At 45.4% G+C, this 71,428-nt stretch overlaps 3 protein-coding genes across 3 annotated transcripts; 2 read left to right on the top strand and 1 right to left on the bottom strand.

The window, feature by feature from the left end:
• Positions 1 to 6,978: 6,978 nt before the first annotated feature.
• LOC144612927 (ral guanine nucleotide dissociation stimulator-like) lies at positions 6,979 to 11,708 on the bottom strand. Its single transcript, XM_078433156.1, has 5 exons — positions 10,814 to 11,708; positions 9,669 to 9,853; positions 8,760 to 8,819; positions 7,629 to 7,822; positions 6,979 to 7,361 (listed from the first exon to the last, which is right to left on the bottom strand). The coding sequence occupies exons 1-5, from the start codon at positions 10,907 to 10,909 to the stop codon at positions 6,979 to 6,981; spliced, it is 918 nt and encodes a 305-aa protein (XP_078289282.1). The 5' UTR covers positions 10,910 to 11,708.
• Positions 11,709 to 48,324: 36,616 nt separating this feature from the next.
• Positions 48,325 to 53,054, top strand: LOC144612922 (ral guanine nucleotide dissociation stimulator-like). The gene is made up of 5 exons (XM_078433131.1): positions 48,325 to 49,219; positions 50,180 to 50,364; positions 51,214 to 51,273; positions 52,211 to 52,404; positions 52,672 to 53,054. Exons 1-5 carry the CDS (start codon positions 49,124 to 49,126, stop codon positions 53,052 to 53,054), a joined length of 918 nt encoding a protein of 305 aa, XP_078289257.1. The 5' UTR covers positions 48,325 to 49,123.
• An 8,033-nt stretch (positions 53,055 to 61,087) lies between these two features.
• On the top strand, positions 61,088 to 64,231 carry LOC144612919 (uncharacterized). The gene is made up of 2 exons (XM_078433092.2): positions 61,088 to 61,263; positions 61,868 to 64,231. The coding sequence occupies exon 2, from the start codon at positions 63,221 to 63,223 to the stop codon at positions 64,229 to 64,231; it is 1,011 nt and encodes a 336-aa protein (XP_078289218.1). The 5' UTR covers positions 61,088 to 61,263; positions 61,868 to 63,220.
• Positions 64,232 to 71,428: the final 7,197 nt, after the last annotated feature.

Here is a 71,428-nt window from a genome sequence, read left to right as displayed (position 1 = left end):
CCATCTCTGATGTGTGACTCTGTAAAGACAGTGCCTAGCAGGCAGGCAGGGACTCAAAGCCCTGTCTGCTTCCTTTCGCTTGTCCTCAGACCCATGTGACTTCATTCCAGATATATGACACCACATTGTGCACACACCGCCCCCCCACCCCACCCCAAGGAGGAGAAGCAACATGGTTTGAGGGCCTTGGATTAACCCTGTTACACGTTAGAGGCACCACAGAGATCCGTTTTCCCTCCTTCCCAGCATGACATCTGCATGGCCATGATGGGTCCACCAGGTCATCCACTGCCATCCAACCTCCTCCAGTCCAGGACAGGAGCACCTCACGTGTCCCCCTTTCCCTGAAACTGAACACGAGGGGATGGGGGTGCCCAGGGATGGCTCAGAGCTGTGACCTGACCTGACCTGACCTGGCCTGCTCTAGGCTGCTGTGTATTACCTTATGTGACCTCCTGGAAAACATCCTGAGGCATCACCAGCATGGGTGAAGGAAACCTCTCCAACATCCGAATAATCCTGTACACTACACTGGGGTTTCTGGTATCCAGAGCCCTGGTAACTGGGAAAACAACAAGAGAACATCCCAAACTCTCTGTGTCTGTAGACAAGTGAGCCTGGTATGGGACCTAACTAGAACATGGGTGCCGGGTTACAGGAGTTCCAAGCTCTCCTGAGACCTATTGTGAGCAAAGTGATGTCACTGCCTAGGATCCACCTCCTGAGTCCGCTCCTGGGATAACACCTATGCAAATAGTCCTCTATTTGCTGACTGCTCACCCCCATTCTCCAAGAAATGTCACATCGGTCCACAGTTACACCAATGCACCCCTCTCCACAGCCCCCAGGGAAGGTCTGGGGGAAGCCAGGGCCCCAGCTTTGAGACATATCTGGGTTGAGACATCACTCTTCATTCTTACCTCTTTCTGGTCCCAGATTCGTGATTGTGCTTCTCAGGGATAGCTCATGTCTTTTCTGCCCAGTGGAGATAATTCCAGCATGTACTTCCTCAGGATGTCCTCAGACATACGTGGGATGATACCTGTGAAATTGGAGGAGTGGTGTCACATGTTGGAAATTTATCCAACCATATTTACTTTGACTTCTCACCTCCTCTGTTTCTGCTGCTCCTCTGATCCCACCCAACAGTCCATACTGGTGTGTGTGTTTGTGTGTTTGTGTGCGCGTGTGTGCGTGTGTGTGTGTGTTTACCAGTCCTCACTTTCTAGAGTCCCAGAAGATAGCAGCTCTGCCTAGGGAAGGATGGCCAAAAACTTCCTAAGAGCTTAACCTCTCTAATTTCTAAACCAATCCCTACAGATGGGATTGGAGTTGTGGCCTAGTAGGTCAGAACTCTCTTTTACGTAGACTTTGTCAGTAGTGTGCCACGAACCATTCCCTCCCATTGCACTGGGTACAATGGGGACAGGGTTGCACTCAGTGGGTTGCCGTAGCCTGGAGTGCTCCTCAGAGAAGAACATGCTGGAATGCCCCCTGTTACACTCCTCTTCAGCCTCACCCCCACACCACCTCCATGTCTGCACACAGTTATAGTAACACAACCTTTTCCAGAGCCCTCTCAGAAAACCTGCATCAAGTCAAGGACCCCATTTTGAGGACATGGAGTTGGGTTCATACCTGGTTCTGACTTTTTACCAGTCTGTGATTCTGAGCAAGGCACTCACCTTGGCAGGGTCTTCACTTTCTCCTCCCCTCAGTGGCTCCCTGGGATTCCCACATCCTGTAAACACATCCCTGTGTAATATCGTTCCTGGGGTGTGATATGGACGTAGTGTTTGATTTCTGTTCCACAGAAGATGGCAATGTGGCCCAAAGCCCATTCCAAGTTTTGGTGATTAAAATGTCCATGCCCAGCCACGTGCTCACTCTCACTCTCAGATCCTCACACTGGGGAACAACCCCCGTGTTGAGTAATGACACAGACGGGTACACATAGCCTAGCACTGAGAGACAACAACAGACAGACAAGAAGTAAGGCATTCGATGTGGACTGAATCCAGTCCCTACCCTGAAGTGAGCTCAGGGGTTGAGTGAAGTAGGTTCAGGGTGCATGGGTCAGCGTGACCTTCGTAGGACACCCCTGTGCTGTGCTCCCCCTGAAACCCAGGCAGGGCTGGAAGGAGGAAAAGGTTGTTGACGGCACCATCCCTTCCCTCAGGGAGGCTTCTTGGGAGCTCATGACTGAAGTGACATTTCCTTTTGTATAAACTCAGAGTTCCCTCTGAATTGCATGAGAAGGGGCTGAGGGCCCTCATTTCATCTCCCTCACACTCCCCGTCGTCCTGTGTGCCAGCTGCCAACGTCGCAGGCGCCCAGGTCATGAACGTGGTCCCCGAGTAGGGGAACCCCAAAGCCTTTTTTGTGTCCTCAAATGCTAACGTTCTCTGCTTGTCTCCTGCATCCTGGCTCGTCCGAGGCCCTGAGCCCAGTGCCTACAGGAAGGGTGACCAGTGTTAAGCTGTCTCCTGATAGGTAGCTCAGGTGAGGTCATTCCCAGTGGCCTACACAGCTGCAGGGCTCCTTAGAAACCAAAAGCCACAAAGTTTCAAATAGGAGTGCACTGGAGGAGGAACCTGGGGAGTCACCAGGCCCTAAGGGTATGCAGGCATGACTTTTATCCGTGCGCTTTTGATCAGAGCGCCTTGTTTTCTAGGTATTGTCAGGGCAGCCTCTTTCTAAGAAAGAGGTCAGGTTGTTGACACTTGTATAATATCCTTCGTAGTAGTATCTGTTCTAAGGGCTCTGTCCTTGCGGAAATGGGTCTGGATGTATGCAGTGTACTCCTGAATGGAACATTCCCGGGGCGCCTGGGTGGCTCAGTGGGTTAAGCTTTCCACCTGGGCTCAGCTCATGATCTTGCGGTTCCTGAGCTCCAGCCCTGCACTGGGGTCTGTGTGGACAGCTCAGAACTTGGAGCCTGCTTTCACATTTTGTGTCTCTGTCTCTCTGCCTGTCTCTCCCCCACCGGCACTCGCTACAACAAGGAGAAAAGAATCACTTTTGTGTGATGGACACATGTACCTTATGTTCATTATGCTGATTGTTTTAGTGGTATGTACATATGTGAAGAGTGATTAAATTGTCCACTTAGATCTAAGGAGATTTTTGTCACATAATGATACTTCAAGAAACCATAAAAGGTTTGAAAGGCTAATATACCTAGTAATGTAAGCACTCTTTCCTTATTGATATGAAATACTGAATACAGAACTCATCTTCAAAAACTGCTGAGTCATAATAAGAATTCAGGTAGGTCTATTGAATGCAATGGAATGAACTAAAGTCTTTGAAATATAAGAAGCTAGAAGTTAAGATACTGAAGTCATATTTACTCTCTAGTTTCCCTCTTGACATGGTCTTTTTTTATTCACTGATGTCTTTTGCCCTTTAACCTATTTCCCTCCTTCCTGCCCCTCACCTTTGCAATCATCTTTATGTATTTATGAGTTTATTTTATTATGTTTGGAGAATTTTTGTATTTTGATTTCTTATTTTCTGTTTCAGATTCCACAAATATGTGCGAGCATTTGGTATTTGTCTTTCTCTGTGTGATTTATTTCACTTAGCATAATGCCCTCCAGGCTAGTATAAATAATGTGGCATAATATAGGTGTGAAGATATCCTTGAGAGTTAGCGATTTCATGTGTTCTGAGTAATACCTAGGAGGGTTATTGAGGGAAATTGCTGGATGCTATGGATGTTCTACTTTGAATTTTTTGAGGAAACTTTATATTGTTTTCGACTGCCGCTGCACCAAGTTCCAATCCCAGCAACAGAGCACAATGATTCGCTTTCCTCCACATTTTACCCAACACTTGTAATTTCTTGTCTTTTTGATAAGATCATTCAGACAGGTTTCAGGTGATATCTCTTTGGTTTTGGCTTTTCATTTCCCTAATGTGGAGTGACATTGCACATCTCTTCATGTATGTGCTGGCCATCTGTATGGCTTCATTGGAAAAATGCCTCTTCAGGACTCTGCCACTTTCATAATTGCTCTTTGCTCTTGTGTTGCGGAGCGGTAGGAATTCTTCTTTTTTTTTTTTAATTTTTTTTAACGTTTTTATTTATTTTTGAGACAGAGAGAGACAGAGCATGAATGGGGGAGGGGCAGAGAGAGAGGGAGACACAGAATTGGAAGCAGGCTCCAGGCTCTGAGCCATCAGCCCAGAGCCTGAAGCGGGGCTCGAACTCACAGACTGTGAGATCGTGACCTGAGCCGAAGTCGGACGCTTAACCGACCGAGCCACCCAGGCGCCCCAGAATTCTTTATATCTTTTGTCTATTAACCCTTTACCATGTATGTAGTTTGCAAGTATTTTCTCCCATTCACTACGTTGCGTTTCCATTCTGTTGAACATATGTTTGCTGTGCAACACTTGTTTTTTAGTTTGATGTAGTCCCACTTTATTTTTCCTTTGTAGCTTTGGCTTCTGGTGTCAAATCCCAAAACTCAGTGTCAAGACTAAGATCAAAACCACTCTCATGGGTTTGGCTTTTGGCTTTTTCCAGCAAAGCCAAGGGCAGCAGAAAGGATTGCTTAAGACTCCATGCAAGTCAAGAGAGGTGAGAGGGAGGCTAAAGGACATCTCTACGAGCTGCTCTCAAGCTCCCGTATTCATACAAACGGTGTGCAATAAGTCAGTGGGCCACATGCTAGAAAGAACGTATTGAAGACATGGTGAAAACCAAGTTAAGACAGTATATAATATTGCATGCGACAACATGATCTAAGTATTTTGTGAGCACATACAGAACCCAACCCCTGGATACACAGCAACAGAGAAGCGAAGTCCAGCCTGTCCCCCAGATACACACTAACTAGATAAATGAACTGCCGCTGGCTGTTTGCAACAAGTCCAGAGAGCAGTGATCTGCTTTGCAAAGCGTTCCCTATAATCTCCTAACCCAAGACATAGTTTTGTGATTTCCCCACCTTCTGCGCAAGTTTTATCCATGATTTTTAGGTCTTAACTTTTTAGGTTTTTAGGTCTTAACTTTAGGTCTTTGATACATTTGACTTCGTTTCTGAGTGTGGTGCTAGATAGGTGTCAAGTTGTTTTTCTGTGTGTGTGGCTGGTCAGTGTTTCTGGCACCACCTATTGAGGAGACTGCCTTTTCCTCATGTTATATTCTTGGTTCTTTTGTTGTAAATTAATTGGTTACATATGCGTGGGTTTCTTTCTGGGCCTTCAGTTCAGTTCCAATGATCTGTGTGTCTGTTTTTACCCCAATACCGTACTGCTTGGGTTATTGTAGCTTTGAGATCTACTTTAAAATCAGAAAGCATGATGCTTCCAGCTGTGTTTTTCCTTGTCAAAATGACTTTGGCTATTCAGAGCCTTTTGTGGTTCTGTCCACACTGAAGGGTTATCCTATTTTTGGAAACGTGCTTAAACATTGATAGGGATTGCACCTAGGGGGTGTGTAGATGGCTTTAAGTAGTGTGGACATTTTGACAATCTTAATTCTTGGGATCCACTAGCATGGAATGTCTTTCCGCTTATTTCTATCTCTTCAAATTTTTTCTCCACTGATTTATGGTTTTCATTAAAGAGGTCTTCATCTTCTTGGTTAAAGTCATTCTTTTCTTTTTTAAGTTTTCTATGTTTATTTATTCTTGAGAGAGAGAGAGAGATACATAGAGACAGAGAGAGAGAGAGAGAGAGAGAGAGAGAGAGCGTATGAGTGGGGAAGAGCTGAGAGAAAGAGAGACACAGAATCTGAAGCAGGCTCCAGACTCTGAGTTGTCAGCACAGAGCCCAACGCAAGGCTCAAGTCACAAACTGTGAGATCACGACCTGAGCCACAGTCAGATGCTTCACTGACTGTGCCACCCAGGTGCCCGTTGGCTAAATTTATTCTTAAGTATTTTATTCTTTTGGAGGGATTTTAAATTATTTTCTTAATTTCTCTCTCTGATAGTTTGTGATTCATGTATAGAAATGAGGCACAATATATACATAGACGTACATATCTTAGCATTACTGAAATCATTTATTAGGTCTATCAGTAATGGTGTAGAGTCACTGCAGTCTCTGTATAGCATATCATGCACTCCTAATAAGTGAAAAAGTGCCTGGGAATATAGGATGATGTGATCGAATTTAGATGAGAGGAAGCAGATATATGGAGTGATACTATGCAAATTTTCTGAAATGTTTTGTGGTTGATATAATCAAACAACTCCACAAATAAGGTTTGTTTGGATATACATATTCTTTAACCAGACACAGAGAGCTGTGACATAGACATATTTATTTAAATCTTTAGTTTACTACATAAATGTCACCTGCAGAAAACCTTTAAGATCTTTGTACTTTATTGCCTAATAGATTAGCATAAATGGAATATTGAATATTTCATTTAGGTATTTTTATAATATGCACATTAGGCCAATATCAACATGGCCAGTCCAGGAAAATGAAACATTGTCAAGGTATTGTTCTGGTCCAGTCGTTTCTCCTCTGGCTTCTGGTCTTGTGTCAAACCTCAAAGGGTCCCCATGCCAGATAATGAAGATATTTCAAGGAGGAGCTTCACATAATCTTTGTTCTTTGCGGAATATTCCTCTGTCATAAAAATCTTAGTTTCATTGAATATTTAACCAATTATTAATCACTCTCATGTTATGTAGCCAGACACAACAGGCAATGTTGTGTGTTTGCACACACCTGAAAATTTTAGACGAGCTAAAGCAGCAGAAACCGATATCAGTGGTTGCAGAGACTGGGGTGAGGGAATGAGCTGTGGGTGATTAGTAGTACATGTGTCTCTGTGATGGAAATGTTCTAAGAGTACATAGTAGTCACGGGTGCAAAATCCTGTGAATGTACGTAATGACACTTGAATTTGTAATTTGAAAGGATCAGAGTAAATTCTTTTGAAGTTAATTTATGTTTTATTTACAAAACAATACATAAGGACAGTAAATATCTCTATACAAACCACAAAAATTACAAAGAACGCAATGACAGGATCAGGGCATCCTTTGGGGCTGCAGCCAACATGCGCCACTGCTCGGGAGCCGAGGCTGGTTGCTCAGCTGCAGCAGGTGGTTGCTCCAGCCCTTCCGTGACCCCGCCAGCTGGGGCTGGAGGCTGCTCAGGGTCTGGGTCCACCAAAGGGGCAGGTGTCTCTTCCAGCTCCTGACAGTGAATCAGAGCTGGGACTACCACCTGCACTGGTGGTGACTCTGCAGGGAGGGTCACCAATTCTTCTAATTGCTGAGATCCAGGATGAGTGGTGGCTGCAGGCAGCCTGGGCCGCGAAGCTGCAGTGGGCACCACAGAGATAGCGGGGGCTAGCTCCTGAGTGACGTCTGGATCTTGCTCTGGAGCTGGTGCCATAGATTCAAGAATACAAAGTGTCATCACCGTGATTGCCTTTCCATGGCCTTTCCTAATAAAGGAAACCTCTCCCGCAGACATTGTCATCTGAGTCAAAGAACCCACCAGGAGGAAATCTCCCAGATGACAGGCTAATGGAACAGTGATCTGAGACTACTCACAACTCCTAGCCCACCCGCAGTCTCAGGAAACGTGCTTTGTGTGGCATACCCCGTCCCATCCACATGCCCACATCTCCCACCCAGAGTCCTCCTCACCCAGAGATTCTGGCTCATTGGGTTCATGGTTTCTCCGTGATGAGTAGAGAAGGCGGTCACGGCACTGCAGCTCGGAGCCTGGCATGTGGACCCCTATATATGCCCGCAGTATCTGCAGGCTGATGAAATCTGGGGGCTGGAAAAAGTCCTCAGGGTAGTGGTCCAGCCAGGTGCCCAGAATGGAGGAGATGGCCCTGGGGATACAAAAGTAGCCAGAACAATCAACATGGGGTGTTCCTCCTGCACTAATGTTTCAAGACAGGCCTGTGGGACCTAGCCTCCTCTATGCCTCCTGCTCATGGATGTACAGAGGGTGGTTCTATGCCGTGTCCACCTGTGATTTGGCAGTCCCACCTAAGAGAGTCCTGGTCACTGAAGAGGGACTGTGAAAATTCTATTTGACGGAAAACCCTTAACCAATGATGTGGTTGTCTCTGTCCTTCTTGGGAAGCCAGACATACTCCCTGGTGTGTCCTCTGCCTACCTCTCACTAGAATTCAACTCCGTGCATGAGTGGAGGGGTGGTGTCAGGATGAGTCAGTGCCTTCACTGCATACACTAGTGCTCCATGAAAATCTGAACACATACGGGACAAAGGCACTCTGTCTCTTACCTGGGCTTGCTTGAAACCTCCTCACGTGATGACCTGTGCCTCTATGCTGCCTCATTCACTTAGTGCACATGTGGGTGTCCTCCCACCGACACTGGTTCTCCCATAGTGTGGGTGATATGTGGTCCTTGAGCCCTCACTGTGTCTCCTGAACCCTTGCTAAGCACACACTGTCGAAGTTCCACAAGGTGGTGAGCATGATGCTCCCCAAAACCTTTATTCTGGGTCCTCTGATGGGGGTGGAGGCAAGCCTGTGAGTGGGAAGGGATGGGGTTGGACTCTCGAAAGGGCTGAATCTGTCGTCTGTTGCCCTCTGCTGTCTCATTGTGCCCACAGCTTATCCTCTAACCCACAGGACAAGACCCCTTTCCTTGCTTCCAGGGAGAAGCCCTCAGAGCTTTGCCCTCTCACAGGTCTCTCAGATGTGTGGGATGCTGGGTCCTGAAGCCCCTCCCACGCACAGTCTCAGCACTGCCCTCTTGGAGAATGAAGGCCCTCCAGCATGAGCTCAGCCTACTCACATTTTCTCCTGCTTCCGGGGTCCACCATCTTCCTCAGTCTCAGGAAGGAAGCAGCCATATCTGGAGGAGGCCAGAAGGGCATCATATCAGGTGTCCTGTGGATACTACCTCTTGTCATATCCAGAGTCACTGACTGCTGACTAGAATGGAGCTCTGGAGGGGCACCTGGGTGGTTCAGCTGGTTAAGCCTCCGACCTCGGCTCAGGTCATGATCTCGTGGTCCGTGAGTTCGAGCCCCGCGTTGGGCTCTGTGCTGACCGCTCAGAGCCTGGAGCCTGTTTCAGATTCTGTGTCTCCCTCTCTCTCTGACCTTCCCCAGTTCATGCTCTGTCTCTCTCTGTCTCAAAAATAAAAATAAAATGTTAAAAAAAAATTTTTTTTAAAAGAAAAAGAATGGAGCTCTGGAGGGGAGGGTGCTGTCTGCTCTGTGCATTGGATCCCAGTCAGCTGCTACAGAAGTGCCTGCACCTAGTGGGGCTTCCTGTATGTTTGATGAACGATAGGGCCCCAATCAGCTCCATCACACATATTGGTGTGGGTCTGGGCCTCCTGCTCATCCTGGGCATCCTTGATTAGTTTGACCCGGGACTCAGACACACAGATAGACCCTCACATCTCCTTTTCAAATGGGAAAAGAGCCCAACTCAACACCTGGTGACAGTGAGGGATGAGGCAGAAACTTGATCATGGGGAAGAGGACAAAGATCACCCAGCAGACACACAGCCCGTCCAGCAGACCTTTCCACAGGGCCAGGGTCACTTTCCAAGCAGTGCCCCCACTGAGTACCTGTAGTTATTCTACTCGGATCAGAGGAACAAACTGAGACTCAGGGAGGTTTGGTGACTTTCCTTAGACTCAAAGCTTTAAGGGGCTGAATCACACTAGGCTGTGAAGGGCAGGGTGCTCACCTCATAAACAATAGTTCCAGGACCTGTTGGGTGGTAGCAAAAGCTCTGTACGTGCCCAAGAATGTGAAGAAGCAGGTGGGGTCTCTCCACAGGAAGGCGGGCACCAGGTGCTCCACTCGCTGCTTCAGCAGGCCTGCATTGATGGTCCACTCCACACAGTTCTCATTCTCGTTCACGGGTGCGGCCTTTTTACCCTGAGATAGAACAGAGGAGGGACACAAAGTCAGACACAGCACCATGGACATCAGGAGGGTTGGGGTCCAGAATGCAGACCAAACCCCCCAGCCCTCAGTGACTTGTCGAAAGAGTGAGACCTGGTGCACACAGCAGGAAAAAGGATCTTGGCATTCACGTGAGAATTTGAGGTGGGGAAATGACTGAATAAGTTAGGATCTGAGGTCAGATTGTTAGATGAGTATGGACAGCACCTCCCTGCATTAACAGCATTGTCTTTGTGATTTCTAACACCACAGTCCATTCTAGGGATCAGAAGACAGGGACATTACCTGGCAGAGGTTGGATCAGGATAATAGGACATGTAGGATGTTCAGTGCAGCACTGTGACATGGCAACAGAAGGGAATCATGTAACAGTCCCGCATTTGTGAAGGGCTGAATGGGTGAGGTAAGTGGTCTCATTTCCAGAATGTTGTCTAGGTAGTAAGGTCCTTGCTCCTGATCTGGAGGGCCCTAGGGACGTGTTGCTTGGCAACCAAAGTGCAGAGCAGTAGACATAATACAGTGAGTCCCATGTCCTTTGGGTAAAAATCTCCCTGCTCATCACGAACATGTGTCAGATGTGGGGAAGTTGTGGAAGGATGGTCAGGCGAACCGGGACACCTGGGAACAGTCGTTGAGGAAACATGTATGACAATGGCAATATATTCTAGACAGAATGGGACGTGAAATGGTTTCACACCCGTTTTCTGATATTCCTACAAATAAGTGGAGAGTGACGTTGCATCTGGCCATGGCAGGGGCTGGGCCACGAGGGCATGTTTGAGGAGCACATGGCGTTCCAGGTTCCTCTGGGATCAGGAGTCTATGAGAGAAACCAGGGGAGTATCAGTGTGTTTTCTGTGCCCTGGGATTCTTTGCACTGCCTCTGGGCTGTGCGTGTTGGGTTTCCCTGGTACCTTCACTCACCCTGAGCCAGCGGGGCATCCTGCTGATGGCATGGGGCTTCCTCCTGTCCTTCAGGGAAGTAGAGGAGGGGCTCTCATCATTCACCTTCTCCTCCATCTCTGACGTGTGGCTCTGTAAAGACAGTGCCCAGCACGCAGGCAGGGGTCCTCAAAGCCATGTCTGCTTGCTTTCCCTTTTCCTCGACCCGTGTGAATTCATTGCAGATATATACACCACAGTGTGCACACACCTCCCCCAAGGAGGAGAAGCAACGTGGTTTGAGGGCCTTGGATTAAACCGGTTATAGGTTAAAGGCACCTCAGAGATCCCTTTTGCCTCCTTCCCAGCATGACATCTGCATGGCCATGATGGGTCCACCAGGTCGTCCACTGCCATCCAACCTCCTCCAGTCCAGGACAGGAGCACCTCACGTGTCCCCCTTTCCCTGAAACTGAACACGAGGGGATGGGGGTGCCCAGGGATGGTTCAGAGCTGTGACCTGACCTGACCTGGCCTGGCCTGCTCTAGGCTGCTCTGTATTACCTTATGTGACCTCCTGGAAAACATCCTGAGGCATCACCAGCGTGGGTGAAGGAAACCTCTCCAACATCCGAATAATCCTGTACACTGGGGTTTCTGGTATCCAGAGCACTGGTAACTGGGAAAACAAGAGAACATCCCAAACTCTCTGTGTCTGTAGACAAGTGAGACTGGTATGGGACCTCACTAGTGCATGGGTGCCGGGTTACAGGAGTTCCAAGTTCTCCTGGGGCCTATTGTGAGCAAAGTGATGTCACTGCCTAGGATCCACCTCCTGAGTCTGCTCCTGGGATAACACCTATGCAAATAGTCCTCTATTTGCTGAATGCTCACCCCTTTCTCCATGAAATGTCACATCGGTCTACAGTTACAGCAACGTACCCCTCTCCACAGCCCCCTGGGAAGGTCTGGGGGCAGCCAGGGTCCCAGTTTTGAGACGTATCTGGGTTGAGACACAACTCTTCATTCTTACCTCTTTCTGGTGCCAGATAAGTGATTGTGTCTTTCAGGGATGGTCCCTGTCTCCTCTGCTCAAGGGACATAATTATAGGATGTACTTCCTCAGGATGTCCTCAGGCATACGTGGGACGATACCTGTGAAATTGGAGGAGTGGTGTCACATGTTGGATATTTATCCATCCACATTTACTTTGACTTCTCACCTCCTTTGGTTCTGCTGCTCCTCTGATCCCAAGTGTGCGTACATGTGTGCGTACGTGTGTGCATGCAAGTGTGTGTGTGTGTACGTGTGTTTACCAGTGCTCATTTTCTGGAGTCCCAGAAGATAACATCCCCACCTAGGGAAGGATGGCCAAAAATTTCTTAAGCGCTTAGGTTCTCTAATTTTTAAAGCAATCCATACAGAAGGGATTGGAGTTGTGGCCTAGTAGGCCAGAACTCTCTTTTACGTAGACTTTGTCAGTAGTGTGCCACAAGCCATTCCCTCCCTTTCCACTGGGTACAATGGGGACAGGGTGGCACTCAGTGGGCTGCCCTAGCCTTGGGTCCTCCTCAGGGAAGAACATGCTGGAATGTCGTCTGTTACGCTCCTCTTCAGCCTCACCCCCACACCACCCCCATGTCTGCACAGAGTCACAGTAACACAACCTTTTCCCGAGCCCCCTCAGAAAACCTGGGTCAAGTCAAGGACCCCATTTTGAGGACATGGAGTTGGGTTCATGCCTGGTTCTGACTTTTTACCGGTCTGTGATTCTGAGCAAGGCACTGACCCTGCCAGGGTCTTCACTTTCTCCTCCCCTCATGGCTCCCTGGGATCCCCACATCCTGTAAACACATCCTTGTGTAATTTCCTTCCTGGAGTGTGGTATGGACTTAGTGTTTGATTTCTGTTCCAAAGAAGATGGCAATGTGACCCCAAGCCAACCAAGTTTTGTTGATAAAATATCCATGGCACAACCACATGCTCACTGTCACTCTCTGTGTTGTCTCTCAGATTCTCACACTGGGGAACCACCCCTGTGTTGAGTAATGACACAGACAGGTACACAGAGCCTAGCCCTGAGAGACAACAACAGACAGGGAAGAACTAAAGCATTCGATGTGGACTGAATCCTGCCACCACCCTGAAGTGAGCTCAGGGGTTGAGTGAAGCAGGTTCTGTCTCAGTGATGACAAGAGCCCCAACCTACTGAGAGGCTCTCAGGAGCCCTCAGCAAAGCACTGCTGAATTCCTGGTCCCCTGGGTCTGTGAGGTGTTAAGTTTATGGGGAAGCCACTAAGGGTGAGGGAATATTGTCACACAGCACTAGAGCAGAGTACTGAATATGTCCTCCTGCCCCAGGCCCTGAATCTCCTTACCCTCCCTCTCTGCTGTCCTCCCCAGGTCTTTCCAGGCTCCCTGCTGTCCTTTCAAATGTCCACTGTGGCAACACCAACCTCTGCCTCCGAGTGTCTGCACCACTGTGCCTTCTGCCAGGCTACATATATTCGGATTTGTGCAGGGCTGACTCGTTCTTGCACTGTTGCAGGAAATATGAATGTTTCCTCAGCACAGCCTTGTCAGACCCTCACCTGGTGGAGCTCAGGACCCAGTTTAGCACCTTGATTTTTTCTATGGAGTCATTGCTCATGTCATTCACATTTTTGTTTCATGTTCTTTCCATCTTCCTGTCTAGACCTTGAGCTCCTAGAGGGAAGACCTGGCTGCCTTACCATCACTGGCTCTATCTGAATGCTCAGATGTTCTTTCCCAGTGGATGAATGAAGAGGTAAGGAGATCCGTCCCACCATTTAGCAGCTCAGTCATTATAGCCTAATTTACTTGGGTCATCTTTCAAAACTTATTTTATTTTATATTTTTTTCAGTCTACTGTACTCCTAACTTGGGGTGTGAAATCACACTCCAAGATGAAGAGTCTCATCCCCTACTGACTGAAACAGCCAATTTTAATGGAACTAGACTGATTTCTAAGTTATCTTGCAGGTTAACATTTTGTAGGTATATTAGGTTATGCTGAATTACCAGAGAATGCCCCAAATTTCAATAGCATGTCCCCATAGATTTCCTCACATGACAGTACTGGGTGCGTGTTTAGATTGGAGACTAAACTTCTTCATGTGGTCATTCAGGAACCCAGCGTTCCTCCATTTTGTCCCTTCTCCCTCCTGAGGATATCAGGTACTTCCACAACCAACAGCACAAGGGGTGATAAAGGGGACAGAGAACAAAGAAATGCACATGGGAGCATGTTATCAGCCAGGTCTAGAGTGCCTAAAATATCCGCCTTTACACTCATTCCTTGTTTTATTTTTTTTTTATTTTTTTTTTATTTTTATTTTTTTTTATTTTTTAATATATGAAATTTACTGTCAAATTGGTTTCCATACAACACCCAGTGCTCATCCCAAAAGGTGCCCTCCTCAATACCCATCACCCACCCTGCCCTCCCTCCCACCCTGCCCTCCCTCCCACCCCCCATCAACCCTCAGTTTGTTCTCAGTTTTTAACAGTCTCTAATGCTTTGGCTCTCTCCCACTCTAACCTCTTTTTTTTTTTTTTTTTTTCCTTCCCCTCCCCCATGGGTTTCTGTTATGTTTCTCAGGATCCACATAAGAGTGAAACCATATGGTATCTGTCTTTCTCTGTATGGCTTATTTCACTTAGCATCACACTCTCCAGTTCCATCCATGTTGCTACAAAAGGCCATATTTCATTTTTTCTCATTGCCACGTAGTATTCCATTGTGTATATAAACCACAATTTCTTTATCCATTCATCAGTTGATGGACATTTAGGCTCTTTCCATAATTTGGCTATTGTTGAGAGTGCCGCTATAAACATTGGGGTACAGGTGCCCCTATGCATCAGTACTCCTGTATCCCTTGGATAAATTCCTAGCAGTGCTATTGCTGGGTCATAGGGTAGGTCTATTTTTAATTTTCTGAGGAACCTCCACACTGCTTTCCAGAGCGGCTGCACCAATTTGCATTCCCACCAACAGTGCAAGAGGGTTCCTGTTTCTCCACATCCTCTCCAGCATCTATAGTCTCCTGATTTCTTCATTTTGGCCACTCTGACTGGCGTGAGGTGATATCTGAGTGTGGTTTTGATTTGTATTTCCCTGATAAGGAGCGACGTTGAACATCTTTTCATGTGCCTGTTGGCCATCCGGATGTCTTCTTTAGAGAAGTGTCTATTCATGTTTTCTGCCCATTTCTTCACTGGGTTATTTGTTTTTCGGGTGTGGAGTTTGATGAGCTCTTTATAGATTTTGGATACTAGCCCTTTGTCCGATGTGTCATTTGCAAATATCTTTTCCCATTCCGTTGGTTGCCTTTTAGTTTTGTTGGTTGTTTCCTTTGCTGTGCAGAAGCTTTTTATCTTCATAAGGTCCCAGTAATTCACTTTTGCTTTTAATTCCCTTGCCTTTGGGGATGTGCCGAGTAAGAGATTGCTACGGCTGAGGTCAGAGAGGTCTTTTCCTGCTTTCTCCTCTAAGGTTTTGATGGTTTCCTGTCTCACATTCAGGTCCTTTATCCATTTTGAGTTTATTTTTGTGAATGGTGTGAGAAAGTGGTCTAGTTTCAACCTTCTGCATGTTGCTGTCCAGTTCTCCCAGCACCATTTGTTAAAGAGACTGTCTTTTTTCCATTGGATGTTCTTTCCTGCTTTGTCAAAGATTAGTTGGCCATACTTGTGTGGGTCTAGTTCTGGGGTTTCTATTCTATTCCATTGGTCTATGTGTCTGTTTTTATGCCAATACCATGCTGTCTTGATGATGACAGCTTTGTAGTAGAGGCTAAAGTCTGGGATTGTGATGCCTCCTGCTTTGGTCTTCTTCTTCAAAATTACTTTGGCTATTCGGGGCCTTTTGTGGTTCCATATGAATTTTAGGATTGCTTGTTCTAGTTTCGAGAAGAATGCTGGTGCAATTTTGATTGGGATTGCATTGAATGTGTAGATAGCTTTGGGTAGTATTGACATTTTGACAATATTTATTCTTCCAATCCATGAGCAGGGAATGTCTTTCCATTTCTTTATATCTTCTTCAATTACCTGCATAAGCTTTCTATAGTTTTCAGCATACAGATCTTTTACATCTTTGGTTAGATTTATTCCTAGGTATTTTAGGCTTCTTGGTGCAATTGTGAATGGGATCAGTTTCTTCATTTGTCTTTCTGTTGCTTCATTGTTAGTGTATAAGAATGCAACTGATTTCTGCACATTGATTTTGTATCCTGCAACTTTGCTGAATTCATGTATCAGTTCTAGCAGACTTTTGGTGGAGTCTATCGGATTTTCCATGTATAATATCATGTCATCTGCAAAAAGCGAAAGCTTGACTTCATCTTTGCCAATTTTGATGCCTTTGATTTCCTTTTGTTGTCTGATTGCTGATGCTAGAACTTCCAGCACTATATTAAACAGCAGCGGTGACAGTGGGCATCCCTGTCGTGTTCCTGATCTCAGGGAAAAAGCTCTCAGTTTTTCCCCGTTGAGGATGATGTTAGCTGTGGGCTTTTCATAAATGGCCTTTATGATCTTTAAGTATGTTCCTTCTATCCCGACTTTCTCAAGGGTTTTTATTAAGAAAGGGTGCTGGATTTTGTCAAAGGCCTTTTCTGCATCGATTGACAGGATCATATGGTTCTTCTCTTTTTTTTTGTTAATGTGATGTATCACGTTGATCGATTTGCGAATGTTGAACCAGCCCTGCATCCCAGGAATGAATCCCACTTGATCATGGTGAATAATTCTTTTTATATGCTGTTGAATTCGATTTGCTAGTATCTTATTAAGAATTTTTGCATCCATATTCATCAGGGATATTGGCCTGTAGTTCTCTTTTTTTGCTGGGTCTCTGTCTGGTTTAGGAATCAAAGTAATACTGGCTTCATAGAATGAGTCTGGAAGTTTTCCTTCCCTTTCTATTTCTTGGAATAGCTTGAGAAGGATAGGTATTATCTCTGCTTTAAATGTCTGGTAGAACTCCCCTGGGAAGCCATCTGGTCCTGGACTCTTATTTGTTGGGAGATTTTTGATAACCGATTCAATTTCTTCGCTGGTTATGGGTCTGTTCAAGCTTTCTATTTCCTCCTGATTGAGTTTTGGAAGAGTGTGGGTGTTTAGAAATTTGTCCATTTCTTCCAGGTTGTCCAATTTGCTGGCATATAATTTTTCATAGTATTCCCTGATAATTGTTTGTATCTCTGAGGGATTGGTTGTAATCATTCCATTTTCATTCATGATTTTATCTATTTGGGTCATCTCCCTTTTCTTTTTGAGAAGCCTGGCTAGAGGTTTGTCAATTTTGTTTATTTTTTCAAAAAACCAACTCTTGGTTTCGTTGATCTGCTCTACAGTTTTTTTAGATTCTATATTGTTTATTTCTGCTCTGATCTTTATTATTTCTCTTCTTCTGCTGGGTTTAGGCTGCCTTTGCTGTTCTGCTTCTATTTCCTTTAGGTGTGCTGTTAGATTTTGTATTTGGGATTTTTCTTGTTTCTTGAGATAGGCCTGGATTGCAATGTATTTTCCTCTCAGGACTGCCTTCGCTGCATCCCAGAGCGTTTGGATTGTTGTATTTTCATTTTCGTTTGTTTCCATATATGTTTTAATTTCTTCTCTAATTGCCTGGTTGACCCACTCATTCGTTAGTAGGGTGTTCTTTAACCTCCATGCTTTTGGAGGTTTTCCAGACTTTTTCCTGTGGTTGATTTCAAGCTTCATAGCATTGTGGTCTGAAAGTATGCATGGTATAATTTCAATTCTTGTAAACTTATGAAGGGCTGTTTTGTGACCCAGTATATGATCTATCTTGGAGAATGTTCCATGTGCACTCGAGAAGAAAGTATATTCTGTTGCTTTGGGATGCAGAGTTCTAAATATATCTGTCAAGTCCATGTGATCCAATGTATCATTCAGGGCCCTTGTTTCTTTATTGACTGTGTGTCTAGATGATCTATCCATTTCTGTAAGTGGGGTGTTAAAGTCCCCTGCAATGACCACATTCTTATCAATAAGGTTGCTTATGTTTATGAGTAATTGTTTTATATATCTGGGGGCTCGGGTATTTGGCGCATAGACATTTATAATAGTTAGCTCTTCCTGGTGGATAGACCCTGTGATTATTATGTAATGCCCTTCTTCATCTCTTGTTACAGCCTTTAATTTAAAGTCTAGTTTGTCTGATATAAGTATGGCTACTCCAGCTTTCTTTTGGCTTCCAGGAGCATGATAAATAGTTCTCCATCCCCTCACTCTCAATCTAAAGGTGTCCTCAGGTCTAAAATGAGTCTCTTGTAGACAGCAAATAGATGGGTCTTGTTTTTTTATCCATTCTGATACCCTATGTCTTTTAGTTGGCGCATTTAATCCATTTACATTCAGTGTTATTATAGAAAGATATGGGTTTAGAGTCATTGTGATGTCTGTAGGTTTTATGCTTGTAGTGATGTCTCTGGTACTTTGTCTCACAGGATCCCCCTTAGGATCTCTTGTAGGGCTGGTTTCGTGGTGACAAATTCCTTCAGTTTTTGTTTGTTTGGGAAGACCTTTATCTCTCCTCCTATTCTAAATGACAGACTTGCTGGATAAAGGATTCTCGGCTGCATATTTTTTCTGTTTAGCACACTGTAGATATCGTGCCAAGCCTTTCTGGCCTGCCAAGTTTCAAAGGAGAGATCAGTCACGAGTCTTATAGGTCTCCCTTTATATGTGAGGGCACGTTTATCCCTTGCTGCTTTCAGAATTTTCTCTTTATCCTTGTATTTTGCCAGTTTCACTATGATATGTCGTGCAGAAGATCGATTCAAGTTACGTCTGAAGGGAGTTCTCTGTGCCTCTTGGATTTCAATGCCTTTTTCCTTCCCCAGTTCAGGGAAGTTCTCAGCTATAATTTGTTCAAGTACCCCTTCAGCACCCTTCCCTCTCTCTTCCTCCTCTGGGATACCAATTATGCGTATATTATTTTTTTTTAGTGTATCACTTAGTTCTCTAATTTTCCCCTCATACTCCTGGATTTTTTTATCTCTCTTTCTTTCAGCTTCCTCTTTCTCCATAACTTTATCTTCTAGTTCACCTATTCTCTCCTCTGCCTCTTCAAGCCGAGCCATCGTGGATTCCATTTTGTTTTGCAATTCGTTTAAAGCGTTTTTCAACTCCTCGTGACTGTTCCTTAGTCCCTCGATCTTTGTGGCAAGAGATTCTCTGCTGTCCTGTATACTGTTTTCAAGCCCAGCGATTAATTTTATGACTATTATTCTAAATTCACTTTCTGTTATATTATTTAAATCCTTTTTGATCAGTTCATTAGCTGTTGTTATTTCCTGGAGATTCTTCTGAGGGGAATTCTTCCGTTTGGTCATTTTGGAGAGTCCCTGGCGTGGTGAGGACCTGCAGTGCACTTCCCCTGTGCTGTGGTGTATAACTGGAGTTAGTGGGCGGGGCCGCAGTCCGACCCGATGTCTGCCCCCAGCCCACCGCTGGGGCCACAGTCAGACTGGTGTGTGCCTTCTCTTCCCCTCTCCTAGGGGCGGGATTCACTGTGGGGTGGCGTGTCCCGTCTGGGCTACTTGCACACTGCCAGGCTTGTGTTGCTGGGCATCTGGCGTATTAGCTGGGGTGGGTAGGCAAGGTGCACGGGGGCTGGAGGGGCAGGCTTAGCTCGCTTCTCCTTAGGTGATCCACTTCAGGAGGAGCCCTGTGGCAGCGGGAGGGAGTCAGATCCGCTGCCGGAGGGTTGGCTCCGCAGAAGCACAGAGTTGGGTGTTTGCGCGGAGCGAGCAAGTTCCCTGGCAGGAACTGGTTCCCTTTGGGATTTTGGCTGGGGGATGGGCGGGGGAGATGGCGCTGGCGCCTTTGTTCCCCGCCAAGCTGAGCTCTGCCGTCCGGGGGCTCAGCAGCTCTCCCTCCCTTTGTCCTCCAGCCTTCCCGCTTTCCGAGCAGAGCTGTTAACTTATGACCTCCCAGACGCTAAGTCGCGCTTGCTGTCGGAACACAGTCTGTCCGGCCCCTCCGCTTTTGCCAGCCAGACTCGGGGGCTCTGCTTGGCCGGCGAGCCGCCCCTCCGCCCCGGCTCCCTCCCGCCAGTCCGTGGAGCGCGCACCGCCTCGCCGCCCTTCCTACCCTCTTCCGTGGGCCTCTCGTCTGCGCTTGACTCCGGAGACTCCCTTCTGCTAATCCTCTGGCGGTTTTCTGGGTTCTTTAGGCAGGTGTAGGTGGAATCTAAGTGATCGGCAGGACGCGCTGTGAGCCCCGCGTCCTCCTACGCCGCCATCTTCCGGAACCTCCCCCACTCCACTTTTTTGAGGGCCAAAACCTTCCTTTTGTGGGAGCAGCAGATGAGACACTTCTAGCAATAGTAAATAATAATAATAATAATAATAATAATAATAATTTATAGAAGCAAAGATTCAGTGCAGCCTCTAGGTTTGAAGGCCTGGAGGCTCTTACATAGATGCCAAGCCAGCACAGCAGAAGAGGACCTCAAAGTCCGTGAAGGGTGAGTTCGCCAAGCAGATAAGGAGCTCTTTGCAGATAGGCAGAGTTTGCTTAGTGGAGGTAATCTCGCAAACGAAAACCCAGGTGGGAAGAACATGCACAGGCCAATGGCACCGCGGCCTGAGGGAGAAGACAGTCTGTTCCAGCGCAGGTGTATCTGTTCACGGCCACCAGCTCCATTTGGACAGGCACAGGTACTCTGCTAATCTAGGTTTGCTTGGCTCCGCCTTGAAGTCTTCTTTTACACAGGCCAACACAGGAAAGGTTGTGTCAGCCTGAGGGGAAGATGAGGGAAAACTTTCCACCAGCAAGAGAAGCACTAATCTTTCTCCCTGTTTGATCAGATCCTGGAGAGTGCAACATTCATGGCCACCTGCCCCCCGACCCTTCCCCCTCAGGCATGGGCACAACAGGCCTTAGGCCAATGTTGGGGGAAGGGTGACCAAAAGCCAGGAAGTCCTGGACATTCAGGATGACATCTGCCTGAAAAATTTCCACGCACTGAACATCTGGGTGCCTGCTTCTACACTGTGGTTTCTGAGAGCTGGACCACGGCGCCCCTCGTGGCCTCATGGGGGAGGCGCACAAGGATCCCAGGATTGAGGCAAGGGCAGGTCAAAAGGATACCATCCCACCTTCCCATTTAGACCTAGCTGAGAGTTCACAGCAGTTGGTGAGCGGGGTTCCAGGCACACCTCATCCTTCCCTTCAGTTCCTCCACAACTGCACCTTGGATGAGATTTCTGCAATTCAAATCAGCCCTTGGAGGGAACAAAGCCATGTCTTGAAAACAAAGCAAAACAGCTATTCCAAAGACACTAGAAGAATCTGGGCAATTTTATGGTCATCAGCAGAGCACTTCTAGGGTTCTGATTTGCCTGATTCCAGAATTAGTTGCTCTAGTAATGAACCCTCTACTTTCAATGCCCTCTTTTAGCTTCTCTCGGTCATTTTTCTTCCTACCATTATTTTTTTGAGCACCTATTGGGTCATTATTATGGCTGAACTGCCAGATTCTTTGTCCATTTAATAGGCTTCATGAGGTACTGCATCTTTGTGAGATCTGCGAGATCATTTTGGTGTCCATTTGTGTGGTATTTGTGTTGTACTTTCCTATGATTCTGTCACCAGAGATTGATTCTAGAGCTGCTTTAGTTAAGTGGGCTGGGTTGTTGGTGCACTACTAAGAAAGAATGAGTTCAGCGGTAAGTATATTTTGTCATGAAGCCCTTGGCTTGCCTCCTATGTCTTCCCCATTGTGTCTTACTTGAACATTCAGGACACTCTGTTCTATAGGTGTGATCTGACTGGGCTCTATCACAACCCTCCTGTGGACCTTGTCATATGCAGCTAAGATAAGCCAAGAGATTCACATTGAGTTTTCAGTGACATTAAAATCTTTTGACAAGGGCTCATGGTAACCCACAAATACTCACAACAGTTGTGGAGATGCATACTATAATTTATATTTTTTGAAAACTGTAAATGGGGCACCTGGGTGGTTCAGCCAGTTGAGCGTTTGACCTTGGCTCAGGTCATGATCTCGTGGTTTGTGTGTTGGATCACTGAGTTGGGTTCTGTGCTGGGCCTGGAGCATGCTTCAGATTCTGTGTCTCCCTCTCTCTCTGCCCCTCCCCTGTTCATGCTCTGTCCGTCTGTCTGTGTCTCTCTCTCAAAAATAAAAAGTTTAAAAAAACCTTGAAATTGAGGTCAGTGTGTTTATTGTAATTCTATTTCACATTAGCATTCTTCATCTCATCTTGTTAAACTTGTCAACATCTGTTTGGGTGGTGTCTAAGTCCATTTGGGTTGCTCTAACAAAATAGACCACAGAAATTTATTTCTTACGGCTCTGGAGGCTGGAAAGTCTAAGATCAAGGCCCCAGCATCGTTGAGTCCTATGAGGGCCATCTTCCTGATTCATAGCCAAACACCTTCTGGCTGTGTCCTCACTTGGTAGAAGGAGCAAGGGGTCTCTGTGGCATCTCTTTTATAAGAGCACTAATCCCATTCATGAGGGGCTCGTGACCTAATCACCTTCCAGAGGCCCCACCTGCTAATACCATCACATCAGGCATTAGGATTCCAACATATGGATTTCGAGGGGACATGAACGTGTGGATGTTAGCAGATGATGACATGACCATGTGCTGTAGAATCTCCACTTTGTGTGCCTTGGCTGGGAGTCTTTGAGGAAATTACTTAAGCTCTCATTGACTCGGTTGAATCACTTGTAAAAGGAGAAGTGCCTTAGTGTTTTGGGAGGCCATGGGAAAGTCCCCCACTTCAAACTTAACTCTTTGTGTTGGCTGGATCAACAGACTGTGATCTTGTCTCTAGGTAGGCCCTCTGGCATGTTTATTGTTTAACAGATGCTCAGTGCCTCTTAGGGGATGATGACTTGGCAGTCTTTAGTCACCGACTAACCTGGATGCTGCAAGTCCTTGAAAGTACCACATGATCTCTGCTTGTTTCCCTTCTCTCTAACTTTGCCATTTGAACTCCCACCATACTTGAAGAGGCTTAGGTGATTGATATCTGGGAAGAGGATGCTGACTGTTCCCTCAGGTATGAGTTAAGTGCCAGACCTGGGCAAACCACTTTGAGGACCTTCTAGCTCTGGTATTTTAATTGCCTCTTTGTGGTCTGTGAACCTCTTAGACCTTAACCTAGAGGACCTTGGTGCAGAAAAGCTTAGCAGATGGAGGGGGGAATGGAAACAGGAGCTGGATATAGAGGTTAGCCTCAGGGGAGAGAATGTGGTTTGAGTTGGGAAATGAGGAGGTGGGTAGGAGGGAAGGTGCAGATATATTTTAGGTTTAGTGGAAATAGGTTGGGGCAACTGTGGTGAGGTATCCTTTGTTTTCTTTGTTTTGTTTTGGTTTTTATTAAAGTAAGCCATGGGAGTGAGTTGGAAAGGGTCTGAGCTTGAAGCAAGGGCAACGGCCGAAGTGAGCTGTTGTGGGAAAGGCCACTTGGAAGCTGTATACCTGTGCATCGCAGAGCATCCATGGTTGAGATTTAGAACGAGCATTTCTTTCTTTTAACTTTTTTAAGATTATTCATTTATTTTGAGAGAGAGAGAAAGAGAGACATCTTGTGGGGGTGGGGCAGAGACAGGGGCATAGGATCCAGAGCAGGCTCTGTGATGACTGCACAGAGAAAAAAATCTGACCCTTGATCTCAGCTCAGCTCTTGATATCGTGGTGAGTTCAATCTCCATATTGCGTTTCATGCTGGGTGTGGAACCTACTTAAAAACGAAATGAAAGAAAACAAACTTCAATGAGGTATCACGACACACGTGTCAGAATGGCTCAAATTAACAGCACAGGAGCAACAGATGTTGGTGAGGATGCAGAGAAAGGGGAACACATTTACACTATTTGTGAGAATGCAAACTGGTGCAGCTGCTCTGGAACACAGTATGGAGGTTCCTCAAAAAGTTAAAAATAGGATTACCCAATGATCTAGCAATTGCACTACTAGGTATTTACCCAAAGGATGCAAACATATGGATTTGAAGGGATACATGCACCCCAATGCTTAAAGCAGCATTATCAATAATAGCCAAATTGTGGAAAGAACCCACATGTCCCTCGACTGATGAACAGACTCCTTATAGAGAGCAAAGTGAGGGTTGCTGGAGGGGAGTTGAATGGGGGCATGGGTCAGATGGGTGATGGGCATTAAGGAGGGCACTTGTTTTGATGAGCATTGGGTGTAATATGTAAGTGATGAATCACTGAACTGTACTCTTGCAACTAAGATTACACTATATGTTAACCAACTGGAATTTAAATACAAACTTGAAACTAAAAATAACAAATAAATAACAAATTTATACAAACTAAAAATAACAAACAAATAGATGAGATGCTGGTGATGATGAGATAACTAGCAGTTACTAGTTTGCTTATTATGTGTGAAAAACTCGTTTTTAAAACTGACACTTTTAAGTTTTATCTTTATTCTCTTTTCTTTATCTCTCTTTTCTTTATTCCCTTTTTTTTCCCCAGCTTTACTAAGGTACACTTGCCAAATAAGTTTTATGTGTTTAAGGTGTATGATGTGATATTTTGATATATGTATGCACTGTGAAAAGATTACTACCGTCAAACTAATTAACGTATCCATCACCTCACATAATTATCCTTTGTGTACGTGTGGTGAGAACACTTCAGATCAACTCTCTCAGCAAATTTTACGTCTACAATACAGTTTCATTAACTGTAGTCACCACGCTGTACAGTAGCCCTCCAGACCTTATTCATCCTGCCCTGAATATTTGTACCCTTTGAATAATATTTCCCCATTTTCTTCTTCTCCCAATCTTGATGACTACTGTTCTACTCTCTGCTTTTATGAGTTTGACTTTTTTTAGATTCCATATATAAATGGAATAATGTCATATTTTTTCATGTGTCTGGCTTATTTCAATTAGTATAATGTCCTCCATGTTCATTCATGTTGTGAAAATGGCTGAATCCTTTTCTTTTTAAAGGAGGGATAATGTTATTTATATTTTTTCCATATAACTTTGTAAATATACATTCATGCATTGACACTTTGGTTGTTTCCTTAGCTATTTTGAGTAATGCTGCAATGAACATGAGGGATCAGACAGCTTTCCAAAACAGTGATTTTATTTCTTTTGGATATATACCCAGAAGCGAGATCGCTGGATCACATATTAGTTCTCTTTTTAAAGTTTTGAGGAAACTCTATAGCATTTTCCACAATGGGTGTACCAATTTATATTCCCACCAACAGTGTACAGCAGTTCCCTTTTTTTTTTTTTAAGTTTTTGTTTTTGTTTTTGTTTTTTGAGAGAGAGTGAGAGACAGAGCATGAGCTGGGAAGGGTCAGAGAGAGGGAGACACAGAATCCAAAGCAAGCTCCAGGCTCCGAGCTGTCAGCACAGAGCCCAACATAGGGCTCGAACCCACAGACCATGAGATCATGACCTGAGCCAAAGTCAGATGCCTAACCAAATGAGCCACCCAGGCGCCCTGCAGCTCCCTTTACTTCACATACTTGCCAACAGTTGTTATCTCTTGTGTTTTTTGATAATAGCCATCCTAACAGGTGTAAGGTGACATCTCATTGTGATTTGCCTTTCCCTGAAGACTAGTGATGTTGAGCCTTTTTTCATTTACCTGTTGGCCATTAGGGTGTCTTCTTTGGAAAAATATCTATTCAGGTACTTTGCCTATTTTCCAGTTGGGTTACTTGCTTCTTTGCTATTGAATTGTATGATTTCCTTGTATATTTTATGTATTAACCTTTTATCAGATAATATGGTTTTCAATTATTTTCTTCCATCCCATAGGTTGCCTTCTCATGTTATTGTTTCCTTTGCTGCACAGAAGTTTTGTTTCTTTGTTTTTGTTTGTTTTTTTTTTGTTTTTTGTTTTTTGTTTTTTTTTTTTTTTAGTTAGACATAGTCCCACTTGTTTATTTTTGCTTTTGTTGCCTGTGCTCTTCTCTTGGTGTCATATTAAAAAAAATTATTGCCAAGACCAATAAAAGGGAGCTTTCCCCCTATATTTTCTTCTAGGAATTTTGCAGTTTCAGATCTTCCATTTAAGTCTGACCTTGGAATGATTTTTATCTGCTTGAATTTCTTGAGGCTTGTGTTATGAACTAACATGAATCTATCTTGCAAAATGTTCCATGTGCACTTGAGAAGAATGTCTATTCTGCTGCTGGTGGGAAGTTCTATTTATGCCTGTTAGGTCCATTTGGTGTATAGTGTTGTTCACTTCTGCAGTTTCTTTATGGATACCCTCTCTGCGATCTATACATTATGGAGTGGAGTCGCCTAGTATTATTGTATGCCATATTTTTTCTCCTTCAGATCTGTCAATGTTTGCTTTATACATTTACATGCTTTGATGTTGAGTGCTAGTATATTTATAACTTTTATACATCGAATAGACCCTTGTATCATTACTTGATGACCTTCTTTCTCTTTTGAGATAGTATAGAATAGAAAGTATAGTATAGAAATTATAGTATAGTATAGTATAGTATAGTATAGAAAGAATAGTTTGTCTGATATAAGTGTGCATGGTTACCATTTGCATGGAATATCTTTTTCCATCCCTTTACTTTGAGCCTATGTGTACCTCCAAAGCTTAAGTGAGTCTCTTGTATGCAGGATATAGTTGAGTCTTTTTTGAAAAAATCTATTCAGCCGCTCTGTGTTTTTTTGTTCTTACAATTTAGTCCATTTACATTTAAAGTTGTTATTGGTAGATAAGAACTTTCTCTTGCCATCTTGTTCATTGTTTTCTAATTTTTTTGTAGTTTCTTCATTCCTTTTGTCCTTTCTTGCAGTCTTCCTTTGTGATTTTTTGGTTTTTTGGTTATGCTCTGAAAATCATTTCTCTTAGTCTTTTGTTTATCTGGTGTAGGATGTACATGTAGTGGAATTGTGGACAATGTAGTGCATTGTGATTATCTGGAGGCTTACATGAAATACCCTATTGTCTATTTTAAGCCATAAGTTTACCTGCAATTGCTACAAAATCTGTACACTTATATTCCCACATACACATTTTGTGCTATTGATGTCACTCTTCTTTGTATATTGTTTATCCATTAACACACTATTGTAAGTATAGGTGTTTTCATCATTTTTGTGTTTAACTTTTTATGCTATAGTTAAAACTTATGCATTATGATTTGGAGTATTCTGAATTTGACATATATTTACTTTTACCATAGGTTTTATGTTTGGCATGTTTTTGTGTTACTAGTTAGTATTCACTCATTACAACTTGAGAAGCTCCTTTTAGTATTTCTTGCAGACAGGTCAGTGGTGGTAGTCTCCTTCAGCTTTTGTTTGTTTGAGAAAGTCTTTATCTCACCTTCATTTCTGGAGGACGGCTTTGCTGGTTAAATGTATTCTTGATTGGCATTTCTTTTCTTTCAGCACTTGGAATATATTTTCCCACTCTTTTCTGGCTTACACAGTTTCTGCTGAGAAACCTACTTATAGTCTTATGAGGGGTTCCTTTGTATGTGACAAGCCTTTTTTTCTCTTTCTGACTTAAAAACTGTCTCTTTGGCTTTGGCTTATGTTAATTTAATTATAATGTTTCTTGATGTAATCTTTGGGTTGATTCTGTTGGGGAAACTTTGAGCTTAAGGAACCTGGATAGCTATATCCCTCCCAAGATCTGGGATATTTTCAACCATTATGTCTTTAAACAAATTCTCTACCACTTCCTTTTTTACTTTTTTCCTTCTCAAGGTCCTATAATGCATATATTGCATTAGTAGGACTTGATAGAGTCCTCTAAATCCTATAGGCTTTCTTCACTCTAATTCACTCTTTTTTTTAATCTGACTGAAATATTTCAAATGACCTGTCCCTGAGTTCACAGATTCTTTCCTCTCCTTGACAGAGTAGTGTTGAAGGTCTCTAATGAATTTTTCTTTTCATTCATTATATTTTGTTTTCCCTCTCTTTAAAATTTCATTCGTTCATTCATTCATTCATTCCAGGATTGTATTTAAACACAAGTTAGTTAACATAAAGTGTGGTATTGGTTTCAGGAGTAGAATTTAGTAATTCATTACTTATATATGCATAACACCCAGTTCTAATCCTGACAAGTGCCCTCCTTTGTGCCCATCACCTATTTAGCATATCTTCCCACCCACCTACTCTCCAGAAGCACTCACTTTGTTCTCTATAGGTAAGAATCTTTCAAGGTTTGCCTCCCTCCCTGTTTTTACCTTATTTTATTTTTCCCCTTCCTCTATGTTCTTCTGTTTTGTTTCTTAAACTCCACATATGAGTGAAATCATATGGTATTTGTCTTTCTCTGATTTACTGCCTTTAGCATAATACAATCTGGTTCCATCCACATCATTTCAAATGGCAAGATTTCATTCCTTTTCATGGCTGATTAATATTCTATTATATGTATATATCTTTTTTTATCTCCAACTAGGAAAGAGTTTGGACCACCCTCTAAAATAGAAAATACAGAAAAAAACACTAGTTATTCATCACCGATTTGCTTTGAGTTCATTGATTGAATGCAAATTGCCTTCAGAAATGAAGAGCTGAACAGGGAGTTGCACAACCCCTCATTCAGACTCCACACCCCATAGTCCCATTAGCTCCCATGTTAAAGGACCACCTTTAACAAAAAGGGGGTGGGATCTCCCCACCCCATCAGAGGGTGCAACTTTGCAGCCAGGGACAGGGCAGGGGTGTGGAGGGGAGCGGCAGGAGGCTTGTGTTCACCTGAGGCTTCCACTTTCAGTCGCTTCAACAAGTTCCCTGGCTGGGCTCCAGCAACTCAGGCCCACCACCCTGACTCTCCCTAGAATGTTTCTCTGGAATCTGAGGTCCCTGCACTTCATTTTCACAGGCAGGAATGTTTCATCCTGCTCATGGCTGCAACTTCCCTGGCTCTGCCTTGACATTTTCCCACAACCACAGGTCCATGCGTTCGTTTGCTTGTTTGTACCTCAACCCTCCAGCCACCAACCCAGTCAGACCTCCAAGGGCATTCAGGGCGCCCCTGCTCTGTACCTGCGCTGCTCCCCACCACTGGAGCCTAACCCCCCACTCTATCCCAGGCCCTCCTCCTCCAGGGAACCGGGGTACAACCCATAAAGGTCACTCCTGAGTCCTCCAGACTGCAGCCAGATAGGAGCACAAGAAGAACCCCAGAGAACAAGGGAGGGGGTGTGGGGATGGAAGAGGAAGACAGAGAGGGGCAGGGGGAAGGCCACATGGGACCTTGTCACGAGGATCCCTACATTTTCAGCACCGGGCCTGAGGCTGGCCCTGGAGGGAGGCTGTGGTTCTTGGCTGCTGGACGGCTTAGGGTTCTGGCAAATGGTCTTTGTGGGGGGCGTCTGGGGGCATCGCACCGCGCTCAGTTCCTTTCAGTGTTGTTGCTACAGGAGAGCAGCTGAGAGGCTCTGTGGGTGGCGCAGCCAGTGCCTTGGCCTCTGCCTTCAGGATTAGCCTGAGCAGCAAGGCTGCCATCCTCTTGGGCTAGAGTCTCATGCCTCCCAGCCTTCTGTGCTTGAGCCCCACTACGGCTACAGCTACCAGGTCTCAGGCACAAGGCTGCAGCAAGACCCCGATGGGTGTGGAATGGACGAGAGGGCATATGGGGGGAGGGTTTTCAGCCCCTGCTGGCTGAATGTGTTGGGGGCTCATGGCAGCAGATATTTGCTCCGCCCCAGCACTACACAAAGGGTTGGGGCATGTGTGTGCTTCTGCTCCCTACTAGCACACCTGCTTGGGCAGGCCCCCTGACGGCCCCTGGGTCCAAGTCCCTGCATATCCAAGGGTCCCTCCCATCTCAATCGCAGATCTCCACTTCTTATATGCAACATGCCAGGGTGTGGAAAGGGGATGGGGAAATCCTCACATCTATTATCCTCCTTCACTCTGCCCAGTGGAGGGAGACAAGGGCAGGGGCACCCTAGATGGTGTGGTCACAGGGCAGAGCGAGACAGGACAGCCCTGACAGTGCACAAGGAAGAGTTGCCTTCTCTGGGGAAAGCAACAAGGGATAAACATTCAGAGAAAAAACAAGACCAACCTCAGAGAAAATGATGAGAATGGAAAATCTAGAAGATTATACTTTTCTGCTTCCGAAGGATTGATTCTCCAGTCCCCTGAATCAGATCTAGTGGATGGGAGACATGACAACATTCAGGGTGTTTGAATCTTGAATCAGATACCACATTGCAAAAAGCTCCTCAGTATGAAATCAGCATTTAACAGTAAGCTGAAACAAACAACGTGGGGGAGGAGAGAACATGTTTGTCTGAGATATGTTTCAGGAAACACCACCTGAGGGGTCCAGAGGCCCTCGAGGTTCCAGGCCAATTTCAATATTAAATCATTTTAAGAGCAAAAGTAATCAACAGAAAAATACAATTTATTTATATGACCAGTTTAAAATGCACTCTAGAGGTTACCACACATCCCTGCATCCAGGAAGGGATAGGGCACAATGTTGAAGGTAATGGAGGAGAGAGGCTTGTTTCAGGGTGAGGAGGTGGACTTGGGCCCCACTTCAAGGCACTCCACCCTAGGACTTCTTTCCCAAGAGGGACGTGAACATAGGTGTTGATTTGTTCAGAACTGAGCTAAAGAGATGATCAGGAAGTGGGGTTGGGAATAAGGGATTGGGAATGTGGGACAGGGCCGTGGGGATAGAGGATTCAAAGTGTGGGCTTATATGCAGGCTCTATTCAAACGGGGAACAGGTGAAAATAAAAGCAGTTTTCCAGTTTTCATGTTTGTGGGTTTTGTTCTGAGTTTCCCAGGGAAGGTATGCTTTAACATTGCTCAAGGTAAAAATGATCCCGCAAAACCTCAAAGCATGGGCTCTATTACTCCCGTGAGGACATACTGTACATCTGATAGGTTTTAAAAAATGACAAAAAAGATTCATTCCAATCATAAAAATAAGAAAAGAAAAAGACTCCCTGTTCCCATATAATTAAACTCATATAGCCTTACATATACTAAAATCATAACATAAAGTCTGTAACTTTCTAAAATGTCTTTCATCATGAGTATTCCTAAGTCTTTATATATATGTGTGTGCATATTCATATACCCCTACGCCAGGTGGTCCTCAGTGGAGCACACTTCTTTTGTAAAAATTGTGTATCCCGATCAGCTCTTGTAACTGGAGCTCAAATAAAACCCATTTTCTTTTTCTTTATTTTTTTCCCCAATTTGTTCATTTAGTGTTGACATTTTTTGGCATAGTGGGCAGAAACTTGCCAGAACACCTGGAGGTCCTTGGGAACTCAGTGCTTGGTACCAGCACAGGCCCTTTGTGCCCCCTCTGACTTCTCAACATCTGACAGTGTATACATGAGTTCTGCTGATATCTGGAACTCCTCAGTTTGAGTTGGTGGGCCTGACTTTTATTCACGGTGTTAAGTGTTACTGTTTATGTTCTCTAGGTGGAAATACCATAGAGGTGTTGGCCTTGATGTGTTGGTTGTTTTAATTTGGCTTCATAGTAATTGCAATTTTCTGGCTAGAATTTTGAGAGACTAAGGCATTCATCTCCAATAAAAGAGGAGGACTTGTTCCTTCCAGCTGAATGTCACCTTTTGGTGGCTGAAAGCCTAGTGCATGTGTCTGAGGATGTTCCTTGAGATGTGTATCAGTCCTAGAGGGACTTCCTATTCCATAATGTAATTAGTGATTGGCTTATCCAGAGATTCACACATATGGATTGATCTTCCAGTGCTCTGAGCCCCCTCAATGGTTTGAGCCCTTCCTGGGGGAACCTGACACCCATGAGGGTCTATTGTGGCCATTTGTAAGAGACACTCACAAGCAGCACCTTCCCAATCCACTATACTTATCATTTTTTATTTTGCTAAAGCTTTATTCTAAAACTGAAACTAAATGAATGGGGAATTGTGCTTTCAAAGCCAAATGGCTTCTGGAAAAGCAACCACCACCCACAGGAATTCCACAGGATATAGATACAATGTATATGGAACCTATGTTTGGAAGTGCTTACTTAACTGGGAAAATTAACCAAGAATAACTTGGGTCACAGATAGCCCAGACGTGCTCCTGTTGACACGTCTAAATGAGTTTTCTTCTACACAGAGTTAGAGAAACCCAGATATAACACTAAGCAACCAGAGACTAGGAAGCCATGTAGTTCTGTCAGTGAAACCCCTGACTTCTTGAGAGGAGCTGATACTCACAGAAGCAGACTGGGCTTCACTTGGTGTGCTGGTTGCTGCAGCATTTGGCATCTTTGGGCAAAACTGGTCATATTCTAGTCGGAAACTGGAAAATAGCTAATTCATACATCCATAAATTGTCATGCTATCTTGCCATTTGATTTGCTTTAATAATGGGGAGATCATTGGAAGTTGGATCTTTCATGTTCACTCCACAAATATCTGTGAAACAAAGGCTAGATTTTGTTTGCACCTGGATTGTGTATATGTGCCCATATTTGTTAAAAGTGTGACCTATATTTTTTCTACCTCTGAATAGTATTCCTAAAAATAATTTATAGATGAGCTCTACTTAATTGGCTTAAAATCAAGCACTTGTGGAAGACTGTGCCTTCTAAACCTCAGAAAAATAAAAACTAAAAGTGTTTTTCAAGTTCACATGATCTGGGATGAAATCACCTACATTCAGGCTTTCTTGTGACTCCATCATAAAGATGCCTCATGAGGAGGATCCCAATTTATGGTCCAAAAAGATTAGGATGGGTGAAAATCTACAATACCGGACACTCTTGCCAATCATCAGAATAATGAGAAAAAGAAGAAGGAAGACAGGCTGACACTGGAAATACTCAATCCACCTCCTCAAGCAGGAGCACCAGCTGTCCAACCCATTTCCTGCTCCTCTGCCTCCACCAGAGGGCTCAAAAGCAAGTATAGAAAAAGACATGTTTTGCTGGAGGAACAGACAGGAGTCGGTGACAGCAGAATGTTAGTCCAAACTTTGAACCTGCTTCTGGCCTTGCTGGTGGCATCCCTACCAACACACCTCTGCCCCTGCTTCTCCTCCTCTAGTTCCTGTACTACCGGCAAGGCTTCCACTGTCACAATGGACTCCTATCCTATCCTTCACACCTCTGCCACTATCAGATCTTGCTTCTCCTACCCTCACTGTTGAGGAGCAAAAGTACCCCAGGTTGTTGGGTCGCAACCTTATGAGGTTCAGAGTGGATTATCTACCAAAGTAACATGAAAAGGCTCCAGGCCTGCTTTGGGGTTAAATTGCCCACTTCAGATTTCCCCATGGGAGCCCCAGGAAAAATTGTTGTGGAACAAAGTGATTAACTTTTAGTGGGTACAGGTGCTACATATTCCATACTAAACATTGTTGTGTAGTTGATGACTACAGCTGTGTAATATAGCTTGAAGTTAGGTCAGTCAGTCCTTTCCATACATACCACAACCATTCAGCCCTTCACAGATGCGGGACATTGACATGATGCCCTTGTGTTGCCATGTCACGGTGCTGCACTGAACATCCTACATGTCCTATTATCCTGATCCAACCCTCCCCCTCCCGGGAATGCCTCTGTCTTCTGATCTCTAGAATGGATTGTGGTGTTAGAAATTAAAGGGACAATGCTGTTAATGCAGGGAGGTGCTGTCAATACTCATCTAAAATTCTGACCTGAGATCCTAATGTGTTCAGTCATTCCCCACCTCAAACTCATGTGAATGTCAATATCCTTTTTCCTACTGTGGACACCTATGTCTCGCTCTTGCCATAAGTCAGTGTGGGCTTGGAGGTTTGGTCTGCATTCTGGACCCCAACCCTCCTGTTGGCCTTGGTTCTGTGTCTGACTTTGTGTCCTGACTCTGTTCTACCTCGGAGTAAGAAGGTCACACCCGTGAACAAGAATGAGAACTGTATGGGGTGGACCATCGATGCAGGCCTGCTGAAGCAGCTAGTGGAGCACCTGGTGCCTGCCTTCCTGAGAAGGTACCCCACCTACTCTCCACATTCTTGGGCATGTACAGAGCATTTGATACCAGGCAATATGTACTGGAACTGTTGTTTATAGGGTGAGCACCCTGCCCTCCACAGCCATGTGTGATTCAGCCCGTTACGGTTTTGAGTCTAGGGAAAGTCACCAAACCTCCCTGAGTCTCAGTTTGCTCCTCTTGCTCCTCTGTTTGGGGTAGAGTAATTAAAGGGACTCACTTGGGCCCTGCAGGGAAAGTTACCCAGGCCCTGTGGAAAGGTCTGCTGGCAGGATTGTGGCTGTGCTGGGTAAACTTTGTCATCTTCCCTAGGATGAAGTATCTGCCTCATCCCTCACTGTCACCAGGTCTTGAGTTGGGCTGTTTTCCCATTTGAAAGGAAGACTTGAGGCTCCATCTGGGGGTCTGAGTCCTGGATGAAACCAGAGCAAGGATATCCGGGGATAAGCAGGAGGCCCAGGCACACACCAATATGTGTGATGGAGCTGATTGGAGTCCTATCATTCACCAACCATACAGGAAGCCCCATTAGGTGCAGGCACTTCTGTAGGAGCTGACTGGGATCCAAAGCACAGAGCAGATAGCACCCTCCCCTCCAGAGCTCCATTCTAGTCAGCAGTCAGCGACTCTGGATATGACAAGAGGTAGTATCCACAGGACAGCTGATATTATACCTGCCTGGCCTCCACTAGATATGGCTGCTTCCTTCCTGAGACTGAGGAGGATGGTGGAACCCAGGAGCAGGAGAAAATGTGAGTAGGCTTGAGCTAATGCAGGAGGGCCTTCCCTCTCCAAGAGGGCAGTGAGGGGACTGTGCATGGTGGGGGTGTGGGGGGAGGTGCTGCAGAACCCAGCTGCAGGACCCACACAGATATCTGAGAGTCCTGTGAGAGGGCAAAGGTCTGAGGGTTTCTCTTAGGAAGCAAGGAAAAGGGTCCTGTCTTGTAGAGTAAATGATGGGCTGTGGGCATCGTTAGACAGTAGAGGGGACAGAGGACAAAGTCAGCCCCTTAGAGAGGCCAACCCCATCCTTTTCCACTCCCATCCCTGCCTCCACCCCCATCAGGGGACCCAGAATAAAGGTTTTGGGGAACATCACGCTCACAGACTTGTGGAACTTCAACAGTGGGTGCTTGGCAAGATCTTGGGCCAAATCTCATGCGAAATTGCAGCAGCCAGAACTTCCTCACCTAGCCCAGTTTTTTGCAGGCGAATTAGGTAGGGTTGTAATATTCTTGGACTGGGGACACCTAGGAAAACATGGGGTCCCACAATAGCCCCCTCCATGTCACCAGCACCAAGATACAAGGGGGCTCCTTCAAACTTCCTCTGTCTCTCGGCATTCTCACTACCGAGAGATCATGACCTCTTAGTTAAGAGTTAAGAGTGGGGTGCTTAACTGTAAATGTACATAGATACATGTGATTCTTTCAATTTAATTGGCTAACTGAGCTAGAGTTTCAGTATTTACCCTATATTTACAGTCTTGTGGTTTAGAGGAGTTTTCCTACTTCAAAACAATCAATCTTAAGAGGAACTAAATTGATTTATCAACCACCAGCCTTTTTATTCGTACTGTCATATATCTTAATACTATATGTCTGCAAGCTCAGTTATTATTATTTTTATACTATTGTTTTACTAATTCTTATTTTTATATTTATTTATTGACGTGAAATTTATTGTCAAATTGTTTCCATACAACACCCAGTGCTCATTCCAACAGGTGCCTTCCTTAATACCAATCACCCACTTTCCCCTCCCTCCCACCTCCATCAACCATCAGTTTCTTCTCAGTCTTTCAGTCTCTTATGGTTTGCCTCCCTCCCCCCCCCCAACTTTTTCTCCCCTTCCCCTCCCCCATGGTCTTCTGTTAAGTTTCTCAGGATCCACATAAGAGTGAAAACATATGGTATATTTCTCTGTATGACTTATTTCACTTAGCATAACACTCTCCAGTTCCATCCACGTTGCTACAAAAGGCCATATTTCATTCTTTCTCATTGCCAAGTAGTATTCCATTGTGTATATAAACCACAATTTCTTTATCCATTCATCAGTTGATGGACATTTAAGCTCTGTCCATAATTTGGCTATTGTTTAAAGTGCTGCTGTAAATATTGGGGTACAAGTGCCCCTATGCATCAGTACTGCTGTATCCCTTGGGTAAATTCCTAGCAGTGCTATTCCTGGGTCATAGGGTAGATCTATTGTTAATTTTTTGAGGAAGTTCCACACTGTTTTCCAGAGTAGCTGCACCAGTTTGCATTCCCACCAACAGTGCAAGAGGATTCCCATTTCTCCACATCCTCTGCAGCATCTATACTCTCCTGATTTGTTCATTTTAGCCACTCTGACCAGGGTGAGGTGATATCTGTGTGGTTTTCATTTGTATTTCCCTGATGAGGAGTGACATAGAGCATCTTTTTATGTGCCTATTGGCCATCTGGATGTCTTCTTTAGAGAAGTGTCTATTCATGTTTTCTGTCCATTTCTTCACTGGATTATTTGTTTTTCAGGTGTGGAGTTTGGTGAGTTCTTCATAGATTTTGGATACTAGCCCTTTGTCTGATATGTCATTTGCAAATATCTTTTCCTATTCTTTCGGTTGCCTTTTAGTTTTGTTGATTGTTTCGTTTGCAGTGCAGAAACGTTTTATCTTCATGAGGTCCAAATAGTTCATTTTGCTTTTAATTCCCTCGCCTTTGGAGATGTGTCAAGTAAGAAATTGCTGTGGCTGAGGTCAGAGAGGTTGTTTCCCGCTTTCTCCTCTAGGGTTTTGATGGTTTCCTGTGTCACATTCAGGCCCTTCATCCACGTGGAGTTTATTTTTGTGAATGGTGTAAGAAAGTGGTCTAGTTTCATTCTTCTGCATGTTGCTGTCCAGTTCTCCTAGCACCATTTGTTAAAGAGACTGTCTTTTTTCCATTGTAGATTCTTTCCTGCTTTGTCAAAGATTACTTGGCCATATATTTGTGGGTCCAAATCTGGAGTCTCTATTCTATTCCATTGGTCTATGTGTCTGTTTTTGTACCAATATCATGCTGTCTTGATGATTACAGCCTTGTAGTTGAGGCTAAAGTCTGGGATTGTGATGCCTCCTGCTTTGGTCTTCTTCTTCAAAATTACTTTGGCTATTCAGGGTCTTTTGTGGTTCCATACAAATTTTAGGATTGCTTGTTCTAGCTTCGAGAAGAATGCTGGTGCAAGTTTGATTGGGATTTCTGGAATGTGTAGAATGCTTTGGGTAGTATTGACATTTTAACAATATTTATTCTTCCAGTCCATGAACATGGAATATTTTTCCATTTATTTTTATCTTCTTCACTTTCTTTCATAAGCTTTCTATAGTTTTCAGCATACAGATATTTCACATCTTTGGTTAGGTTTATTTCTTGGTATTTTATGATTCTTGGTGCAATTGTGAACGGGATCAGTTTCTTTATTTGCCTTTCTGTTGCTTCATTATTGTATAGGAATGTAACTGATTTCTGTATACTAATTTTGCATTCTACAACTTTGCTGAATTCATGTATCAGTTCTAGCGGACTTTTGTTGGAGTCTATCGGGTTTTCCATGTATAATATCATGTCATCTGCAAAAAGTGAAAGCTTGACTTCATCTTTGCCAATTTTGATGCCTTTGATTTCCTTTTGTTGTCTGATTGCTGATACTAGAACTTCCAACTCTATGTTAAACAACAGCGGTGAGAGTGGACATCCCTGTCGTATTCCTGACCTCAGGGCGAAAGCCCTCAGTTTTTCCCCATTGAGGATGATATTATCTGTGGGCTTTTCATAAATGGCTTTTATGATGTTTAAGTATGTTCTTTCTATCCTGACTTTCTCGAGGATTTTCATTAAAAAAGGATGCTGATTTTGGTCAAATGTTTTCTCTGCATCGATTGACAGGATCAGAAGGTTCTTTTCTTTTCTTTTCTTTTCTTAATGTGATGTATCACATTGATTGATTTGCAAATGTTAACCAGCCCCGCAGCGCAGGAATAAATCCCACTTAATCATGGCGAATAATTCTTTACATGTTGTTGATTTCGATTTGCTAGTATCTTGTTGAGAGTTTTTGCATCCATATTCATCAGGGATATTAGGCTGTAGTTGTCTTTTTTTGCTGGGTCTCTGTCTGCTTTGGGAATCAAAGTAATGCTAGCTTCATAGAATGAGTCTGGAAGTTTTTCTTCCCTTTCTATTTTTTGGAACAGCTTGAGAAGGATAGGTATTATCTCTGCTTTAAATGTCTGGTAGAATTCCCCCATGGAAGTCCTCTAGTCACAGACTCTTATTTGTTGAGAGATTTTTGATAACTGATTCCATTTATTTGCTGGTTATGGGTCTGTTCAAGTTTTCTATTTCTTCCTGTTTAGGTTTTGGAAGTGTGTGGGTGCTGAGGAATATATCCATTTCTTCCAGGTTGTCCAGTTTGTTAGCATATAATTTTTCATAGTATTCCCTGATAATTGCTTGTATTTCTGAGGGATTGGTTGTAATAATTCCATTTTCATTCATGATTTTAGCTATTTGGGTCATCTCCCTTTTCTTTTTGAGAAGCGTGGCTAGAAGTTTATCAAATTGTTTATTTTTTCAAAAAACCAACTCTTGGTTTCATTGATCTGTTCTACAGTTATTTTAGGTTCTATATTGTTTATTTCTGCTCTGATCTTTATTATTTCTCTTCTTCTGGGTCTGGGGTGTCTTGATGTTCTGCTTCTATTTCCTTTAGGTGTGTTGTTAGATTTTGTATTTGGGATTTTTCTTGTTTCTTGAGATAGGCCAGGATTGCAATGTATTTTCCCCTCAGGACAGCCTTCGCTGCATCCCAAAGCATTTGAATTGTTGTATTTTCATTTTCATTTGTTTCCATATATTTTTTTTAATTTCTTCTCTAGTTGCCTGGTTGACCCATTCATTCTTTAGGAGGGTGTACTTTAACCTCCATGCTTTTGGAGGTTTTCCAGACTTTTTCCTGTGGTTGATTTCAAGTTTCATAGCATTGTGATCTGCAAATGTGCATGGTATGATCTCAATTCTTTTATACTTATGAAGGGCTTTTTTGTGACCCAATATGTGATCTATCTTGGAGAATGTTCCATGTGCACTGGAGAGAAAGTATATTCTGTTGCTTTAGGATGCAGAGTTCTAAATATATCTGTCAAGTCCATCTGATCCACTGTATCATTCAGGGTCCTTGTTTCTTTATTGATCCTGTGTCTAGATGATCTATCCATTGTTGTAAGTGGGGTTTTAAAGTCCCCTGCAATTACCACATTGTTATCAATAAGGTTGCTTATGTTTGTGATTGTTATATATATTTGAGGGCTCGATATTTGGCACATAGATTTTTATAATTGTTAGATCTTCCTGATGGACACACCTTGTAATTATTATATAATGCCCTTCTTCATTTCTTGTTAAAGCCTTTAATTTAAAGACTAGTTTGTCTGATAAAAGTATGGCTACTCCTGCTTTCTTTTGGCTTCCAGTAGCATGATAGATAGTTCTCCATCCCCTCACTTTCAATCTAAAGGTGTCCTCAGGTCTAAACTGCATCTCTGGTAGACAGCAAATAGATGGGTCCTGTTTATTTAATCCACTAATTCTTATTTTTAAGAGCCAATGATCATTCACTTTTTGGGACATTCATATACATTCATAAGACTTCATATTCATTAATATCTATAAATCATACACACACACACACACACACACACACATATTTGCAGATTTTTAGTCTCCTTACATCATTCGTACAATGTGTACTGCAGGTAGAAAATTTTCCTTCAGGGCGCCTAGGTGGATCAGTCGGTTGGACGTCCGACTCAGGTTGGTCTCAGGTTATGATCTCGTGGTCCATGAGTTCGAGCTCCGCATCGGGCTCTCTGCTGACAGCTCAGAGCCTGGAACCTGCTTCAGATTCTGTGTCTCCCTCTCTCTCTAACCCTCCCCCATTCATTCTCTGTCTCTGTCTCAAAAATAAATAAACGTTAAGAAAATTAAAAAAAAAAAGAAAATTTTCCTTCAGCCTCAGGTATTACCTTTGATATATTTTGTGGTGCATATCTAGGGATGCATTTTCTATATTATGTGGGACACAGTTTCTCATAGATCAGTACTTAAAAATCCTTGCCTTTAAAACAAGGAATGAGCAGAGTGCCGGAAGATGGCGGCGTAGGAGGACGCGGGGCTCACAGCGCGTCCTGCCGATCACTTAGATTCCACCTACACCTGCCTAAAGAACCCAGAAAACCGCCAGAGGATTAGCAGAAGGGAGTCTCCGGAGTCAAGCGCAGACGAGAGGCCCACGGAAGAGGGTAGGAAGGGCGGCGAGGCGGTGCGCGCTCCACGGACTGGCGGGAGGGAGCCGGGGCGGAGGGGCGGCTCGCCGGCCAAGCAGAGCCCCCGAGTCTGGCTGGCAAAAGCGGAGGGGCCGGACAGACTGTGTTCCGACAGCAAGCGCGACTTAGCGTCTGGGAGGTCATAAGTGAACAGCTCTGCTCGGAAAGCGGGAAGGCTGGAGGACAAAGGGAGGGAGAGCTGCTGAGCCCCCGGACGGCAGAGCTCAGCTTGGCGGGGAACAAAGGCGCCAGCGCCATCTCCCCCGCCCATCCCCCAGCCAAAATCCCAAAGGGAACCAGTTCCTGCCAGGGAACTTGCTCGCTCCGCGCAAACACCCAACTCTGTGCTTCTGCGGAGCCAAACCTCCGGCAGCGGATCTGACTCCCTCCCGCTGCCACAGGGCTCCTCCTGAAGTGGATCACCTAAGGAGAAGCGAGCTAAGCCTGCCCCTCCAGCCCCCGTGCACCTTGCCTACCCACCCCAGCTAATACGCCAGATGCCCAGCAACACAAGCCTGGCAGTGTGCAAGTAGCCCAGACGGGACACGCCACCCCACAGTGAATCCCGCCCCTAGGAGAGGGGAAGAGAAGGCACACACCAGTCTGACTGTGGCCCCAGCGGTGGGCTGGGGGCAGACATCGGGTCGGACTGCGGCCCCGCCCACTAACTCCAGTTATACACCACAGCACAGGGGAAGTGCACTGCAGGTCCTCACCACGCCAGGGACTCTCCAAAATGACCAAACGGAAGAATTCCCCTCAGAAGAATCTCCAGGAAATAACAACAGCTAATGAACTGATCAAAAAGGATTTAAATAATATAACAGAAAGTGAATTTAGAATAATAGTCATAAAATTAATCGCTGGGCTTGAAAACAGTATACAGGACAGCAGAGAATCTCTTGCCACAAAGATCGAGGGACTAAGGAACAGTCACGAGGAGTTGAAAAACGCTTTAAACGAATTGCAAAACAAAATGGAATCCACGATGGCTCGGCTTGAAGAGGCAGAGGAGAGAATAGGTGAACTAGAAGATAAAGTTATGGAGAAAGAGGAAGCTGAAAGAAAGAGAGATAAAAAAATCCAGGAGTATGAGGGGAAAATTAGAGAACTAAGTGATACACTAAAAAAAAATAATATACGCATAATTGGTATCCCAGAGGAGGAAGAGAGAGGGAAGGGTGCTGAAGGGGTACTTGAACAAATTATAGCTGAGAACTTCCCTGAACTGGGGAAGGAAAAAGGCATTGAAATCCAAGAGGCACAGAGAACTCCCTTCAGACGTAACTTGAATCGATCTTCTGCACGACATATCATAGTGAAACTGGCAAAATACAAGGATAAAGAGAAAATTCTGAAAGCAGCAAGGGATAAACGTGCCCTCACATATAAAGGGAGACCTATAAGACTCGTGACTGATCTCTCCTTTGAAACTTGGCAGGCCAGAAAGGCTTGGCACGATATCTACAGTGTGCTAAACAGAAAAAATATGCAGCCGAGAATCCTTTATCCAGCAAGTCTGTCATTTAGAATAGAAGGAGAGATAAAGGTCTTCCCAAACAAACAAAAACTGAAGGAATTTGTCACCACGAAACCAGCCCTACAAGAGATCCTAAGGGGGATCCTGTGAGACAAAGTACCAGAGACATCACTACAAGCATAAAACCTACAGACATCACAATGACTCTAAACCCATATCTTTCTATAATAACACTGAATGTAAATGGATTAAATGCGCCAACTAAAAGACATAGGGTATCAGAATGGATAAAAAAACAAGACCCATCTATTTGCTGTCTACAAGAGACTCATTTTAGACCTGAGGACACCTTTAGATTGAGAGTGAGGGGATGGAGAACTATTTATCATGCTCCTGGAAGCCAAAAGAAAGCTGGAGTAGCCATACTTATATCAGACAAACTAGACTTTAAATTAAAGGCTGTAACAAGAGATGAAGAAGGGCATTACATAATAATCACAGGGTCTATCCACCAGGAAGAGCTAACTATTATAAATGTCTATGCGCCAAATACCCGAGCCCCCAGATATATAAAACAATTACTCATAAACATAAGCAACCTTATTGATAAGAATGTGGTCATTGCAGGGGACTTTAACACCCCACTTACAGAAATGGATAGATCATCTAGACACACAGTCAATAAAGAAACAAGGGCCCTGAATGATACATTGGATCACATGGACTTGACAGATATATTTAGAACTCTGCATCCCAAAGCAACAGAATATACTTTCTTCTCGAGTGCACATGGAACATTCTCCAAGATAGATCATATACTGGGTCACAAAACAGCCCTTCATAAGTTTACAAGAATTGAAATTATACCATGCATACTTTCAGACCACAATGCTATGAAGCTTGAAATCAACCACAGGAAAAAGTCTGGAAAACCTCCAAAAGCATGGAGGTTAAAGAACACCCTACTAACGAATGAGTGGGTCAACCAGGCAATTAGAGAAGAAATTAAAACATATATGGAAACAAACGAAAATGAAAATACAACAATCCAAACGCTCTGGGATGCAGCGAAGGCAGTCCTGAGAGGAAAATACATTGCAATCCAGGCCTATCTCAAGAAACAAGAAAAATCCCAAATACAAAATCTAACAGCACACCTAAAGGAAATAGAAGCAGAACAGCAAAGGCAGCCTAAACCCAGCAGAAGAAGAGAAATAATAAAGATCAGAGCAGAAATAAACAATATAGAATCTAAAAAAACTGTAGAGCAGATCAACGAAACCAAGAGTTGGTTTTTTGAAAAAATAAACAAAATTGACAAACCTCTAGCCAGGCTTCTCAAAAAGAAAAGGGAGATGACCCAAATAGATAAAATCATGAATGAAAATGGAATGATTACAACCAATCCCTCAGAGATACAAACAATTATCAGGGAATACTATGAAAAATTATATGCCAGCAAATTGGACAACCTGGAAGAAATGGACAAATTTCTAAACACCCACACTCTTCCAAAACTCAATCAGGAGGAAATAGAAAGCTTGAACAGACCCATAACCAGCGAAGAAATTGAATCGGTTATCAAAAATCTCCCAACAAATAAGAGTCCAGGACCAGATGGCTTCCCAGGGGAGTTCTACCAGACATTTAAAGCAGAGATAATACCTATCCTTCTCAAGCTATTCCAAGAAATAGAAAGGGAAGGAAAACTTCCAGACTCATTCTATGAAGCCAGTATTACTTTGATTCCTAAACCAGACAGAGACCCAGCAAAAAAAGAGAACTACAGGCCAATATCCCTGATGAATATGGATGCAAAAATTCTTAATAAGATACTAGCAAATCGAATTCAACAGCATATAAAAAGAATTATTCACCATGATCAAGTGGGATTCATTCCTGGGATGCAGGGCTGGTTCAACATTCGCAAATCGATCAACGTGATACATCACATTAACAAAAAAAAAGAGAAGAACCATATGATCCTGTCAATCGATGCAGAAAAGGCCTTTGACAAAATCCAGCACCCTTTCTTAATAAAAACCCTTGAGAAAGTCGGGATAGAAGGAACATACTTAAAGATCATAAAGGCCATTTATGAAAAGCCCACAGCTAACATCATCCTCAACGGGGAAAAACTGAGAGCTTTTTCCCTGAGATCAGGAACACGACAGGGATGCCCACTGTCACCGCTGCTGTTTAATATAGTGCTGGAAGTTCTAGCATCAGCAATCAGACAACAAAAGGAAATCAAAGGCATCAAAATTGGCAAAGATGAAGTCAAGCTTTCGCTTTTTGCAGATGACATGATATTATACATGGAAAATCCGATAGACTCCACCAAAAGTCTGCTAGAACTGATACATGAATTCAGCAAAGTTGCAGGATACAAAATCAATGTGCAGAAATCAGTTGCATTCTTATACACTAACAATGAAGCAACAGAAAGACAAATGAAGAAACTGATCCCATTCACAATTGCACCAAGAAGCCTAAAATACCTAGGAATAAATCTAACCAAAGATGTAAAAGATCTGTATGCTGAAAACTATAGAAAGCTTATGCAGGTAATTGAAGAAGATATAAAGAAATGGAAAGACATTCCCTGCTCATGGATTGGAAGAATAAATATTGTCAAAATGTCAATACTACCCAAAGCTATCTACACATTCAATGCAATCCCAATCAAAATTGCACCAGCATTCTTCTCGAAACTAGAACAAGCAATCCTAAAATTCATATGGAACCACAAAAGGCCCCGAATAGCCAAAGTAATTTTGAAGAAGAAGACCAAAGCAGGAGGCATCACAATCCCAGACTTTAGCCTCTACTACAAAGCTGTCATCATCAAGACAGCATGGTATTGGCATAAAAACAGACACATAGACCAATGGAATAGAATAGAAACCCCAGAACTAGACCCACAAACGTATGGCCAACTCATCTTTGACAAAGCAGGAAAGAACATCCAATGGAAAAAAGACAGTCTCTTTAACAAATGGTGCTGGGAGAACTGGACAGCAACATGCAGAAGGTTGAAACTAGACCACTTTCTCACACCATTCACAAAAATAAACTCAAAATGGATAAAGGACCTGAATGTGAGACAGGAAACCATCAAAACCTTAGAGGAGAAAGCAGGAAAAGACCTCTCTGACCTCAGCCGTAGCAATCTCTTACTCGGCACATCCCCAAAGGCAAGGGAATTAAAAGCAAAAGTGAATTACTGGGACCTTATGAAGATAAAAAGCTTCTGCACAGCAAAGGAAACAACCAACAAAACTAAAAGGCAACCAACGGAATGGGAAAAGATATTTGCAAATGACACATCGGACAAAGGGCTAGTATCCAAAATCTATAAAGAGCTCATCAAACTCCACACCCGAAAAACAAATAACCCAGTGAAGAAATGGGCAGAAAACATGAATAGACACTTCTCTAAAGAAGACATCCGGATGGCCAACAGGCACATGAAAAGATGTTCAACGTCGCTCCTTATCAGGGAAATACAAATCAAAACCACACTCAGATATCACCTCACGCCAGTCAGAGTGGCCAAAATGAAGAAATCAGGAGACTATAGATGCTGGAGAGGATGTGGAGAAACAGGAACCCTCTTGCACTGTTGGTGGGAATGCAAATTGGTGCAGCCGCTCTGGAAAGCAGTGTGGAGGTTCCTCAGAAAATTAAAAATAGACCTACCCTATGACCCAGCAATAGCACTGCTAGGAATTTATCCAAGGGATACAGGAGTACTGATGCATAGGGGCACCTGTACCCCAATGTTTATAGCGGCACTCTCAACAATAGCCAAATTATGGAAAGAGCCTAAATGTCCATCAACTGATGAATGGATAAAGAAATTGTGGTTTATATACACAATGGAATACTACGTGGCAATGAGAAAAAATGAAATATGGCCTTTTGTAGCAACATGGATGGAACTGGAGAGTGTGATGCTAAGTGAAATAAGCCATACAGAGAAAGACAGATACCATATGGTTTCACTCTTATGTGGATCCTGAGAAACATAACAGAAACCCATGGGGGAGGGGAAGGAAAAAAAAAAAAAAAAAAAAGAGGTTAGAGTGGGAGAGAGCCAAAGCATTAGAGACTGTTAAAAACTGAGAACAAACTGAGGGTTGATGGGGGGTGGGAGGGAGGGCAGGGTGGGAGGGAGGGCAGGGTGGGTGATGGGTATTGAGGAGGGCACCTTTTGGGATGAGCACTGGGTGTTGTATGGAAACCAATTTGACAGTAAATTTCATATATTAAAAAATAAAAAAAAATAAAAATAAAAAAAAAAAATAAAAAAAAAAATAAAACAAGGAATGAGTGTAAAGGCGGATATTTTAGGCACTCTAGACCTGGCTGATAACATGCTCCCATGTGCATTTCTTTGTTCTCTGTCCCCTTTATCACCCCTTGTGCTGTTGGTTGTGGAAGTACCTGATATCCTCAGGAGGGAGAAGGGACAAAATGGAGGAACGCTGGGTTCCTGAATGACCACATGAAGAAGTTTAGTCTCCAATCTAAACACGCACCCAGTACTGTCATGTGAGGAAATCTATGGGGACATGCTATTGAAATTTGGGGCATTCTCTGGTAATTCAGCATAACCTAATATACCTACAAAATGTTAACCTGCAAGATAACTTAGAAATCAGTCTAGTTCCATTAAAATTGGCTGTTTCAGTCAGTAGGGGATGAGACTCTTCATCTTGGAGTGTGATTTCACACCCCAAGTTAGGAGTACAGTAGACTGAAAAAAATATAAAATAAAATAAGTTTTGAAAGATGACCCAAGTAAATTAGGCTATAATGACTGAGCTGCTAAATGGTGGGACGGATCTCCTTACCTCTTCATTCATCCACTGGGAAAGAACATCTGAGCATTCAGATAGAGCCAGTGATGGTAAGGCAGCCAGGTCTTCCCTCTAGGAGCTCAAGGTCTAGACAGGAAGATGGAAAGAACATGAAACAAAAATGTGAATGACATGAGCAATGACTCCATAGAAAAAATCAAGGTGCTAAACTGGGTCCTGAGCTCCACCAGGTGAGGGTCTGACAAGGCTGTGCTGAGGAAACATTCATATTTCCTGCAACAGTGCAAGAACGAGTCAGCCCTGCACAAATCCGAATATATGTAGCCTGGCAGAAGGCACAGTGGTGCAGACACTCGGAGGCAGAGGTTGGTGTTGCCACAGTGGACATTTGAAAGGACAGCAGGGAGCCTGGAAAGACCTGGGGAGGACAGCAGAGAGGGAGGGTAAGGAGATCCAGGGCCTGGGGCAGGAGGACATATTCAGTACTCTGCTCTAGTGCTGTGTGACAATATTCCCTCACCCTTAGTGGCTTCCCCATAAACTTAACACCTCACAGACCCAGGGGACCAGGAATTCAGCAGTGCTTTGCTGAGGGCTCCTGAGAGCCTCTCAGTAGGTTGGGGCTCTTGTCATCACTGAGACAGAACCTGCTTCACTCAACCCCTGAGCTCACTTCAGGGTGGTGGCAGGATTCAGTCCACATCGAATGCTTTAGTTCTTCCCTGTCTGTTGTTGTCTCTCAGGGCTAGGCTCTGTGTACCTGTCTGTGTCATTACTCAACACAGGGGTGGTTCCCCAGTGTGAGAATCTGAGAGACAACACAGAGAGTGACAGTGAGCATGTGGTTGTGCCATGGATATTTTATCAACAAAACTTGGTTGGCTTGGGGTCACATTGCCATCTTCTTTGGAACAGAAATCAAACACTAAGTCCATACCACACTCCAGGAAGGAAATTACACAAGGATGTGTTTACAGGATGTGGGGATCCCAGGGAGCCATGAGGGGAGGAGAAAGTGAAGACCCTGGCAGGGTCAGTGCCTTGCTCAGAATCACAGACCGGTAAAAAGTCAGAACCAGGCATGAACCCAACTCCATGTCCTCAAAATGGGGTCCTTGACTTGACCCAGGTTTTCTGAGGGGGCTCGGGAAAAGGTTGTGTTACTGTGACTCTGTGCAGACATGGGGGTGGTGTGGGGGTGAGGCTGAAGAGGAGCGTAACAGACGACATTCCAGCATGTTCTTCCCTGAGGAGGACCCAAGGCTAGGGCAGCCCACTGAGTGCCACCCTGTCCCCATTGTACCCAGTGGAAAGGGAGGGAATGGCTTGTGGCACACTACTGACAAAGTCTACGTAAAAGAGAGTTCTGGCCTACTAGGCCACAACTCCAATCCCTTCTGTATGGATTGCTTTAAAAATTAGAGAACCTAAGCGCTTAAGAAATTTTTGGCCATCCTTCCCTAGGTGGGGATGTTATCTTCTGGGACTCCAGAAAATGAGCACTGGTAAACACACGTACACACACACACACTTGCATGCACACACGTACGCACACATGTACGCACACTTGGGATCAGAGGAGCAGCAGAACCAAAGGAGGTGAGAAGTCAAAGTAAATGTGGATGGATAAATATCCAACATGTGACACCACTCCTCCAATTTCACAGGTATCGTCCCACGTATGCCTGAGGACATCCTGAGGAAGTACATCCTATAATTATGTCCCTTGAGCAGAGGAGACAGGGACCATCCCTGAAAGACACAATCACTTATCTGGCACCAGAAAGAGGTAAGAATGAAGAGTTGTGTCTCAACCCAGATACGTCTCAAAACTGGGACCCTGGCTGCCCCCAGACCTTCCCAGGGGGCTGTGGAGAGGGGTACGTTGCTGTAACTGTAGACCGATGTGACATTTCATGGAGAAAGGGGTGAGCATTCAGCAAATAGAGGACTATTTGCATAGGTGTTATCCCAGGAGCAGACTCAGGAGGTGGATCCTAGGCAGTGACATCACTTTGCTCACAATAGGCCCCAGGAGAACTTGGAACTCCTGTAACCCGGCACCCATGCACTAGTGAGGTCCCATACCAGTCTCACTTGTCTACAGACACAGAGAGTTTGGGATGTTCTCTTGTTTTCCCAGTTACCAGTGCTCTGGATACCAGAAACCCCAGTGTACAGGATTATTCGGATGTTGGAGAGGTTTCCTTCACCCACGCTGGTGATGCCTCAGGATGTTTTCCAGGAGGTCACATAAGGTAATACAGAGCAGCCTAGAGCAGGCCAGGCCAGGTCAGGTCAGGTCACAGCTCTGAACCATCCCTGGGCACCCCCATCCCCTCGTGTTCAGTTTCAGGGAAAGGGGGACACGTGAGGTGCTCCTGTCCTGGACTGGAGGAGGTTGGATGGCAGTGGACGACCTGGTGGACCCATCATGGCCATGCAGATGTCATGCTGGGAAGGAGGCAAAAGGGATCTCTGAGGTGCCTTTAACCTATAACCGGTTTAATCCAAGGCCCTCAAACCACGTTGCTTCTCCTCCTTGGGGGAGGTGTGTGCACACTGTGGTGTATATATCTGCAATGAATTCACACGGGTCGAGGAAAAGGGAAAGCAAGCAGACATGGCTTTGAGGACCCCTGCCTGCGTGCTGGGCACTGTCTTTACAGAGCCACACGTCAGAGATGGAGGAGAAGGTGAATGATGAGAGCCCCTCCTCTACTTCCCTGAAGGACAGGAGGAAGCCCCATGCCATCAGCAGGATGCCCCGCTGGCTCAGGGTGAGTGAAGGTACCAGGGAAACCCAACACGCACAGCCCAGAGGCAGTGCAAAGAATCCCAGGGCACAGAAAACACACTGATACTCCCCTGGTTTCTCTCATAGACTCCTGATCCCAGAGGAACCTGGAACGCCATGTGCTCCTCAAACATGCCCTCGTGGCCCAGCCCCTGCCATGGCCAGATGCAACGTCACTCTCCACTTATTTGTAGGAATATCAGAAAACGGGTGTGAAACCATTTCACGTCCCATTCTGTCTAGAATATATTGCCATTGTCATACATGTTTCCTCAACGACTGTTCCCAGGTGTCCCGGTTCGCCTGACCATCCTTCCACAACTTCCCCACATCTGACACATGTTCGTGATGAGCAGGGAGATTTTTACCCAAAGGACATGGGACTCACTGTATTATGTCTACTGCTCTGCACTTTGGTTGCCAAGCAACACGTCCCTAGGGCCCTCCAGATCAGGAGCAAGGACCTTACTACCTAGACAACATTCTGGAAATGAGACCACTTACCTCACCCATTCAGCCCTTCACAAATGCGGGACTGTTACATGATTCCCTTCTGTTGCCATGTCACAGTGCTGCACTGAACATCCTACATGTCCTATTATCCTGATCCAACCTCTGCCAGGTAATGTCCCTGTCTTCTGATCCCTAGAATGGACTGTGGTGTTAGAAATCACAAAGACAATGCTGTTAATGCAGGGAGGTGCTGTCCATACTCATCTAACAATCTGACCTCAGATCCTAACTTATTCAGTCATTTCCCCACCTCAAATTCTCACGTGAATGCCAAGATCCTTTTTCCTGCTGTGTGCACCAGGTCTCACTCTTTCGACAAGTCACTGAGGGCTGGGGGGTTTGGTCTGCATTCTGGACCCCAACCCTCCTGATGTCCATGGTGCTGTGTCTGACTTTGTGTCCCTCCTCTGTTCTATCTCAGGGTAAAAAGGCCGCACCCGTGAACGAGAATGAGAACTGTGTGGAGTGGACCATCAATGCAGGCCTGCTGAAGCAGCGAGTGGAGCACCTGGTGCCCGCCTTCCTGTGGAGAGACCCCACCTGCTTCTTCACATTCTTGGGCACGTACAGAGCTTTTGCTACCACCCAACAGGTCCTGGAACTATTGTTTATGAGGTGAGCACCCTGCCCTTCACAGCCTAGTGTGATTCAGCTCCTTAAAGCTTTGAGTCTAAGGAAAGTCACCAAACCTCCCTGAGTCTCAGTTTGTTCCTCTGATCCGAGTAGAATAACTACAGGTACTCAGTGGGGGCACTGCTTGGAAAGTGACCCTGGCCCTGTGGAAAGGTCTGCTGGACGGGCTGTGTGTCTGCTGGGTGATCTTTGTCCTCTTCCCCATGATCAAGTTTCTGCCTCATCCCTCACTGTCACCAGGTGTTGAGTTGGGCTCTTTTCCCATTTGAAAAGGAGATGTGAGGGTCTATCTGTGTGTCTGAGTCCCGGGTCAAACTAATCAAGGATGCCCAGGATGAGCAGGAGGCCCAGACCCACACCAATATGTGTGATGGAGCTGATTGGGGCCCTATCGTTCATCAAACATACAGGAAGCCCCACTAGGTGCAGGCACTTCTGTAGCAGCTGACTGGGATCCAATGCACAGAGCAGACAGCACCCTCCCCTCCAGAGCTCCATTCTTTTTCTTTTAAAAAAAATTTTTTTTTAACATTTTATTTTTATTTTTGAGACAGAGAGAGACAGAGCATGAACTGGGGAAGGTCAGAGAGAGAGGGAGACACAGAATCTGAAACAGGCTCCAGGCTCTGAGCGGTCAGCACAGAGCCCAACGCGGGGCTCGAACTCACGGACCACGAGATCATGACCTGAGCCGAGGTCGGAGGCTTAACCAGCTGAACCACCCAGGTGCCCCTCCAGAGCTCCATTCTAGTCAGCAGTCAGTGACTCTGGATATGACAAGAGGTAGTATCCACAGGACACCTGATATGATGCCCTTCTGGCCTCCTCCAGATATGGCTGCTTCCTTCCTGAGACTGAGGAAGATGGTGGACCCCGGAAGCAGGAGAAAATGTGAGTAGGCTGAGCTCATGCTGGAGGGCCTTCATTCTCCAAGAGGGCAGTGCTGAGACTGTGCGTGGGAGGGGCTTCAGGACCCAGCATCCCACACATCTGAGAGACCTGTGAGAGGGCAAAGCTCTGAGGGCTTCTCCCTGGAAGCAAGGAAAGGGGTCTTGTCCTGTGGGTTAGAGGATAAGCTGTGGGCACAATGAGACAGCAGAGGGCAACAGACGACAGATTCAGCCCTTTCGAGAGTCCAACCCCATCCCTTCCCACTCACAGGCTTGCCTCCACCCCCATCAGAGGGCCCAGAATAAAGGTTTTGGGGAGCATCATGCTCACCACCTTGTGGAACTTCGACAGTGTGTGCTTAGCAAGGGTTCAGGAGACACAGTGAGGGCTCAAGGACCACATATCACCCACACTATGGGAGAACCAGTGTCGGTGGGAGGACACCCACATGTGCACTAAGTGAATGAGGCAGCATAGAGGCACAGGTCATCACGTGAGGAGGTTTCAAGCAAGCCCAGGTAAGAGACAGAGTGCCTTTGTCCCGTATGTGTTCAGATTTTCATGGAGCACTAGTGTATGCAGTGAAGGCACTGACTCATCCTGACACCACCCCTCCACTCATGCACGGAGTTGAATTCTAGTGAGAGGTAGGCAGAGGACACACCAGGGAGTATGTCTGGCTTCCCAAGAAGGACAGAGACAACCACATCATTGGTTAAGGGTTTTCCGTCAAATAGAATTTTCACGGTCCCTCTTCAGTGACCAGGACTCTCTTAGGTGGGACTGCCAAATCACAGGTGGACACGGCATAGAACCACCCTCTGTACATCCATGAGCAGGAGGCATAGAGGAGGCTAGGTCCCACAGGCCTGTCTTGAAACATTAGTGCAGGAGGAACACCCCATGTTGATTGTTCTGGCTACTTTTGTATCCCCAGGGCCATCTCCTCCATTCTGGGCACCTGGCTGGACCACTACCCTGAGGACTTTTTCCAGCCCCCAGATTTCATCAGCCTGCAGATACTGCGGGCATATATAGGGGTCCACATGCCAGGCTCCGAGCTGCAGTGCCGTGACCGCCTTCTCTACTCATCACGGAGAAACCATGAACCCAATGAGCCAGAATCTCTGGGTGAGGAGGACTCTGGGTGGGAGATGTGGGCATGTGGATGGGACGGGGTATGCCACACAAAGCACGTTTCCTGAGACTGCGGGTGGGCTAGGAGTTGTGAGTAGTCTCAGATCACTGTTCCATTAGCCTGTCATCTGGGAGATTTCCTCCTGGTGGGTTCTTTGACTCAGATGACAATGTCTGCGGGAGAGGTTTCCTTTATTAGGAAAGGCCATGGAAAGGCAATCACGGTGATGACACTTTGTATTCTTGAATCTATGGCACCAGCTCCAGAGCAAGATCCAGACGTCACTCAGGAGCTAGCCCCCGCTATCTCTGTGGTGCCCACTGCAGCTTCGCGGCCCAGGCTGCCTGCAGCCACCACTCATCCTGGATCTCAGCAATTAGAAGAATTGGTGACCCTCCCTGCAGAGTCACCACCAGTGCAGGTGGTAGTCCCAGCTCTGATTCACTGTCAGGAGCTGGAAGAGACACCTGCCCCTTTGGTGGACCCAGACCCTGAGCAGCCTCCAGCCCCAGCTGGCGGGGTCACGGAAGGGCTGGAGCAACCACCTGCTGCAGCTGAGCAACCAGCCTCGGCTCCCGAGCAGTGGCGCATGTTGGCTGCAGCCCCAAAGGATGCCCTGATCCTGTCATTGCGTTCTTTGTAATTTTTGTGGTTTGTATAGAGATATTTACTGTCCTTATGTATTGTTTTGTAAATAAAACATAAATTAACTTCAAAAGAATTTACTCTGATCCTTTCAAATTACAAATTCAAGTGTCATTACGTACATTCACAGGATTTTGCACCCGTGACTACTATGTACTCTTAGAACATTTCCATCACAGAGACACATGTACTACTAATCACCCACAGCTCATTCCCTCACCCCAGTCTCTGCAACCACTGATATCGGTTTCTGCTGCTTTAGCTCGTCTAAAATTTTCAGGTGTGTGCAAACACACAACATTGCCTGTTGTGTCTGGCTACATAACATGAGAGTGATTAATAATTGGTTAAATATTCAATGAAACTAAGATTTTTATGACAGAGGAATATTCCGCAAAGAACAAAGATTATGTGAAGCTCCTCCTTGAAATATCTTCATTATCTGGCATGGGGACCCTTTGAGGTTTGACACAAGACCAGAAGCCAGAGGAGAAACGACTGGACCAGAACAATACCTTGACAATGTTTCATTTTCCTGGACTGGCCATGTTGATATTGGCCTAATGTGCATATTATAAAAATACCTAAATGAAATATTCAATATTCCATTTATGCTAATCTATTAGGCAATAAAGTACAAAGATCTTAAAGGTTTTCTGCAGGTGACATTTATGTAGTAAACTAAAGATTTAAATAAATATGTCTATGTCACAGCTCTCTGTGTCTGGTTAAAGAATATGTATATCCAAACAAACCTTATTTGTGGAGTTGTTTGATTATATCAACCACAAAACATTTCAGAAAATTTGCATAGTATCACTCCATATATCTGCTTCCTCTCATCTAAATTCGATCACATCATCCTATATTCCCAGGCACTTTTTCACTTATTAGGAGTGCATGATATGCTATACAGAGACTGCAGTGACTCTACACCATTACTGATAGACCTAATAAATGATTTCAGTAATGCTAAGATATGTACGTCTATGTATATATTGTGCCTCATTTCTATACATGAATCACAAACTATCAGAGAGAGAAATTAAGAAAATAATTTAAAATCCCTCCAAAAGAATAAAATACTTAAGAATAAATTTAGCCAACGGGCACCTGGGTGGCACAGTCAGTGAAGCATCTGACTGTGGCTCAGGTCGTGATCTCACAGTTTGTGACTTGAGCCTTGCGTTGGGCTCTGTGCTGACAACTCAGAGTCTGGAGCCTGCTTCAGATTCTGTGTCTCTCTTTCTCTCAGCTCTTCCCCACTCATACGCTCTCTCTCTCTCTCTCTCTCTCTCTCTCTCTCTCTCTGTCTCTATGTATCTCTCTCTCTCTCTCAAGAATAAATAAACATAGAAAACTTAAAAAAGAAAAGAATGACTTTAACCAAGAAGATGAAGACCTCTTTAATGAAAACCATAAATCAGTGGAGAAAAAATTTGAAGAGATAGAAATAAGCGGAAAGACATTCCATGCTAGTGGATCCCAAGAATTAAGATTGTCAAAATGTCCACACTACTTAAAGCCATCTACACACCCCCTAGGTGCAATCCCTATCAATGTTTAAGCACGTTTCCAAAAATAGGATAACCCTTCAGTGTGGACAGAACCACAAAAGGCTCTGAATAGCCAAAGTCATTTTGACAAGGAAAAACACAGCTGGAAGCATCATGCTTTCTGATTTTAAAGTAGATCTCAAAGCTACAATAACCCAAGCAGTACGGTATTGGGGTAAAAACAGACACACAGATCATTGGAACTGAACTGAAGGCCCAGAAAGAAACCCACGCATATGTAACCAATTAATTTACAACAAAAGAACCAAGAATATAACATGAGGAAAAGGCAGTCTCCTCAATAGGTGGTGCCAGAAACACTGACCAGCCACACACACAGAAAAACAACTTGACACCTATCTAGCACCACACTCAGAAACGAAGTCAAATGTATCAAAGACCTAAAGTTAAGACCTAAAAACCTAAAAAGTTAAGACCTAAAAATCATGGATAAAACTTGCGCAGAAGGTGGGGAAATCACAAAACTATGTCTTGGGTTAGGAGATTATAGGGAACGCTTTGCAAAGCAGATCACTGCTCTCTGGACTTGTTGCAAACAGCCAGCGGCAGTTCATTTATCTAGTTAGTGTGTATCTGGGGGACAGGCTGGACTTCGCTTCTCTGTTGCTGTGTATCCAGGGGTTGGGTTCTGTATGTGCTCACAAAATACTTAGATCATGTTGTCGCATGCAATATTATATACTGTCTTAACTTGGTTTTCACCATGTCTTCAATACGTTCTTTCTAGCATGTGGCCCACTGACTTATTGCACACCGTTTGTATGAATACGGGAGCTTGAGAGCAGCTCGTAGAGATGTCCTTTAGCCTCCCTCTCACCTCTCTTGACTTGCATGGAGTCTTAAGCAATCCTTTCTGCTGCCCTTGGCTTTGCTGGAAAAAGCCAAAAGCCAAACCCATGAGAGTGGTTTTGATCTTAGTCTTGACACTGAGTTTTGGGATTTGACACCAGAAGCCAAAGCTACAAAGGAAAAATAAAGTGGGACTACATCAAACTAAAAAACAAGTGTTGCACAGCAAACATATGTTCAACAGAATGGAAACGCAACGTAGTGAATGGGAGAAAATACTTGCAAACTACATACATGGTAAAGGGTTAATAGACAAAAGATATAAAGAATTCTGGGGCGCCTGGGTGGCTCGGTCGGTTAAGCGTCCGACTTCGGCTCAGGTCACGATCTCACAGTCTGTGAGTTCGAGCCCCGCTTCAGGCTCTGGGCTGATGGCTCAGAGCCTGGAGCCTGCTTCCAATTCTGTGTCTCCCTCTCTCTCTGCCCCTCCCCCATTCATGCTCTGTCTCTCTCTGTCTCAAAAATAAATAAAAACGTTAAAAAAAATTAAAAAAAAAAAAGAAGAATTCCTACCGCTCCGCAACACAAGAGCAAAGAGCAATTATGAAAGTGGCAGAGTCCTGAAGAGGCATTTTTCCAATGAAGCCATACAGATGGCCAGCACATACATGAAGAGATGTGCAATGTCACTCCACATTAGGGAAATGAAAAGCCAAAACCAAAGAGATATCACCTGAAACCTGTCTGAATGATCTTATCAAAAAGACAAGAAATTACAAGTGTTGGGTAAAATGTGGAGGAAAGCGAATCATTGTGCTCTGTTGCTGGGATTGGAACTTGGTGCAGCGGCAGTCGAAAACAATATAAAGTTTCCTCAAAAAATTCAAAGTAGAACATCCATAGCATCCAGCAATTTCCCTCAATAACCCTCCTAGGTATTACTCAGAACACATGAAATCGCTAACTCTCAAGGATATCTTCACACCTATATTATGCCACATTATTTATACTAGCCTGGAGGGCATTATGCTAAGTGAAATAAATCACACAGAGAAAGACAAATACCAAATGCTCGCACATATTTGTGGAATCTGAAACAGAAAATAAGAAATCAAAATACAAAAATTCTCCAAACATAATAAAATAAACTCATAAATACATAAAGATGATTGCAAAGGTGAGGGGCAGGAAGGAGGGAAATAGGTTAAAGGGCAAAAGACATCAGTGAATAAAAAAAGACCATGTCAAGAGGGAAACTAGAGAGTAAATATGACTTCAGTATCTTAACTTCTAGCTTCTTATATTTCAAAGACTTTAGTTCATTCCATTGCATTCAATAGACCTACCTGAATTCTTATTATGACTCAGCAGTTTTTGAAGATGAGTTCTGTATTCAGTATTTCATATCAATAAGGAAAGAGTGCTTACATTACTAGGTATATTAGCCTTTCAAACCTTTTATGGTTTCTTGAAGTATCATTATGTGACAAAAATCTCCTTAGATCTAAGTGGACAATTTAATCACTCTTCACATATGTACATACCACTAAAACAATCAGCATAATGAACATAAGGTACATGTGTCCATCACACAAAAGTGATTCTTTTCTCCTTGTTGTAGCGAGTGCCGGTGGGGGAGAGACAGGCAGAGAGACAGAGACACAAAATGTGAAAGCAGGCTCCAAGTTCTGAGCTGTCCACACAGACCCCAGTGCAGGGCTGGAGCTCAGGAACCGCAAGATCATGAGCTGAGCCCAGGTGGAAAGCTTAACCCACTGAGCCACCCAGGCGCCCCGGGAATGTTCCATTCAGGAGTACACTGCATACATCCAGACCCATTTCCGCAAGGACAGAGCCCTTAGAACAGATACTACTACGAAGGATATTATACAAGTGTCAACAACCTGACCTCTTTCTTAGAAAGAGGCTGCCCTGACAATACCTAGAAAACAAGGCGCTCTGATCAAAAGCGCACGGATAAAAGTCATGCCTGCATACCCTTAGGGCCTGGTGACTCCCCAGGTTCCTCCTCCAGTGCACTCCTATTTGAAACTTTGTGGCTTTTGGTTTCTAAGGAGCCCTGCAGCTGTGTAGGCCACTGGGAATGACCTCACCTGAGCTACCTATCAGGAGACAGCTTAACACTGGTCACCCTTCCTGTAGGCACTGGGCTCAGGGCCTCGGACGAGCCAGGATGCAGGAGACAAGCAGAGAACGTTAGCATTTGAGGACACAAAAAAGGCTTTGGGGTTCCCCTACTCGGGGACCACGTTCATGACCTGGGCGCCTGCGACGTTGGCAGCTGGCACACAGGACGACGGGGAGTGTGAGGGAGATGAAATGAGGGCCCTCAGCCCCTTCTCATGCAATTCAGAGGGAACTCTGAGTTTATACAAAAGGAAATGTCACTTCAGTCATGAGCTCCCAAGAAGCCTCCCTGAGGGAAGGGATGGTGCCGTCAACAACCTTTTCCTCCTTCCAGCCCTGCCTGGGTTTCAGGGGGAGCACAGCACAGGGGTGTCCTACGAAGGTCACGCTGACCCATGCACCCTGAACCTACTTCACTCAACCCCTGAGCTCACTTCAGGGTAGGGACTGGATTCAGTCCACATCGAATGCCTTACTTCTTGTCTGTCTGTTGTTGTCTCTCAGTGCTAGGCTATGTGTACCCGTCTGTGTCATTACTCAACACGGGGGTTGTTCCCCAGTGTGAGGATCTGAGAGTGAGAGTGAGCACGTGGCTGGGCATGGACATTTTAATCACCAAAACTTGGAATGGGCTTTGGGCCACATTGCCATCTTCTGTGGAACAGAAATCAAACACTACGTCCATATCACACCCCAGGAACGATATTACACAGGGATGTGTTTACAGGATGTGGGAATCCCAGGGAGCCACTGAGGGGAGGAGAAAGTGAAGACCCTGCCAAGGTGAGTGCCTTGCTCAGAATCACAGACTGGTAAAAAGTCAGAACCAGGTATGAACCCAACTCCATGTCCTCAAAATGGGGTCCTTGACTTGATGCAGGTTTTCTGAGAGGGCTCTGGAAAAGGTTGTGTTACTATAACTGTGTGCAGACATGGAGGTGGTGTGGGGGTGAGGCTGAAGAGGAGTGTAACAGGGGGCATTCCAGCATGTTCTTCTCTGAGGAGCACTCCAGGCTACGGCAACCCACTGAGTGCAACCCTGTCCCCATTGTACCCAGTGCAATGGGAGGGAATGGTTCGTGGCACACTACTGACAAAGTCTACGTAAAAGAGAGTTCTGACCTACTAGGCCACAACTCCAATCCCATCTGTAGGGATTGGTTTAGAAATTAGAGAGGTTAAGCTCTTAGGAAGTTTTTGGCCATCCTTCCCTAGGCAGAGCTGCTATCTTCTGGGACTCTAGAAAGTGAGGACTGGTAAACACACACACACACGCACACACGCGCACACAAACACACAAACACACACACCAGTATGGACTGTTGGGTGGGATCAGAGGAGCAGCAGAAACAGAGGAGGTGAGAAGTCAAAGTAAATATGGTTGGATAAATTTCCAACATGTGACACCACTCCTCCAATTTCACAGGTATCATCCCACGTATGTCTGAGGACATCCTGAGGAAGTACATGCTGGAATTATCTCCACTGGGCAGAAAAGACATGAGCTATCCCTGAGAAGCACAATCACGAATCTGGGACCAGAAAGAGGTAAGAATGAAGAGTGATGTCTCAACCCAGATATGTCTCAAAGCTGGGGCCCTGGCTTCCCCCAGACCTTCCCTGGGGGCTGTGGAGAGGGGTGCATTGGTGTAACTGTGGACCGATGTGACATTTCTTGGAGAATGGGGGTGAGCAGTCAGCAAATAGAGGACTATTTGCATAGGTGTTATCCCAGGAGCGGACTCAGGAGGTGGATCCTAGGCAGTGACATCACTTTGCTCACAATAGGTCTCAGGAGAGCTTGGAACTCCTGTAACCCGGCACCCATGTTCTAGTTAGGTCCCATACCAGGCTCACTTGTCTACAGACACAGAGAGTTTGGGATGTTCTCTTGTTGTTTTCCCAGTTACCAGGGCTCTGGATACCAGAAACCCCAGTGTAGTGTACAGGATTATTCGGATGTTGGAGAGGTTTCCTTCACCCATGCTGGTGATGCCTCAGGATGTTTTCCAGGAGGTCACATAAGGTAATACACAGCAGCCTAGAGCAGGCCAGGTCAGGTCAGGTCAGGTCACAGCTCTGAGCCATCCCTGGGCACCCCCATCCCCTCGTGTTCAGTTTCAGGGAAAGGGGGACACGTGAGGTGCTCCTGTCCTGGACTGGAGGAGGTTGGATGGCAGTGGATGACCTGGTGGACCCATCATGGCCATGCAGATGTCATGCTGGGAAGGAGGGAAAACGGATCTCTGTGGTGCCTCTAACGTGTAACAGGGTTAATCCAAGGCCCTCAAACCATGTTGCTTCTCCTCCTTGGGGTGGGGTGGGGGGGCGGTGTGTGCACAATGTGGTGTCATATATCTGGAATGAAGTCACATGGGTCTGAGGACAAGCGAAAGGAAGCAGACAGGGCTTTGAGTCCCTGCCTGCCTGCTAGGCACTGTCTTTACAGAGTCACACATCAGAGATGGCAGAGAAGGTGAACGATGAGAGCCCCTGCTCTACTTCCCTGAAGGACAGGAGGAAGCCCCGTGCCATCAGCAGGATGCAGAGCTGGCCCAGGGTGAGTGCAGGTACTGGGAAAACTCAACACGCACGGCCCAGAGGCAATGCAAAGAATCCCAGGGCACAGAAAACACACTGATACTCCCCTGGTCTCCCTCGTACACTCCTGACTCCAGATGAACCTGGAACCCCATCTCTTCCCAAAACATGCACTCGTGGCCCAGGCCCTGCCATGGCCAGATGGAAAGTCACTCTCCACTTATTTATAGGAATATCAGAAAAGAGATTAGAAACCATATCACGTCCAATTCTGTCTAGAATATTTTGGCATTGTGTTGTACATATTTCTTCAATGACTGTCCTCAGGTGTCCTGGTTTGCCTGACCATCCTTCCACACCTTCTCTACGTCTGACACATGTTCATGAGGAGCAGGGTGATTTTTACCCAAAGGACATGGGGCTCATGGTATTATGTCTACTGCTCTGCACTTTGGTTGCCAAAGAACACGTCCCTGGGGCCCCTCCAGATCAGGAGCAAGGGCCTTACCACCTAGACAACGTTCTGGAAATGAGACAAGGTACCTGACCCATTCAGCCCTTCACAAATGTGGGACTTTGACATGATCCCCTTCTGTTGCCATGTCACAGTGCTGCACTGAACATACTACATGTCCTACTACCCTGATGTAACCTCTGCCAGGAAATATCCCTGTCTTCTGGTCCCTAGAATGGACTGTGGTGTTAGAAATCATAGGGACAATGCTGTTAATGCAGGGAGGTCTGTCCACACTCATCTAACAATCTGACCTCAGATCCTAACGTGTTCAGCCATTCCCCACCTCAAATTCTCGTGTGGATGCCCAGATCATTTTTCCTACTGTGGGCACCCAGGTCTCACTCTTTCGACAAGTCACTGAGGGCTGGTGAGTTTGGTCTGCATTCTGGACCCCAACCCTCCTGATGTCCATGGTGCTGTGTCTGACTTTGTGTCCCTCCTCTGTTCTACCTCAGGGTAAAAAATGAGAATTGTGTGGAGTGGACCATCGAAGGAGTCTGGATGCTACTGGAACAGCGAGGGGAGCACCTGGTGCCCGCCTTCCTGGGTAGAGACCCCACCTACCTCTGCACATTCTTGGGAACGTAGAGAGCTTTTGCTACCACCCAACAGGTCCTGGACCTAATGTTTAAGAGGTGAGCACCCTGCCCTTCACAGCCTAGTGTGATTTAGCCCCTTGAAGCTTTGAGTCTAGGGAAAGTCACCAAACCTCCCTGAGTCTCAGTTTGTTCTTCTGATCGGGGTAGAATAACTGCAGGTACTCAGTGGGGGCACTGCAGGGAAAGTGACCCTGGCTCTGTGGAAATGTCTGCTGACAGGGCTGTGTCTGTGCTGGGTCATCTTTGTCCTCTTGCCCGTGATCAAGTTTCTGCCTCATCCCTCACTGTCATCAGATCTTGAGTTAGGCTATTCCCATTTGAAAAGACTTGAGGTTCCATCTGGGGGTCTGAGTCCTGCATGGAACCAGAGCAAGGATATCTGCGGATAAGCAGAAGGCCCAGGCCTAGGTCCACACCAATATGTGTGATGGAGCTGATTGGGGTCCTATCATTCACCAACCTTAAAGGAAGCCCCACTATGTGCAGGCATTTCTGTAGTTGCTGACTGGGATCCAAAGCACAGAGCAGACAGCACCTTCCCCTCCAGAGCTTCATTCTAGTCATCAGTCAGTGACCCTGGATATGACAAGAGGTAGTATCCAAAGGACACCTGATATGATGCTTTTCTGGCCTCCTCCAGATATAGCTGCTTCCTTCCTGACACTGGGGAGGATGGCAGACCCCGGGAGCAGGAGAAAATGTGAGTAGGCTGTACCCGTGCTGGCGGGCCTTCTGTCTCCAAGACGGCAGTGCTGAGACTGTGCGTGGGAGGGGCTGCAGGGCCCAGCATCCCACACATCTGAGAGTCCTGTGAGAGGGCAAAGGTCTGAGGGCTTCTCCCTGGAAGCAAGGAAAGGGGTCCTGTCCTGTAGGTTAGAGGATAGGTTGTGGGCACAGTGAAACAGAAAAGGGCGCCAGAGGACAGAGTCAGCCCCTTAGAGAGTCCAACCACTTCCCTTCCCACTCACAGGCTTCCCTCCACCCCATATGGGAGCCCAGAATAAAGGTTTTGGGGAGCATCACGCTCACCACCTTGTGGAACATCAACAGTGTGTGCTTGCTTAGCAAGGGTTCAGGAGACACAGTGAGGGCTCAAGGACCACATATCACCCACACTATGGGAGACCAGTGTCAGTGGAAGGACACTCACACGTGCACTGAGTGAATGAGTCACCATATAGGCACAGGTCATCATGTTTAAGGTATGAGGAGGGTCCAAAAAGCCCAAGTAAGAGACAGAGTCCCTTTGTCCCGTATTTGTTCGGATTTTCATAGAGCGCTAGTATATTCAGTGAAGGCACTGACTCATCCTGGCACCACCCCTCCACTCATGCACGGAATTGAATTCTAGCGGGAGGTAGGCAGGGGGACACACCAAAGAGTATGTCTGGCTTCCCCAAGAAGGACAGAGAAGACCACATCATTGGTTAAGGGGTTCGCATCAAATAGAATTTTGACAGTCCCTCTTCAGTGATCAGGACTCTCTCAGGCAGGACTTCTTCCAAATCACAGGTGGACAAGGTGTAGGAACAGCCTCTGGACATCCAGGATCAGGAGGCAAGGATGCCAGGTCCCACAGAGGTGTCCTGAGACATCAGAGTGTTAGGAACACCCCATGTTGATTGTTCTGGCCACTTTTGTATCCCCAGGGCCTTCTCCATACTGGGCACCTGGCTGGACCAGTACCCCCAGGATTTTTTCCAGCCCCCACATTTCATCAGGATGAAGATGCTGCAGGCATATGTAGGGGTCCACATTCCAGGCTCCGAACTGCAGTGCTGTGCCCGCCTTCTCTGCTCATCGCGGAGAAACCGTGAGCCCAAAGAGCCAGAGTCCTGGGGTGAGGAGGACTCTGAATGGGAGATGTGGGCATGTGGAGGGGATGGGGTATGCCACACAGAGCACGTTTCCTGAGGTTGCGGGTGGGCTAGAAGCAGTGCGTAGTATCAGATCACTGTTCGATTAGCATGCCATCTGGGGAGAATTGCTCCTGATGGGTTGTTTGACTCAGATGACAATGTCTGCGGGAGAGGTTTCCTTTATTAGGAAGGGCCATGGAATGGCAATCACAGTGATGACAGTTTCAATTCTTGAAGCTAAGGCACAAATTCCAGGGCAAGATCCAGACGTCCCTCAGGAGCTAGCACCTGATATCTCTGTGATGCCCACTGCAGCTTCGCAGCCCAAGTTGGCTGAAGACAGCACTCACACTGGAGCTCAGCAATTAGAAGAATCAGTGACCCTCCATGCAGCATCCCTGCCAGTGCAGGTGTTAGTCGCAGCACTAATTCACTGTCAGGAGCTGGAAGAGCCACCTGCCCCTTTGGTGGACCCAGAACCTGAGCAGCCTCCATCCCCAGCTGTCGGGGTCATGGAAGGGCTGGAGCAACCACCTGCTGCAGCTTCGCAGCCCAAGCTGGCTGAAGACACCACTCATCCTGGAGCTCAGCAATTAGAAAAAGCAGTGACCCTCCCTACAGCTTCTCCACAAGTGCGGGTGGTAGTCCCAGTTCTGATTCACTGTCAGGAGCTGGAAGAGCCACATGTCCCTTTGGAGGACCCAGAAGTTGAGCAGCCTTCAGCCCCAGCTGTCGGGGTCGTGGAAGGGCTGGATCAACCACCTGCTGCAGCTTTGCAGCGCAAACTGGCTAAGGACACCACTCATCCTAGAGCTCAGCACATAGAAGAGTTGAGCCTCCCTGCAGCAAACCCACCAGTGCAGGTTGTAGTCCCAGCTCTGATTCACTGTCAGGAGCTGGAAGAGCCACGTGCCCCGTTGGTGGACCCACAGCCTGAGCAGCCTCCAGCCCCAGCTGGCGGGGGCATGGAAGGGCTGGAGCAACCACCTGCTGCAGCTGAGCAACCAGCCTTAGCTCCCGAGCAGCGGCTCATGTTGGCTGCAGCCCCAAAGGATGAATTCCCTTCCGCTGTCATTGCAGTCTTTGTAATTTTTGTGGTTTGTATAGAGATATTTAACGGCCTTATGTATTTTCTTTGTAAATAAAACATAAATTAACTTCAAATAAAATTTTACTCTGATCCTTTGAAATTATAAATCAAGTGTCATTACATACCTTCACAGGAATTTACAACCATGTCCACTATGTATTCCTAGAACATTTCCATCACACAGACACGTGTACTACTAATCACCATGGCTCATTCCCTCACCCCAGTCTCTGCAACCACCGATATCGGTTTCTGCTGCTTTAGCTCCTCCAAAATTTTCAGGTGTGTGCAAAAATACAACATGGCCTGTTGTGTCTGGCTACATAACATGAGAGTGATTAATAATTCATTAAAAATTCAATGAAACTAATATTTTTCTGACCGAGGAATACTCCCCAAAGAACAAAGATTATGTGAAGCTCCCTACTTGGAATATCTTCATTATCTGGCATGGGGACCCTTTGAGGTTTGACACAAGACCAGAAGCCAGAAGAGAAACGTCTGGACCAGAGGGATACCTTGACAATGTTTCATTTTCCTGGGCAGGCCATGCTGATTTGGCCTAATGTGCATATTATAAAAATACCTAAATGAAATATTCAATATTCCATTTATGCTAATCTATTAGGCAATAAAGTACAAAGATCTTAAAGGTTTTCTGCAGGTGACGTTTATGTAGTAAACTGAAGATTTAAATAATGAGGACAGGCACCAAGGTGGCTCAATCGTTTGAGTTTCCGAGTTGAATTTGGCTCAGGTCATGATCTCATGGTTCTTGAGATCAAGTCCCAAGTCAGGCTCCACAATGACAGCTTGAAGCCCTGGTCAGGATTCTCCTTCTCGCTCTTTCCAAATAAATAAATAAATAAATATGAAAATAAATAAATAAATACAAATAAATGCGGATAAAAATTTATATTCTTCGAAGAAATAATCGCCCATAAGGCATGGTGTCATCTTCCCAGTCCTTTTGCTTTGAGTGCAGCAGGTGTCTGTGTTTGTGTCTATGAGTGGTGTGACAGGTTGGGCGTGGAAGGATCCAGGATTATGATCTTGTAGTACGTGATGTCCCCACAGTGGACAGGCACAGTCCTGTCCCCTTCTGCATTCTCGGTGGCCACACATCATCATCTACTCTGCGTCTCCAGGAGCTGAATGACAGGGCCAGTTTCACTACTTTGACTCTTGTCATTGTACAGAACGGTATATGTGTACTGTAAATCTCTCTTTCTTTATTAGGCTTGTACACCTAGCACAACTTTTGGAACATAATTCATATGCATTTTGCGGGTGCTGCCTCCAGTTCCCAATATCTACAGTCTCTTTATTACGTTGGGGCCTTCTGTGAAAAGCAGGGACCCCCGGGACTGCCTGGATACCTGAAGAATTAGGAGGACAAGCCAGCACTGAGGCCATCAGGGTACCTAGGAGTGACCCATGGGGCAGGAAAGAAACCACACTCCCTCATTGTGATCTCCTGCACAGCATCCCTGCCCCATGTCCCGGAACACACTCGTCCAGGCCCCATCCCATGACAAACCCCAGCCACCTGTGCGCCTCCTGTTCCATAGCTCTGCTTCTCAGTAGAGCAGCCAGTCCCTGCTTTCAGGCCAGTGGAGGATGCAGCCTGGGCCACTGCTGTCTGCTTGCTGGCCCTCCACCCAGGCTGGGTCCCTTACTCTCAGGAAAGTACCTGTAAGTGCAGGTCAGGTCAATGAGTTAAAGACCATGACCTGAATGTGTTCATCCTGAGGATTCAGTGGCAACAGCAAGAACCACTTGAACCTCCGCAAGCAAGAGAGTCCTTTACAAAGCACACCAGGAGCTCAAGGAGACTGCAGGATGGAGACTCAGTCAACGGTTTGATACCGAGTAAAGCCACTCCACGCTTCAGGCTCCTCCAGCAGTGAAGCCCTGCACCTGCCAGCCCCATCTTTGGGGAACAGTGTCTTTGTCATGAGCAGCCACACAGCACCCTCTGGTGACCACAAGACACACAGGAATACTGCAGGGCTCCCTGATCTCTCAGCAAAGAAAGTGCCATTCCAACTTAGACATCCTCAGAGGATTCCAGGCAGATCAGAAACAACTTTGTAAAATTCAATGATTTTGAGGTGCCTTCCAGCAACTCTATGAAAAATATAGGTCTCTTCCCAACTGCAGTATTCTGAGATGAATTCACTGAACGTTTGAGTCAGGCACTGGGTTCAGGACAGAAAATAGACACAAGGTGGCTACCTCCCAAGATGCACAGGGTGTGTTGTGGGAATGTGTTGGGAAGGATATGTCTATGTCACAGCTCTCTGTGTCTGGTTAAACAAAACGTATATCCAAACAAACCTTATTTATGGACCTGGGTGGCACAGTCAGTGAAGCATCTGACTGTGGCTCAGGTTGTGATCTCATGAATTGTATTTTGAGTCCTGCATTGGGCTCTGTGCTGACAACTCAGAGTCTGGAGCCTGCTTCAGATTCTGTGTCTCTCTTTCTCTCAGCTCTTCCCCACTCATTCTCTCTCTCTCTCTCTCTCTCTCTCTCTCTCTCTCTCTCTGTATACCTCTCTCTCAAGAGTAAATAAACATAGAAAACTTAAAAAAGAAAATCATGAATTTAACCAAGAAGATGAAAGACCTCTTTACTGAAATCCAGAAATCAGTGGAGAAAGAAGTTGAAGGACGGAAATAAGCGGAAAGACATTCTATGCTAGTGGATCCCAAGAATTAAGATGGTCAAAATGTCCACACTACTTAAAGCCATCTACACATTCCCTAGGTGCAATCCCTATCAAAGCTTAAGCACATCTCCAAAAATAGAATAATCCTTCAATGAGGACAGAACCACAAAAGGCCCTGAATAGCCAAAGTCACTTTGAGAAGGAAGAACACAGCTGGAAGCATCATGCTTTCTGATATTAAACTAGATCTCAAAGCTACAATAACCCAAGCACTATGGTATTGGTGTTAAAACAGACACACAGATCATTGGAACAGAACTGAAGGCCCAGAAAGAATCCCACGCGTATGTAGCCAATTAATTTACAACAAAAGAACCAAGAATATAACATGAGGAAAAGGCAGTCTCCTCAATAGGTGGTGTCAGAAACCCTGGGCACAGAAAAACAACATGCACAGAAAAACAACTTGACATGTATTTAACACCACACACAGAAACGAAGTCAAAATGTATTAAAGACTTAAGACGTGGGGCGCCTGGGTGGCTCAGTCGGTTGGGCATCCGACTTCGGCTCAGGTCATGATCTCGCGGTCCATGAGTTCGAGCCCCGCGTCAGGCTCCGTGCTGACAGCTCAGAGCCCGGAGCCTGTTTCATATTCTGTGTCTCCCTCTCCCTCTGACCCTCCCCCGTTCATGCTGTCTCTCCCTGTCTCAAAAATAAATAAACGTTAAAAAAAAAATTTAAAAAAAAAAAAAAAAAAAAAAAGACTTAAGACCTAAAACCAGAAAAATACCGGATAAAAACTTGGGCAGAAGGTGTGGGAAATCGCACAATACTGTCCTGAGTTAGGAGATTATAGGGAACGCTTTGCAAAGCAGATCACTGTTCTCTGGCCTTGCTGCAAACAGCCAGCAGCAGTTCACTTGCCTAGTTGGTGGGCCCCTGGGGGGCAGGGTAGACTACGCTGATCTATGTGTATGTAGGGTGTATGTAGATGTGTATGTAGGGGTTGGGTTCTGCACGTGCTCACAAAGTCCTTAGATCATGTTGCATGGAATATTTTATCCTGTCTAAATTTGGTTTGCACCATGTCTTTAATACATTCTTTCTAGCATGTGGCCCACTGACGTGTTGCACATTGTTTGTATATTTAATGACTACAGGAGCTTGAGAGCAGCTCACGGAGACGTCCCTTAAACTCCCTGTCGCCTCTCTTGACTTGCATGGAGTCTTAAGCAATCCTTTCTGCTGCCCTAAAGCCAAGTGCCGAACCCACCCATGAAAATGTTTTTGATCTCAGTCTTGACACTGAGTTTTGGGATTTGACACCAGAAGCCAAAGCTACAAAGGAAAAATAAAGAAGTGGGACTACATGAAACTAAAAAAACAAGTTCTGCACAGCAAAAATATCTTCAACAGAATGAAAAGGCAACATAGTGAACGGGAGAAAATACTTGCAAACTACATACATGGTAAAGGGTTGATAGACAAAAGATATAAAGAACTCCTATAGCACAACAATGCAAAAGCAAAGAGCAATTATGAAAGTGGCAGAGTCCTGAAGAGGCATTTTTCCAATGAAGCCATACAGATGGCCAGCACATACATGAAGAGATGTGCAATGTCACTCCACATTAGGGAAATGAAAAGCCAAAACCAAAGAGATATCACCTGAAACCTGTCTGAATGATCTTATCAAAAAGACAAGAAATTACAAGTGTTGGGTAAAATGTGGAGGAAAGCGAATCATTGTGCTCTGTTGCTGGGATTGGAACTTGGTGCAGCGGCAGTCGAAAACAATATAAAGTTTCCTCAAAAAATTCAAAGTAGAACATCCATAGCATCCAGCAATTTCCCTCAATAACCCTCCTAGGTATTACTCAGAACACATGAAATCACTAACTCCCCAAAATACCTTCACACCTGTATTATGCCACATTGTTTATAATAGCCTGGAGGGCATTATGCTAAGTGAAATAAATAACACAGAGAAAGACAAGTACCAAATGCTTGCACATATATGTGAAAACTGAAACAGAAAATAAGAAATCAAAATACAAAAATTCTCAAAACATAATAAAACAAACCCATAAATACATAAAGATGATTGCAAAGGTGAGGGGCAGGAAGGAGGGAAATAGGTTAAAGGGCAAAAGGCATCAGCGAATAAAAAAAGACCATATCAACAGGGAAATAGAGAGTAAATATGACTTCAGTAGCTCAAATTCTAGCTTCCTCTATTTCAAAGACCTTAGTTCATTCCATTACATTCACCAGACCTACCTGAATAATAAGGAATTATTATGACTCGGCAGTTTTTGAAAGATGATTTCTTTACTTACTATTTCATATCAAAAAGGACAGAGTGCTAGACAGATTACTAGCTATGTCAGATTTTCAATTATTTTTATGGTTTATTGAAGGATCATTATGTCGCAAAAATCTCCTTAGATCTAAGTGGACACTCTCATCACTCTTAACATATGTACATACCACTAAAACAGTACAATAAAGGTAAGGGACATTGTCCATCACACAAGTTATTTTTTTCTCCTTGTTGTAGTGAGCGTTTTGTGATGAAAACGTTTCGGGTATCAAGCACATGTATCAAATTCCATGCGATGGGATATGAAGAATATAGTAATCATGGTAATTATGAAAATAATGATATTCAAGATAGTCATAATCTCCTTGATTCCTGAGACAGACAACTCACCCCCCGGGGACAAAACAGATCCTTAGGAGCGTGAGCTGCTAAAAGTGGCCTACACCACACCATCTTACTGAAAACATAAAAGTACCAGTCATCTTGATATGTAAGTTTGTGAAAGCCTCTGCTCTTAGGCTTTTGCTTTCAGTGAGGTCACGGTGCTGCCTTCAGGATGTTTTCAACCTTTGAGACAGGATTGGAACACTCTATTGAAATGAGAAATTCTATGCAACAAAACAGTCTTTGGAAATAACTGGGTTCCTAACGCAGTCCGGACTACATACAGGCCACAGCACCACACACACACACACACACACACACACACACACACACCAACAACCTGGGAGAGGGAGAACCCATGGGATGAAAGAGCATTTGCTCAAGAACTGATTTCAAAAGGAGGCTGAGAGGCGAGCACTGGCTCCTCAAGTACACATGCACTGGTTTCTAGGGACACGGTGGGCTCAGAGTCACTTCTCCCTCGTGCTGCCTGGTGAGTCGCAGAGGAGATGTGATTCCTAAGGTCTGAAACTCTTAAAACACGGAACGAATGCAAGAGAGGAGGCGCTCCACAGAAACATGAAGCACCATGCCCCACAGATATGAAGAGCAAAACCGACAAGTCTGCCTGGAACAAGGAGCTTTTCCAATCCACCTTCCTTGGGAGAGTACGAAGAAGACGTTCCCACCCAACATTTTCCAATGATCTTGTACTGAATCCCAAAACCTCAGTCCTCTCCAGCACACAACTCCAAGTAGGAAAGAGTCTGGACCACCCTCTAAAAGAAAGGAGCTCCACGTGTTCATCGCCCATTTGCTTTGAGTTCATTGATTGAAAGTAAATTGCCTTCAGAAATGAAGAGCTCAACAGGGAGTTACACAACCCCTAATTCAGACTCCACACCCCATAGTCCCATTAACTCCCATGTTAAAGGACCGCCTTTAGCAAAAAGCAGCGTGGGATCTCCCCACCCCATCAGAGGGTGCAACTTTGCCGCCAGGGGCGGGGCAGGGCAGGGGGTGTGCAGGGGGGAGGCAGGAGGCTTGTGTTCACCTGCAGCTTCCACTCTACATCACTTCAACAAGTTCCCTGGCTGGGCTCCAGCAACTCAGGCCCACCACCCTGACTCTCCCTGGAATGTTTCCCTGCACACTGAGGTCCCTGCGCTTCATTTTCACAGGCAGGAATGTTTCGTCCTGCTCATAGCTGTGACTTCCCTGGCCCTGCCTTGACATTTCGCCACAACCGCAGGTCCATGCATTCATTCCTTCGTTCGCACCTCCACCCTCCAGCCACCAACCCAGTCAGACCTCAAGGGCACGCAGGGAGCCCCCCCCCCCCCGTACCTGTGCCTCTCCCCACCACTGGAACCTAACCCCCCACTCGATCTCGGGCCCTCCTCCTCCAGGGAACTGGGGTAAAACCCATAAAGGTCACTCCTGAGTCCTCCAGACCTCAGCCAGAAAGGAGCACAAGAAGAATCCAGTAGCACGAGGCGGGGGGGGGGGGGGGGGGTGCGGGGTGAGGATGGAAGGGGAAGACAGAGAGGGGCCAGGGGAAGGCCACATAGGAACCTGTCACGAGGATCCCTATCTTGGCAGCACCACAACTGAGGCAGGTCCTGGAGAGAGGCTGTGGGTCTCAGCTGCTCCACCTTTAGGCTTCTTGCATATGGTCTTTCAGGGGCACCTGGGGGCATCGCATCGCCCTCAGCCCCTGGCAGTGTTGGCGCTCCAGGAGTGCAGCTGCAGCCCAGAGGCGCCTTTGGGAGTTGATCCCACGAACTGGCCTCTGCCTCCAGGGGCTTCAGGAGCAGCAGGGCCACCACCCTCCTGGGCTGGAGGCTCATGGCTCCCAGTCCTCTGCG

This window comes from Panthera onca, chromosome A1, assembly GCF_046562875.1.
Source record: "Panthera onca isolate mPanOnc1 chromosome A1, mPanOnc1 haplotype 2, whole genome shotgun sequence".
Lineage (NCBI taxonomy): Eukaryota > Metazoa > Chordata > Mammalia > Carnivora > Felidae > Panthera > Panthera onca.
This window is presented reverse-complemented; position numbering and strand designations above follow the sequence as displayed.

Bases quoted from the DNA above. Each gene is read 5' to 3' on its own strand.
- LOC144612927 (XM_078433156.1), bottom strand. From the start codon at position 10,909: ATGGAGGAGAAGGTGAATGATGAGAGCCCCTCCTCTACTTCCCTGAAG. The intron at 8,820-9,668 runs GTGAGCACCCTG...GGCCTCCTCCAG, and splicing joins CTGGAACTATTGTTTATGAG to ATATGGCTGCTTCCTTCCTG. The intron at 7,362-7,628 runs GTGAGGAGGACT...CTATGGCACCAG, and splicing joins CAATGAGCCAGAATCTCTGG to CTCCAGAGCAAGATCCAGAC.
- LOC144612919 (XM_078433092.2), top strand. From the start codon at position 63,221: ATGGGTTGTTTGACTCAGATGACAATGTCTGCGGGAGAGGTTTCCTTT.
- LOC144612922 (XM_078433131.1), top strand. From the start codon at position 49,124: ATGGAGGAGAAGGTGAATGATGAGAGCCCCTCCTCTACTTCCCTGAAG. The intron at 50,365-51,213 runs GTGAGCACCCTG...GGCCTCCTCCAG, and splicing joins CTGGAACTATTGTTTATGAG to ATATGGCTGCTTCCTTCCTG. The intron at 52,405-52,671 runs GTGAGGAGGACT...CTATGGCACCAG, and splicing joins CAATGAGCCAGAATCTCTGG to CTCCAGAGCAAGATCCAGAC.